The sequence below is a fragment of the Acomys russatus genome, chromosome 17 (assembly GCF_903995435.1).
Source record: "Acomys russatus chromosome 17, mAcoRus1.1, whole genome shotgun sequence".
Taxonomy (NCBI): Eukaryota; Metazoa; Chordata; class Mammalia; order Rodentia; family Muridae; genus Acomys; species Acomys russatus.
In genome coordinates this window covers 39,236,286-39,304,546 of record NC_067153.1, presented here as the reverse complement: position 1 = coordinate 39,304,546, position 68,261 = coordinate 39,236,286, and the positions used below count along the sequence as shown (strand labels likewise).

Genomic DNA, 68,261 nt, shown 5'->3' with positions numbered 1-68,261 from the left:
TGGCAGAATAATGCTGGCCTTCAGCCTGAGGAGTCCAGAGGAGGTCGGTGGCCACCGCTTCTTCCAGTCCCATAGAGTCCTCACCCTGTCTCCTAGTAAGTGTCTTTCCAACCCTTAAGAACAAGGACCTCAACCCTCACACTCTGGCTGTAGAACAGGGACCTTATCACTTTGTTTGTTTGTTTTTGCTATAATCAATTGCCTGGCAAAAACAGATGTGGGAGGAAGGCTTTCCTTTGACTCGGGGTTTGAGAGGACAGCATCCACCATGACCGGAAGGCATAGTGGAGCTCACAGTGGCCGGAGCATGTGGCTGGAGTGTCTTAGGTTTTGGTGGTCGAAAAGCAGAGAAGCAAAACTGCCTCTACTCACCTGGCTTCCTCCTTCTCCCCTTCCAGTGTGTGGCCCCAGCCTGTGGGAAGGAGCACCCATTGCAGCCGACCCTTCCCTCTTCAGGAACCCTTCCCGGGAAATACTCATCAGAAACACTCCTGAAAGTGCCGCACTTGATGGCTTAGACTTTTCAAAGTTTGGTTGTTGAGTTTTGTTTGCTTAGGGGTTTCAAGACAGGGGTTTCTCTGTGTAGCCTTGGCTGTCCTAGACTTTGTAGACCAGGCTGGCCTTTAACTCACAGAGAACCACCGAGTGCTGGGATTAAAGGTGTGTGCCACCATGCTGGGAATTTTTTTTAAAAGTTTTAAAAATTCATATTCTCTGTCTCTTTCTTCCCACCACCGTGTATCTATGTCTGTGTGTGTGTGTGTGTGTGTGTGTATCTGTGTGCACACACACGCGTTCATGCACACATGTGTGCCCTGGTGTTTGAGAGTGCCCCAAAAGCCCAGAAGAGGGTATTGGATCCCTTGGAGCTGGAGCTATAGGCAGGTGTGGCCACCAAACATGGGTGCTGGGATCTGAACTCTGGTCCTTTGCAAGAGCAGCAAGTACTTTTTCTTTTCTTTTTTCTTTTTTTTTTTTTTTTTTTTTTTGAGACAGGGTATATCTGTGTTAGCCTTGGTTGTCCTAGACTGACTTTGTAAACCAGGCTGGCCTTGAACTCACAGCAATCCCCCTGCCTCTACCTCCTGAGTGCAGGAAAGCAGCAAGTACTTTTAACTGTCATCTCCCAGCCCCCAATTTAGGTTTTTCTTAATCCAACCAAATTAACAATCAAAATTAACTATCATGGGGCCTACTACACAAATTTGAGGGCTGTGTTAGGGATGCAATTTGCTAGGAGGTCTCAGAACTCAGGACTCATGCGTGAGAGGACTTAACACGAAGGAGAAATTGAAATCAAAGTCAGCCAAGGGAAAGTTCATGAGGTGAAGTCTAGAAGTAGCCAGGGGCTAGCTTTCAGAGTCCTCTTGGATGCAGACGCGAACGTCATTCCCCCTACAAGTTGGGACAGTGTGTGTTGAGATGCGTTCTGCCCGGGAGGCTCGCGGAAACTCAGGGCTGGGGTTGAGTGTAGCGCTGCATAGACATGCTCTGCTGGGCAGGCACTCAAATTCCTGACTCCCAGAAGAAAGCTCCTGTTCAGCATGAGCTGTATTTGTTTGTACAAACAGTTGAGTCACAGCAAACTACTCTTATCAGGGAATGGCGGGCATCTTCCCAAAACTGCATGCCCAGACACCAGCAGCCTTGCGTTCTGAAGCGTGATCTCAGGCCTGCTGTGTTGACTCCCTTTTTTCACCAGACTCTGTAAAAGTAGGAATACAAAGTTGCAAATTTGGAAGTAAGCAAATAAAATGAGAAAATAGTCCAACATGCAGTAAAAAATTTCAAGTGGAAAAAGTTTATATTGTAAAAGAAAATAAAAGCAATATAATGTTATCTAATGGCCTGATGTAATTAACTGCACCACCTTCCCCTCCCCTTCTTAGATGTATTCACTGACAACCTCTGAAGATAATAATAATTTCTTTAAAAAATGATTTGGAGAATTCTGTGTGTGTGTGTGTGTGTGTGTGTGTACACACATGTACATGCTTCAAAGCTTTCTTTTTAAATATTTATTTTTTTAATGTATATCTGATGTCTGGCCTACATGAATGTCTGAGTGAGCCGGATCCACAGGAACTGGAACTACAGACAGTTGTGAGCTGCCATGTGGGTGCTGGGAATTGAACCTGGGTCCTCTGGAAGAGGAGCCAATGCTCTTAACCACTGAGCCATCTCTCCAGCCGCAATAATAATACTTTTATGATATCACCTTCTTTTTTTTTAAAAGACTTATTTATTTATTATTTTATGCGCATCAGAGTTTTGCTTGTATGTATGGCTACCTAAGTATTCCAGCTCCTCTGGAACTGAAGTTACAGACAGGTGTGAGCTGCTATGTGGGTGCTGGGAACTGGACCCTGGTCCTCTGGAAGAACAGCCAGTGCTCCTAACTGCTGAGCCATCTTTCCAGCCTGATACCACCCTCTACATAGAGAAAGTAACTTAATTTAACTTGATTTTTTTCTTCTCCTTTTTAGACAGAGTCTCATGTAGCCCATGGTGGCTTTGGACTTGTTCTATGGCTGAGGTGACCTTAATATTCCTTTTTTTAATTTTAATAATTTCATACACTTATGCAATGTGTTATGATTATGCATCTGTTGTGCCCTGTCACTTCCCCCACATCTCTACTAGCGCCCTCCTTCTTCTTCCCCGCTAGCTTCCGTTTATACCCCGAGTGTGTGGTGCTTGTACCTCACCAGCTACAGGTGCTATGTGTTCTTGACTCAACGGCCATGTCACATCCAGAAAGACAGTGTTTCGTTGCACTGTCCCCAATCCTTCAGCTCTTACAGTCTTTCCAGCCCCTCTCCGCTGATTTTCCCTGGGTCTTGAAGGGGGTAATACAAATGTCCTACCTTGAAATTCTGATTGCAAGCACTGAGATTATAGGTATGTGCCACTCTACCTAGCTCCAAAATTTTTGAGATGGCCATGGTGTGGGCTTGGCTCAGGGTTAAGAGCACTTGCTGCTCTTCCAATATTAATAGATTCATAAAAGAAAATTGTGTTTCGTTTGTTTAATTTTTTTAGTTTTTTGAGACAAGGTTTCTCTGTGTAGCTTTGGCTGTTTTGGACTTGCACTGTAGACCAGGCTGGCCTTGAACTCACAGCGATCTGTCTGCCTTTGCCTCCCAAGTGCTGGGATTAAAGGCGTGCATCACCATGCCTGGCTCACACTTGCATGTTAATAAGATGGGGGTGCTTGTTTCTTTTAATAAAGAGCTACATCTTGGCTATTTGACAGTATAGTATTGTGGAGCATTTTAGTGTTCTTCGGGGTTGACATTTTGATTTTATATTGTCAATGCTGAGAGTGCCTCTTTGAATAAATATATAGTAAAAAAAATGATAGAATTATGTTGGGACCATTTCAGGAATTAGATGGAAATGTTGTCTTCATCCCAAGCCAACATTCACTTAACAAATTTGTATGAAACTGAAGGCAGCAACTCAAACTGTGTAAATTAAGCATCCTGGGCTGGTAAGCGAGATAGCTTAGCAGGTTACAGTATCTCACAGCAAGTCTGACAACACAACCCGATCCCCGGGGTCCACATAGAAGGAGAGAACTGACTCCCGTCCGTTGAACTCGATACACCCACCACATTCACACGCACAAAGTGAATGAGCATGCCCGCAGGGTGAGGCCAGCTGGAAGACTCAGGGGGTAAAGACACTTGTTGCCAAGACGGATGAACTGAGTTCAGCTCCTGGGACCTGATGGTAGAAGAAAGGAGAGAACAGACTCCTGAAAGTTGTCCTCTGACCTTCACATGCGTGCTGTGTCATGGCATGTGAGTGTACACACACACACACACACACACAAAACAACCCCAAATCAAACAGAACAAAACAAAAATCAAAAACCATCCCAAATTGAGGAGATGATGGCTCAGGTGCTAAGTACTCGTTGCAAGGTCAGATCCTAAGAAACCCATGTAAGTGCTGGGTAAGTGTGGCACTCTGCCTATAATTCTACCCAAGAGGAGGCAAGGGACTCTTGTGAGCAGGCTAGCAAGACTAGCTATATTGATGAATTCTGGGTTTGATTAAAAGACCCTGTGAGGCCCTGCCTGGATGAGCAAGGTGGAAAAGCAATCAAAGATGATGCCTGACATCAACCTATGTTCTCCACATGTATGCATAGACATGTGCACCCACGTATATACATATATACATATACAAATATATCACACATGTGAATAGTGAAATCAGTAAATAAAATTAAACATACTAACACAATACAAGCCAAAGGTAGACTATTGTGTGCTTCCACGCAAGAAGGGAAGATGATAGCAAAATACTAAAATTCATATTTTCTGTAATTAAGTATTATGTATTCCTACAACTAAAGTTACAAAAACTAAAATTTTATAGAATGTTTCCAGAAAGAATTTCAGGAAACTTTGTGTCACAGTAAAATGCTACAATTCATAATACAGTCAAATCTAAGCTGATGTATGTCAGACAGCTTTATTAACTTGGCGTGGTATGTGTGTACAAAGTGTGCATGGTGTGTGTGTGTGTGTGTGTGTGTGTGTGTGTGTGTGTGTTTAGAAATGTGACTACAGTAAAGGCAACCATGACCCACAGTTTAAAAGGCTGAGGTTTGGGGCTGGAGAGATAGCCCACTGATGTAGAGGATCTGGGTTTGGATCCCAGAACCCACATGGTGGCTCACAACCACCCTTACCTCCAGTGCTGGGGGATCCAACACTCTCTCCTGACCTCCCTTATAGTGACATGTTAAGGGAAGCCTTTGTGTCTGGCTTTGAGTGAAATGTTTCGGCGAAGACTTTGCTGTGTTTGGGTTAATCAGTAGAGGCTGAGAAGCTGTTTTGAGACTGTTTGAGCCTTGCAGTGTTGTCTCCCTGGAAAGTCTGCACTTGGTGCTATGTGAGAGCTTGTAGCTGCACAGACCTTGCTCCTAAGACACTCCTGGCAAACCTGGAGTTCTCACTTTTGATTATGGCTAGTCATGGTTGAAAGGGACTGAGATTTGTGTGGGTTGTCTGCTCTCACGGGCAGCAAGGGCAAGCTAACTTTGGTAGTTGGAACCTTTCCCAGCCCCAATTAATCTTGTGTAATGATTGAATAAAGTGACTGGAGTGAGGTAGCTGGGAGTGAGTCTTTTCCAAGGAGGCTGAAGCCCTCTCCTTCTTCGGAAAATAAAGGCTCCGCATTGTGGTGAGCTTCTCTCTCTACCTTTACTTCCTGGCCACTATGGATGCACATGGCGTCCATTCATACATTCAGGCAAAACATGCATATGTATAAAATAAATGAATCTTTAAAAACTTAAAGGTCTGGAGAGATGGCTCAGCTGTTGGGAACACTGACTGTTCTTCCAGAGGACCAGGGTTCAATTCCCAGCACCCGCATGGCAGCTCACAACTGTCTGTAACTCCCAAATCAGACACCCACAGACATACAATGTACATCAAATAAAAATAAATTATTTTTTAAAAATCTTAAAGAAAAATGTTGGGTGGGTGGTGGCACACACCTTTAATCCCTGCACTCAGGAGGCAGAGGCAGATGAATCTCTGTGAGTTCAAGGCCAGCTTGGTCTATAGAATGAGTTCCAGGACAGCCAGGGCTACACAGAGAAACCCTGTCTCAAAAAACTAAGAGGAGAGGGGCGGGGAGAGAGAGAAAGAGAAAGCTGAGTTTTAGATAAGCTGTGTTCAGGTAGCTCTTACAGCTAAAATATTCTGTAAGTTCTTAGGACTTTGTTAAGTTTGAAGAATCCTGGTAACAGATCTCTTTCACGTATTGTACAATTAAGTGACTTAAGGGCTTTCTGAGTTCCTCTTTCTTGGATTACCAATACCTATTAGCTACTTTCATCAGCACTTTGTGTTATAGAAAGCATGCGTCAGGAGGAGGCAGCTGTGTTTCTAGATGCTATTTCCACACCCGAACAACAGTTTGTCAGGAAGTGACTGGTCCCCCTGAACCCAAACTAGGTGCATCCCAATTTAACCTCGTGAGGCTGCATTGATGATCTGCAGAAGGATCAAACGTTCAAGGCCATCGTTGGCTACTTAGTGAACTCAAATTCAGCCTGGGCTGTTCAAAATCTTGTCTGAAATTTCTTTTCTCCAGACAAGATCTCATTCACTATATGGCTCTAACTGGATAGTGGACCAAGGCTGGCCTCTAATTTACAGAGAGAGTCTGCTTTCCTTCTTGCAAATGTTAGGAGTAAAGGCATGTGCCATTGTGCTCAGCTCAGAACTGTTGTTTGTTTGTTTGTTTGTTTGTTTGAGACACAGAGGGTTTCTCTGTGTAGCCTTGGCTGTCCTGGACTAACTTGTAGACCAGGCTGGCCTCGAACTCACAGAGCTCTGCCTGCCTCTGCCTCCCGAGTGCTGGGATTAAAGGTGTGTGCCACCACACCCAGCTTCAAATGCTGATTCCTGTGCCAGCAGAGAGTACAGACTGGATTTTGGTGTTGTTAAGGCTCATTTGTCCCCGGGCCACACCTTTAATCCCAGAACTCAGGAGGCAGAACCAGGTGGATCTCTGTGAGTTCGAGGCCAGCCTGGTCTACAGAGTCCAGGACAGCCAAGGCTACACAGAGAAACCCTGTCTGGGGAGGGGGGGGAAGGCTCATTTGTCTCTTCCTGGAAGAGACTGGCACCTGGCAGGCATCTTGGTATGTACCTTCAGCAGATTGTGCTCCCACTCTCTTAGGCTGCTGAGACGTTTCAGACAAACAGTCCTGAGTGATAAGCTTATTCTAGGCGACATAGGCTATGAGGCGGGCTGTTCATGTACAGCACTGTTCCGTGGCTGGTAAGGAATCTGGGGACCTGGGATGGAGATGTTAGAAAAGGGACCACAGGAGGAGGACAAAATCATGTTCAGAGCAGATGACATAGTATAAGGGCCCAAGGTCCTTGGTCTCTGCTGTACAGGCTGGCTAGTGGCGGTCACATCAGATGTTACAATTTGGAACATCCTTCAAAAGCCCATGCTGGGGGGGTGGGCTAGAGAGATGGCTCAGCGGTTAAGAGCACTGGTTTCTCTTCCAGAAGTCCTGAGTTCAATTCCCGGCACCCACATGGCAGCTCACAACTGTCTGTAACTCCAGTTCCAGGGGACCCAACACAGACATACATGTGGCCAAAACACCAATGCAAATAAAATAAATAAATTACAAAAGCCCATGCTTTGAAGGCAAGGCTTGGTCTCTAGCTTGGTGCTACTGGGAAGGGGAAGGAGGGGCTTGTGAAAGGAAGTTAGATTGTTGAGGGCAAGCCTTGAAAGGAGATAAATGGATCTTGTCTCCCCGCCCACCCCCCCCCCCTTTTTTTTGTCCTGAAGTGAGTGATTCCTTTTACAGTTGGGGGTTGGATAGCCGGGCATGGTGGTGCACAGAAAAACCCTGTTTCAAAAAACAAAAACAAAAAAAGAGACCAACTGCCCACCCCCACCGCCAGAGCACTGGGATTTAAGTAAGATGTGCACCACTCCTGGATTTAACAGATATTTCTTAAATGGTTAATGTCAGGTCCAAAGGAAACTCCATTTCTTCAAATTTTGGTGCTTAGAAAGTTCCTCAGGAACTTGTGAAGCTCTACCAGAAAAAGCCGTTTTTTTTTTCCTTATCACTGACTGGAAGGACACACAGCTGTGGTAGCTGTTACTACCAAAAAGCACACGGGCCTCTGTGGAAAGGAGTGTAAGCATTGTCCCAGGTGAAAGTGGTCTTGGTGGGCTTTGCCCTTGGACACACCACAGATACTCCCTGAGATTAACCTTGAAATAGACTGGGTAGAGCCATCCTGGGCCTGGAATTGAGGAAGCGGACTGGGGACTCCACCCGGATTATTGTGCTTCTAATCGACCCTCGATGGGAGGAGGAGACTGGCCCTTGCAATTGAGAGACAGACAGACAGAGAGGACGAGGTGGGCAGCAGGTTTGGACCAAGCTCGAGCACACGTGGATCCAGAAAAGGATCAGCTAACAGTCTGGACCAGCGCGCAGGCCAGAGACACCTAGGGACCCGTCCCCGTGGAACGGCTACCGGAAGGTTCACTCTTGTTTTCCTTTAACCCTTTTTCCCTCTTGTGTAAGATAATTGGGTTGTATAATAAAATTTAATTGTTAAAAAACAGAGCCAACAGGCCTCATTATCACAAGTGCCTGTAGCCCTTTTCAGAGTCCATGCTAACACCCCAGCTCCTCTCACCTCCTTGTCACCCCAAACTTCCCTAGCTCGAGGGCTTCTCTGCCCCCCACTACTCATTTCCCCTGCTCTTTCAGGTGTGTTCTCCCTGGCTCACGATCCTTGGTTTTCCTGACTCCCTCTTCTTCCTCTCTTTCCTTTCCTGCGCTCTCCCTGCCTCTACTTCTATTTTGCTTCTACTTCTGTCAAGGCCAGGTCCAGTCTGCTGGCCATGTGCATCGGCTTCTTCCTCCTCTCTCTGCTGTCCTCTCTCATATCTACAATAAAAACCTTCCACTTAACCATACCACAGAGGCATTGTGTCCTCAGTTTATACTTTTAATGTGTATTAAGATGCAGAAGTGAGAATGTAACCCAAAAGTATTTATTTATTTTTGGTTTTTCAAGACAGGGTTTCTCTGTGTAGCCTTGGCTGTCCTGGACTCGCTTTGTAGACCAGGCTGGCCTCGAACTCACAGCAATCTGCCTGCTTCTCCCTCCTGAGTGCTGGGATTAAAGGTGTGTGCCCCATGCCTGGCCAACGGTTTTAAAATTTTTTATTGTCGTTGTCTTTTCTAGATAGGGCTAGTACCCCAAAGTTTAAAGCAAAGGAGACAGATATAAAATGAAGGCAGAGACATTAAGCTTTCTCCTATTTTTAGTTTACTATTGATTATCTGCAGGTCTGCAGTCAGTGCTTTGGGAGGCTCTGAGTCTTTGTGACAAATTCAATATATTTAGGAGCTCACAGCCATCCCTGGTGTTCTGGCTTCTCGGGAGTAGATACAGCTTTGTGTCCTGGATGCTCAGGAACAAACCTGTCTACACAGAATGACGCTGAAATCTCTTCTATGGAAAACTTGAGATGGGTGTCCAGGTGTGGTGGTGCACGCCTTTCATCCCAGCACTTGGGGAGGCAGAGGCAGGTGGATTGCTGTGAGTTTGAGGCCAGCCTGGTCTACAAAGTGAGTTCAGGACAGGCAGGGCTACACAGAGAAACCCTGTCTTGAAAAACCAAAGAAAGAAAGAAAAAAGAAAAAGGAAAAACTTGAGATGTTTCTCAGGGCATTCTCATTTTTTGGGTGGGCAGAGAGCAGACTTAACAGTACATTCCAGGCATTTTAGCTCATCTTCATTAGGTCAGATGCGGGCTGGTACCACACCTTTATGTAAGGGTCTGAGATAGCCCAAGGTCATGTTGGCTTCTATCTGCTGCATTCCATCCCCACACACTCATGATGCTGTAATCAGTCTCTTCTCTGACTGGCTTCTACAGAGGACTTGCAGGTGTGGTTCTCAGCAGGGTCTCCCCAACCCCCATTCTCCGAACCTGACTTTGTTACCTTTCTAGCCGGCTTGCCACTTTTCTGCTGATGGCTCTTCCCTGAGGTGGCCACTGTCTTCTGTTGTCCTCCGGCTGAGTTGCTCAGCAGCTGGGAGACAGTGAACCCTTTCTCCTCCTACTTGTACCAAGAGGGTCTGTGTGCCGCTGGGAACAATGTCTCTTTTCATCAGATTGAGGCCCTGTGTTCCTGGTCCACAAGAGGAGGTTAGAAGGATGGTAGGTTTATCAATTCAGCAACTCAGTCCCGGAGCGAAACTTATTCGCCATCCATGGAAGCAAGGGGAGAGCTCCTAAAAGCATTCATGGTTCTTTTTTTTTTGGTTTTTGGAGACAGGGTTTCTCTGTGTAGCCTTGGCCATCCTGGACTCACTTTGTAGACCAGGCTGGCCTCGGACTCACAGCGATCCGCCTGCCTCTGCCTCCCGAGTGCTAGGATTAAAGGCGTGCGCCACCACGCCCGGCCCATGACTTTTTCTTTTCCCCAGAGACAGGTTCTCTGTGTAGCCTTTGATGTCCTGGAACTCTCTCTCTCTGTAGATCAGGCTAGCCTCAAACCCAGAGATGCACCTTCTTCTGCCTCCAAGTTATGGGATTAAAGGTGTATGCCACCACAGCCTGGCTTTTAGTAGATCTTAAAACACTTTTGCTTTGTCGTATGACCCTGGCCAATATCCGTTGTGAAAAGGTTACCTAACCATGTTGGGGGACCCGCCCCTGTCAGGGTTCTCAAGGTCAAGGCCAGGAGCATGCCTACCATTTTTCCCTCACATTCTCTAGTCCCAGAGCAGTTCAGAGTCCAGTAAACAAGAGTGGCTGATGCAGGGCAGGAAGCACATGAGGAGGAGGAACATTGATGCCTGATATCCACATCACAGTAGCCAAGCAGAGGCCGCCACCTGGTCTCCTCCGGCCAATTGGGAGGAGTTGGTTCTGCCAGCAGTGGGGGACCAGGGAAGTTTAGAGGTACAAAATTTGAGTGAGTCCACTCAAAGCTCCTCAACTAGTTTCTGAATGAAATAAATAAATAAAAAAGGAAAGAAACGTGACTTCTCCTAGGTATGGTGGAGGAGAGAGTTTAGATCTGTGGGAGAGCATAGCCAGAGGCAGACACATCTGGGAAGAGTCCAGAGTGGTCATGACCCTGAACCATGTGGGCAGATGGGAAGGAGAAGGGAGAGAGGGGAACCAAATACTGCAGCCAGGAGGTCAAAAGAAGTGAAAAAGAGGCACAGAGAGCAGGCAACCAAAATGTCTGGATTATAAAGGGACGAGCCTCTGTGGGAAGGGCAGCCCGGGACTGGGCTGCAGAGTTCAGGGTAGAGGGTGGAGTGTGCCAGCCGTACCCTGTAACAGCTAGGGACTGGGGTATGCTGGGAGAACCTGGAGGCCAGGTCTGCTTTGATATGTTAAAGAGACACCTCAGCCGCTTGGCCCAGGTTTGGAACTTACCAGTTTCAGTGCATGGACTCTGCCATACAAACCCTAAACATACCAGCTGGACAAGCCTGCTAATGTAGTACTGGGAGATGGAGAGAGGAAGGCCACTTGAGCCTGGCCAGTATTGTCTCAAACCCTGGGACAAATGGCTGAGGTGCCACCACCTTCACCATACCTAGGAGCAGTCCTGTCTTTCCTTTTTGTCTTTTTTTTTTTTTCAATTCACCCAGCGATTTGGGGTCAGCTTGAGCAACACAGCAAGATTCCTTTTCTTTTTAATTTTTCATTATATTTGTAGTTCCGTGTGCACATGTAGGGAGGGGCATGTGAGTGCTATGGCGGGGGTACGGGTCAGAGGACAATTTACAAGAGTAGGTTCTTGTCTTCTACCCTGTGGGCCTTGGGGAATCAAACTCTGGTTGTTGAGCCAGGCAGTGTGTCGCACACCTTTAATCCCAGCACTTGGGAGGCAGAGACAGGCGGATCTCTGTGTGAGTTCGAGGCCAGCCTGGTCTACAAATTAAGTCCAGGACAGCCAAGGCTACACAGAGAGACCCTGTCTCAAAAAACAAACAAACAGCAAACAACAAAAAAACCAAAGTTGACTGCACAGACTTATCATTTTACAAGACAAGCTGGATGGAAGAAAGTCCTGTATAAAAGCCCAGTGTAAAGCCGGCTGTGGTAGCACCTGCCTGGATCGCTGTGAGTTCAAGGCCAGCCTGGTCTACAAAGCAAATTGATGATAGTCAAGGCTACACAGAGAAACCCTGTCTCAAAAAACCAAAGAAGAGGAGGAGGACGAGGAGGGAGAAATAATCATCCAAGGACCTGTGGCAGTGTCTGGGTATCTCTGAAGAAGAAAGAGAAGAGGAGGAGGAGGAGGGGGAGGAGAAATCATCCAAGGGCCTGTGGCAGTGTCTGGGTATCTCTTGTGGTCCAAGCTTCAGAGTCAGAAATCAGATGAAACCTGCTGCGGACAGGAAGCCTGGGCCCTGGCAGTCTTGGAATGCAGAGGTGGGGTCAGATGCTTACCTCACAATGGCAGGGTCTCCTTTTTCTGGCCAGCTCCCCGACCACTGGCCTGCCCCTGGGCATGTCCCTTCTCAGCAGCTATGAGGGACTTCGGCAGGAGATCCGTCGTCTGGCACAGGAGAATGAAGAACTCCGGCAGCTGGTGCAGCTCATCCAGGAGAATCAAGAGCTAAAGCTAGTCCTTAGGAGCAGGGGCAGCCTGGGCTTCTATAGCTCCAGCTTCCTGGCAGAAGTGACAACCAATCCCAGGCTGTGCAGGCGGAAGACGATCAAATTCAAGGATGCTGAGCGAGGTGAGCTGCAGGCATCCTTCAGCGCTCTCTTATCCAATGTGCGCCCAAATGGAAAAAAGAATTCTGCAAAAAACCTGGCCTCCTGGAGCGTGACCATGTTGGGTGCTGGTGGTAGGTAGCGGGAGACGGGGCAAGCCCAGGGAAGGGGTAGGATGGCTGAACTCTTGGAAACCCGTACAGGAGAGAGGAGAGGAGTCTCAAGGCTGGGGCGGGGGAAGCTTTCCAGGCTAAGAAACACTTAGCGCACATGCCCTAGGGTTGCAGCCAATTGGCTGTGAGGTTGATGCAGAGGAAAGAGGGTACCGGAAGGTTCTTGCAAAGCAGAGGGAGGTTGAGGGAAGACTACAGGCTCTGGGTATGCGCGCTCTCTCACACACACACACACACACACACACACACACACACACACACTTTCCATACTAGGAGTAGAATGAACTCAGGGCTTCTTGTATGCTAAGGAAGTAATCTACCACTGAGCTACCATCCAGCCCTCTCTATTTTTATTTTTTGAAATAAAAATCTCACTAAGCTGTACTGGGATTACAGGCCTGCACCATAGGCCTTACTCTGGATTTATTTAGAAAGCTGAAGTGAGGCTGGGCGTGGTGGCGCACGCCTTTAATCCCAGCACTCGGGAGGCAGAGGCAGGTGGATCTCTGTGAGTTCGAGGCCAGCCTGGTCTACAAAAGCGAGTCCAGGACAGCCAAGGCTACACAGAAAAACCCTGTCTCAAAAAAAAAAAAAAAAAAAAAAAAAAAAAAAAGAAAGAAAGAAAGAAAGAAAGAAAGCTGAAGTGAAAGGACTTCTGGCAGACTGGGCATCTACCAAATGAGGAAGGGACATGAGGGCAGTTTTGAATGCCTGAGGGCACAAGGCAATGTGTGAAGGAATGCAGCCCAGAGCCTGCAATTCTAATACAAAGCCAGCTCGCCTGCAACCTGGCCTCTAGGCCCAAGTAGGCTTTGAGAGTCAGCAGGGCACTTAGTCTGGGGGTGGGAGGTTTGGGTGTGTGCCCCAAGCCTGTGTGATATCTGACCTAGCACACTGGATAAAGCCTGGGGGTTCAACTAATTTCTTTCTTTTTTTTTTTTTTTTTGGTTTTTCAAGACAGGGTTTCTCTGTCCTGGGCTCACTTTGTAGACCAGCCTGGCCTTGAACTCACAGTGATCCACCTGCCTCTGCCTCCCGAGTGCTAGGATTATAGGCGAGCTCTGCCACGCCCAGCTTAACTGATTTCCTAAGGTCCCAGAAGCTAGCTGCTCCTCAGCCCCCCCCCCCTCAAGGGTAGCATCCCCACCCACACAGCGGATAATTTTCACCTGCCTCTTCCACTCTGGATGCTAAATGGCTCAGGCCTGACCTGAGCCCCACCCTCTGCAGAGGCCCTGTCTTCTAGCCAGCACAACTGAGGCCCCCTTGACTGTCCTAGAAAGTATAGCGATGGTGGCCTAGTGTGAAGGATCTGCTTTTTTGGGACTAAAACCCCACAAAGGAACAGCAAACCCTGACCCCCTCTTTGGTCTAAGTTTTGGTTGTCTAGGGGCCTCCTTTGTCTGTGTACTTTCTCCTCCTGCAAGTCAGGCCCACTTAAGGTGGGCTAACAAATGGAAGACTAGAGGGCAGGGAGTAAGTCATCCTGCTGACCTGGGTGAGGGGGAACACCAGTTTCAGCTGCGTGTTTGTCTCCCTACAGGAGAGACATCTCGGTGTAAATGAGCCGTTGCTGCACTGTGGGGTTGACCCGGATGTGAGCAGAGGCCTTTTGCATGCTTAAATAAGAGGATTTTCCTGGAGGCAGGAGGCCCTTCCAGATCCTTCTATCTTTCATTGTTCCTTGCTGGGTCCTTTCCACCCACCCCAACTCCTGCCTCGGGTCCTCCCACACCACCGGAGAACAGCCTGAGTACATAAGAAATGTTACTTTAGGGAGCAACCAGTTACATAGACACCTGAAGGTGGGTGTCAAGGGTGCCCACGCTCGGCTACCCAGAATTCGCAGAGAGCTACGATAATTCTGAGAACCAAGGTGCCCTTGAGCCAAAAGCGCTTGGTCCGCCCCTAGCTGGCAAGGGCCACTCTGTCAATCGGGGTGGATTGCTCTGGGCAAAAGAGGAGGCAGGCGCTCAGGCTCGGCCAGCACTTACATAACCCAGAGTGCCAAGCACGCCAGGCTAGTGTGTTGGGAGGTGGTGGTAGGGAGGCTTTCTACAGGCCCCTCCCCGAGGTGGGGGCAGGGCCACCGGGAAGCTCCGCAGGAGAACTCTGATTCAGCAGGTGGGGGGGGTTCTGTGCTACTGCTTTTCCTACTTCTGTCTCAGGGCCCTGCTGTTCCCGTCTGCCGCGGTCTCCCGGCTTTAGCCTCTCCCCACCGTTGTACCGGTTCTGCCGGGTTCCAGTGGCCATAAGGCCTGGGCTGGGAGACTTGAGCAAAGCGGGAAGTGGAGCTATTCCTTACCTGCCCACCCTAACTCAGGTGCCTTTTCCTGCCGAAGGAACCCAGCCTCCCTCAGCGTGAAAGGGTTCCAGAGTCCTTTTACCTTTACTTCAGGTCCCCCCCAACCTCAGGCATAACCCCACCCCCCACTCCCCTACCCACCGGTGACAGGTTCTTCTGTCCAGGTCTTCCAGGGCTACCAGCTGAAGAGCCACTACTGGACTCCATGGGCAGCCCAGAAGGGCGCTTCCATTTTGCCATCGACCGCGGTGGCACCTTCACGGATGTCTTTGCCCAGTGCCCAGGAGGGCATGTGCGTGTCCTGAAGCTGCTCTCAGAGGACCCTGCCAACTATGCAGACGCGCCCACGGAGGGCATCCGCCGCATCCTGGAGCAGGTGGGCCAGGGCAAAGCAGGGGGGTGTGGGAGAGGGAGACCCCGGCCTGCCTGAGGTCTCACACTGACTATGTGGTCCCCAGGAGGGGGGTGTGCTGCTGCCTCGAGACCGACCGCTAGACACCAGTCGAATTGCCAGCATCCGAATGGGTACCACAGTGGCCACCAACGCGTTATTGGAACGACGCGGAGAGAGGGTGGCGCTGCTCGTGACTCGGGGTTTCCGAGACTTGCTGCATATTGGCACCCAAGCCCGCCCAGACCTCTTTGACCTGGTGAGTTCTCCCATGCCAGCTGGGTGCTAGGTGACGCTTGTGAACTCCTCCTTTCCCAGCCAAGGCCTTGTGGGGAGGTCTGTGAAGTAATGAGTCCACTAGGGTGACAGGCATGAGGAGCTAGCAGCACCTGTGCGCCCCATGCTTCCAAGCAAGCCTATGGCGCCCAGTCAGTTCAAGCCAGCACTGTGCAGGGTGACGACTTTGAGATTCCTGGAAAAAGCCGCCCCCTGCGGGTAGGGTGGTTGGTTCTACCCCCACTTAAGGGCTTGGGTGCAGAGGGAAGCCTTCTGGGTGGGCCTTGCTGGGCCGTTTTGACTGTCTCCTCACTTTTTGGGAACACATCCCCGTGCCTGCACTGCCCACCCATCCACGCAGAACCCCACAGAACCCTCGGGCCTAGGTCTCTTCTGAGTCTCTCTCCCTGTCCTCAGGCCGTTCCCATGCCAGAGGTACTGTATGAGGAGGTGCTGGAGGTGGAAGAGCGAGTGGTGCTGTACCGCGGAGAGCCAGGCGCGGGGTCTCCTGTCAAAGGTGCGCATGGTGTTGACAGCTCCGGGGTGAGATGCTTGGGGTAGGCAGACCCTGGCAACTTTTGAGTCGGGGGGGGCTATGGGCTCTTTCAGGCCGTACCGGGGACCTGCTGGAGATACAGCAGCCCGTGGATCTGGGAGCCCTGCGTGGGAAGCTGGAGGCGCTCTTGTCTCGGGGCATCCGCAGCCTGGCAGTGGTGCTCATGCACTCATACACGTACGTCCGTGAGTGAGGGCTGCTTACCGCGGGTGGCGGCCAGATCCAGAGGAAATCTGGAAAGGTGTTGGGTGGGAGGCACAGACACCCCCTGGGTTCTCGTTGTAGGTGGGCCCAGCACGAGCAGCAGGTGGGCGCGCTGGCCTGGGAGCTGGGCTTCACACATGTGTCCTTGTCCTCGGAAGCCATGCCTATGGTACGCATCGTTCCTCGGGGGCACACGGCCTGCGCGGATGCTTACCTTACTCCCACCATCCAGCGCTACGTGCAGGGCTTCAGCCGAGGCTTCCAGGGCCAGCTAAAGGTGAGGCCTGTTGACTACCCTGCTCGGAGCCCTAGCCTTGCACCACCCGCCCAGCACATCACTGCTCACTCTCCCTATTCACAGGATGTGCAAGTACTCTTCATGCGCTCTGATGGTGGCCTGGCACCCATGGACGCCTTCAGTGGTTCCCGGGCTGTGCTTTCTGGCCCTGCTGGCGGTGTGGTTGGCTACTCGGCTACCACCTACCAGCTGGAAGGTGGTCAGCCGGTCATTGGCTTTGACATGGGAGGTATGAAGGCTAAAGTATGTGTGTGCGAGAGGCAAGAGCCAGCTAGCTGCCTAGTTTGAGGAAGCTTAGGGTGTGGGTATTGGGGTGACCCCTAGTATCTTATCCTCCCCCCCGCCCCCCCCCGCATTAGGCACATCCACAGATGTGAGCCGTTACGCTGGAGAATTTGAGCATGTCTTTGAGGCTAGCACAGCTGGTGTCACCCTCCAGGCTCCCCAGTTGGACATCAACACAGTGGCAGCTGGTGGGGGTTCCCGCCTCTTCTTCAGGTCAGCTCTTATCTCTTCAGTTGGGACCTCTCAGTTTTTTCATCCTCCCGACTCTAATTTTACTCCTTTAATTCCCCCACTTAGGTCTGGCCTTTTTGTGGTTGGGCCAGAGTCAGCAGGTGCCCACCCAGGTCCTGCCTGCTACCGCAAAGGTAAGAGCTAGCCTCTGCCCTGCCAGGTCTCTTCTTCTTCCCATGGTGCTCTAGGCCTATCGTACTTCTTTGGCTCCGTCCCTGCTGCCCACTTCTGGTTTGCTCCTCTGGCCTCCAGCTTACGCGCTGTACCTTCTTCCCAGGGGGTCCTGTGACAGTGACAGATGCCAATCTGGTCCTTGGTCGCCTACTGCCTGCCTCCTTCCCCTGCATTTTCGGGCCAGGAGAAGACCAGCCACTGTCCCCAGAGGCTTCCCGAGAGGCACTAGAGGCTGTGGCCTCTGAGGTCAACAGCTTCTTGACCAATGGACCCTACCCAGCTTCTCCACTAAGTCTGGAGGAGGTAGCCATGGGGTTTGTGCGGGTGGCCAATGAAGCCATGTGCCGGCCTATCCGTGCGCTCACACAGGTATGCCCCCTTCGCCTACCATCACCTGCCTGTGATGGGTAGAGGGCTGTCAAGGGTAGGAAGGACTATTTATTGACCCTTCCCAAACCATCAGGCACGAGGCCATGACCCCTCAGCCCACGTACTGGCCTGCTTTGGAGGAGCTGGTGGGCAACACGCTTGCGCCATTGCCCGCGCCCTGGGCATGGACACTGTACATATTCACAGGTGGGTCTGCATATGAGCACGTACCCTTTGGCTGAGGGAGTTGGCTTTGAGGAATGTCCCCACACCACTGTGCCACTCATCTCTGCAGGCATAGTGGGCTGCTGTCAGCACTCGGACTGGCCTTGGCAGATGTGGTTCACGAAGCACAGGAGCCCTGTTCCCTGACTTACACACCTGAAAGCTTTGTGCAGCTGGACCAGAGACTGAGCAGCCTGGAGAAGCAGTGTGTGGATGCCTTGCGGGCCCAGGGCTTCCCTAGGTAGACTCATGGACCACTGAATGCAGGGCTGGCTTTATCTCTACCACCCCTTTGGTGGTATACCACTGGATGACTCCCCAGATGTTCCTGGGTCTTCGGGTCAATGGTCTGAGGGTGCCTGAGGAAGCAGGAAAGGCACCTTCAGAAGGCACTGGGTGAGTGTGCCAACCTGCTTCCTGTAGGTCTCAGATCAGCACCGAGAGCTTCCTGCACCTTCGCTACCAAGGCACTGACTGTGCTCTCATGGTGTCTGCCCATCAGCATCCAGCCACAGCCCACTCGCCTCGTGCTGGTGACTTTGGAGCAGCGTTTGTTGAGAGGTACATGCGGCCCTCCTGTGAGTCCATCACGTGGCCTGTGGGGACGGTTGCTTTGTTCTGATTGCTCCCTTGGATGGGTGGGGTGCAGGTACATGAGAGAGTTTGGCTTCATCATCCCTGAGCGGCCAGTGGTCGTTGATGACGTGAGGGTGAGGGGAACTGGCCGGAGTGGACTTCGCCTGGAGGACACCCTCAAAGGCCAGACTGGACCTCCCCGTGTGGACAAGGTTGGAAGCCTTGCTCTGCTGGTCAGCCTACGTCCTCAGGACCTGGGGACAAGAATTGATGGGGAAGAGGCTCAGCCATGTTGAGGGTACCCCCCCAAAAATGGTCTAGGAGCCCAGTTCATTCCACATCCTCTGCAGGTGACCCAGTGCTACTTTGAGGGGGGTTATCAGGAGACCCCTGTGTACCTTTTAGGAGAGCTAGGCTATGGGCACCAGCTCCAGGGGCCCTGCCTTATCATCGACAGCAACAGGTAAGCCTGGGTTGGTATAGCCTTGGAGGGGTTATTGCAGGGCCCTTTACAGCAGGCCCCCTGTCCCAGGGCTGCAGAGGTTCATTCACTGGGGTATCCCCAGACATGGAATAGTGACATTCCTGGTTGGGGAGAGGTGGTGGCCAGCCTTCTTGTAGCGCCTCTGTGTCCCCTGCCCCCCCCCCCAGCACCATCCTCGTAGAACCAGGTTGCCAAGCAGAGGTGACGGAGACAGGGGACATCCGCATTTCTGTAGGAGCTGAGGCTCCCAGCGTGGCAGGCACCAAGCTTGACCCCATCCAGCTGTCTGTTTTCTCACACCGCTTCATGAGCATTGCTGGTGAGTGGGCACTGCTGGCCTGCGTACAGGCTGGCATGTCTGATGTAGGGCACGGGCGGGGCAGGGTTACATACTAGGCAAAAGTACAGACAAATGGGGGGCAGCTAAGAGCATTGGCTCTTGTTACATGTGGTAGCCTGGCAGGTGTGTGCTATGAGGAAGGGCAGGGCCATCCCTGGTGGTGGGGTGGGCAGTGTGGCTTTGGCTCTGCAATTGTGCCCTGTGCTGCAAAAGCAGGCCTCGGACAGGGCAAGCCTGTTCCTCTTCTCGTCAAGAGCCGTCTGAGGGATAGGACACAGGCATCCACTGTGAGCTCCTCTGTTCAAGGTCGGGCCATAGGCTTTCAGGAGCCCAGGGGTGGTCTTGGGGACCAGGTTCTTGGTTCACCAGTCAGGGAGAAAAGATGATGCATGACCCCAGGCTGGCTGGAAAGGAAGAGCTCTTTTCATAAGCTACTGTATGCCTGGCTGCAGTCTTACTGTTTAAGAATCCATGCTGCCGGCCAGATTAATCCCAGCACTCAGGAGGCTGAGGCAGGCGGATCGCTGTGAGTTCAAGACCAGTCTAGTCTACAAAGTGAGCCTAAGACAGCCAAGGCTACACAGAGAAACCCTGTCTTAAAAACCATAAAAAAAAAAAGAAAAAAAAAAAAGAATCCATGTTGCCACCCTAGTCTTCCCCAGGACACAGAAAAAAAGCTGCTGGGTCTTGGACTTGGGCCCAAGAGGCCTTGACATTGTGGGTCCTGGGCCTCTTTCTTGGCATCATGCATGTGGATAATGGGGCCACCTGGCCACTCTGTGCCCCCAGAGCAGATGGGCCGCATCCTACAGCGTACAGCCATCTCCACCAACATCAAGGAACGCCTCGACTTCTCCTGTGCCCTCTTTGGGCCAGATGGGGGCCTGGTCTCCAATGCGCCCCATATTCCTGTGCACCTGGGCGCCATGCAGGAGACTGTACAGTTCCAGGTGTGGTGACAGTGACGTCCTCTGTTCTGCCCCCTCCCTTGCTCCATGACCTCCCCTTCCTTTCTCACTCTGTCCGTGCCTTCCTGGTTTCAGATTCAGCACTTAGGAGCTGATCTCCATCCTGGTGACGTGCTTCTCAGTAACCATCCCAGTGCAGGGGGCAGCCACCTTCCAGACCTGACTGTCATCACACCGGTGAGGCGGGCTGCCATGGTTACTATTAGGGGGGGACAGAGGCTTTTGGTGCCACTGACAGCTGCTGTCCACATCTTAGGTGTTTTGGCCAGGCCAGCCGCGGCCTGTGTTCTATGTGGCGAGCCGAGGACACCATGCGGACATTGGAGGCATCACACCAGGCTCTATGCCTCCTCACTCTACCACACTGCAAGAGGAAGGTGCCGTTTTCCTGTCCTTCAAACTGGTCCAAGGAGGAGTCTTCCAGGAAGAGGGTGAGCTGGTGAAGGGTCACTGTGAGGATTTGGCCGGCAGGGGGGTGTGGTCGCTACCAGGAACCAGGCTGGGTAGGATCCTGATACCCAGCTGATCTATCCTGATAGTATCCCCTCAGGCCTGCCTTGTGCCTTGGGAGAGACAAATGGTGACCTCTCAGGGCAGTTGTTAAATCTGGACCAAAGATGGTCTCCTAGAAGATGGTTTTGGGGTGGGGAGTCGGCCAAGACACCCAGGAGGGGAGAAGATAGGAGAGGTCATTTCAAGGTTGGTGATGGCTGCAGAATCCCCGGGAGCTATCTAGGTCTGAGTCTCAGTGGCTGGGCAGTGGAGCAGCTGGTCAGGGTGCACACCTTCCTACAGAGTGACCCTGAGGGTGGACAGAGTGGTCAGATGGCACAGCTGCGGTCACCCTCAAAGATAGTGGGTATCCGTGTGGTAGAGGATGGAAGGAATTGTTTGGGAACTAAAGTTTGTGCAATCCAGAGATTGTGGAGTCAGGCTGGGTAAGGACAGGATAGAGGTTTTACATCGAGCAGCATAGAGCAGCTGCAGGCAAGATGAAGGTACTGGAAAAGACAACCTTGCTCTGCTCTGCAGTCACAGGGTCTGAGAACTCAAAACAAAACAAAACAAAACAAAAAACAAAACGAAACAAAAAACAACCACATCCTGCCGTCAAGGTGATGAGGGCAGGGAAGAGGGTGGGGGTAACCCACTGGCCACTCTGGGTGTCACAGATACATAGGATAACCTTGATAATTGGGAACTGAGGTGGATCATGGGGACACAAGTATAAACATACGGCTGAGGGTACAAGTGGCTAGTAGACCTCAGAGAAGACCGGGACAGAGACTGGAATATGAGGGGATTTCTCTCCAGGTATCGTATAGTCTCTGGCTAGGCACTTCTTATAGGCGTGAGAGAACCTTGTGTAGATGTAGCAGGACTGAGGCAGGACGGACAGATGCTTGATAGTCTTTATGCGTGCTTGCCTGAGTGCGTGTTTCTGTATGTGCACCACATGCATTCAGGCGACCCTCAGGGACTGGAGTTCTAGACAGTTCCGAGCCCCTTCATGTGGAGGCTGGGAGGCCGGTGCTGGCTCCTCTCGAAAGCATCAAATCTTCTTTAACTGCTAGGCCATGCATATCTCAACCCTGAAGTACCTTGTATTCTTGAAGTACTGGGGGGCTAGTGGGAGTGGTCAGGACATCGAGGGGCCAGGGCAGGGTGCATGTGGGGCCTGTGTCGGGGATATAGAGGGGAGCCTGGAGAAGGCAGGTGGATGAGCTTCCTAAGAGTTGAGCCCTGCCCTCTCCCAAGCCACCTCCAGCTCCAGTGAAGTCTTTGGCACAGCTGCTTGCCAAGGGTGCCCCAGAAGCTGGCCAACAGAAAAGGGCTTAGCAGGATGTAGCTTGCAGTCTTCAGAGTTCAGGAGTTTGCAACGGGGGGGGGGGGGGGGGGTGGGGGGGGGGGAGGTGAGATGTCAATGAAAGATCAATAGGGAACTCTCGGTGCCCGGTGTTCCTGGTGTGGGTGTGGAACAGGCAAGCACAGGGAGGGAGCTGTGCCTGAGGGCATAGAAGGTGGCTCAGTTGTAACCCTGTCCATCCAGCTGTGACAGAGGCCCTCCGGGCACCAGGCAAGATCTCTGGCTGTAGTGGAACCAGGAACCTGCATGACAACCTGTCGGATCTTCGTGCCCAGGTGGCAGCCAACCAGAAGGGCATCCAGCTGGTGGGAGAGCTGATCGGGCAGTATGGCTTGGATGTGGTACAAGCTTACATGGGCCATATTCAGGTGGGCCTGGGAACAGGGGCATACATACATGGGGGCAGTGTTGTGCTCCAAGGTAGCTGGGCCACCCTGCAGGTGGCATGGCCGGGCTGAACCTTATTTTTGCTAGGCAAACGCTGAGCTAGCAGTTCGAGATATGCTTCGGGCTTTCGGAGCCTCGAGGCGGGCCCAAGGCCTGCCCCTGGAGGTGTCTGCCGAGGATCACATGGACGATGGCTCTCCCATCCGCCTACATGTTCAGATCGACCTAAGTCAGGTCAGCATGTGAGGGAAGTGGGGAGGGCACTGGGATGTGGCCTGGTGCTGATAGCCATACCTTCCCCCCTCCCCTGTGGGCAGGGCAGCGCTGTATTTGACTTCAGTGGTTCCGGGTCGGAGGTGTTTGGTAATCTCAACGCCCCGAGAGCCATCACACTGTCCGCTCTCATCTATTGCTTGCGCTGTCTGGTGGGCCGTGACATCCCACTTAACCAGGTTCGTAGAGGCGTGCTGTGAGGTACGCGAGTAGCCCCCAAATCTGAGGTCACCCCTGAGGTTTGCCTCAATACGAAGCAGCCCAATAGGAACAAAGCCTAGGGTAGTGGAATTTTTTATCTCAACCCTGGGTGGTACCCAGCCCTAATTAAATCACCTTGTTCATTCACTAGGGTTGCCTGGCTCCTGTGCGTGTAATAATTCCTAAAGGCTCCATATTAGACCCTTCCCCAGAGGCAGCAGTGGTCGGCGGCAACGTGCTCACATCTCAGCGAGTAGTAGACGTCATTCTGGGGGCTTTTGGGGCCTGTTCAGCCTCCCAGGTGTGGTGGGGCAAAGTGGACACAGGTCTGGAGACTGAGGGAAAACAGGCTGGTAGGGACGGATGCCCACACTAACCAAATGCTCTTATCTGCTTCTGTCAGGGCTGCATGAACAACGTGACCCTGGGCAATGCTCGCATGGGCTACTATGAGACAGTGGCTGGTGGTGCGGGCGCGGGACCTGGCTGGCACGGGCGCAGTGGTGTACACAGTCACATGACCAACACGCGCATCACGGACCCAGAGATTCTGGAGAGCCGGTGAGCTGAGCACTCCCTGGGCTAGGCAGTTGAGCTGGGAGACGAACCTGTACTCATCTGCGTTGCTTTCACCTGCGCAGGTATCCAGTTATCCTCCGCCGTTTTGAGCTGAGGCCAGGATCTGGGGGACGAGGCCGCTTCCGGGGAGGTGATGGCGTGGTCCGAGAGCTGGTCTTTCGCGAAGAGGCGCTGCTGTCGGTGCTCACAGAGCGCCGCGCCTTCCAGCCTTACGGCCTCCACGGTGGGTGACTCCCCAGCCCTTCCCAGCCTCTCTCAGAACCCCATCTCCCTGCCCCTACCTCCCTTGACCCGACCCCCTCTAGCTCCTTGCTTTCTCCTCCTACAGGGGGAGAGCCTGGTGCCCGTGGCTTAAACCTCTTAATCAGAAAGCATGGTCGCACGGTGAATCTGGGCGGGAAGACATCTGTGACTGTGTACCCCGGGGTAAGAGACACAGCCTTTGTAGTAAACAGAGATACAAATTTTTTTATTTGGCTCCCTAACGGAAATGGAAATAGGATGGCAGCCTAGTGGCCTCTGTGATCCCGAGTGATTATGCCTTACTGGGACAAGGCCATACCTGTGTTGGACCTGCTTCTTCTTCACAGGACACGTTCTGCCTTCACACGCCCGGCGGTGGCGGCTACGGAGACCCCGAGGATCCAGCGCCACCACCGGGCTCGCCCCCGCTATTTCCGGCTTTCCCAGAGCGCGGCAGTGTATATGAGTACCGCCGCGCCCAGGAAGCTGTGTGAGTGCCCCACAATAAAAATCCCTTGAGTCGCACGGTTATATCGGTCTCAGCTCCTCCTAGTGGTCTGGTCTTTCTCCCTGCTAGTCATCCCCTGTCTGTGCGCCGGCGTCAGGAGCATACAACTTGAAGCTTCAGGCCCACAGCTAAGTGGTCAGTGAGCCCCGCCAGAGCCGTACTGAACGTCACCTGCTCCACCTCCTGCGGGCCAGGGGTCAAGTCGTGTTGCAGGCTGTTTTCAGCACGAGCAAACCCAGTTACCCCCGAGTTCAGGCACTTACTGGACTCAAGCCACTCCCAGGTATTCCGCGGTAGGTGATATAATCTAGTCGCCGGCCCTTCCAGGATTTATCTGGGTGACTTCCGCTGAGGGGTCCTGCCAGGTAGATGCAGCGCCCTTCTTCCTGCTCCAGGGCCCTAGAAGAGGGACAGCATCACTGAGGGTAGGGCACTTCCTCCCAGACTGCTCAGGAGTGCCTGAACTCAAAGGATTCCACTTACTCCCGAAGCATCTCTGGGGAGCTGCCAACGGAGTTGTGTAACTTGGAACTGTTCAAGATCGTTCCTGTGGAGCCCGGGGAGAGCGGGAATCGGTGTCAGGCAGCCTTGCTGAGGGGCATCCCACAGACCAGCTCCTCTCCCAGCCTCCACAGAAGCTGTACCCAAGGCCCAGGGTTGCTCCTGGCGGGTGCCTAGCCGGCAGGGGTCCTGAAAACTTCTGAAGAGTTTATGGCCCTGCTCCTTTCTGTGATCTGTGGAGGAAAACCGTGTCTTAGCGGGCAGAGCTGGGTCTCACAGCTGAACCCGCCCCAGCTTCTCTCACCTTGTGAGCAGTTGTCAAAGTTTAGATCTCCCAGGAGGACACTGAATGCTACAGCCTCACCGCTCTGTCTGCTCTCAGCCTCAAACTCCTCCACCCAGTCCAGCAGCAGCGTAAGCTGTTTGCATCGAACATGCCCGTCCTCTAAGAAGGGAGTTGGGGTTAGCTTAGCCCACAGTGGGGATCCATGACTGTATCCAAGTTCTGGTCTGTAAACCCACCCAGGCATTTCTTGGGACATCTGGGAACAAAGAGCAAACCCTGGGACATAGGCGACGAAGGTGTTGGTGAGGCTAGGGACCTATTGGCCTCAAAAGGAGAGAAGAGGGGCTGCCCACATCCCAACAACCCCTCCTGTAGGGCTCACCAACGGGTGCCTGCAAATGTGTGCAATGAACATATCCCACGATGCGGTGCCCATCCAGGATGCCTAGCTGCGCCTGCAACATCACCCACAGTTCCACTTCTCTGTAACTGGTTAAACCCACTGCTTACCCTCTCTCTGGTAGGACACATTGCAGCCGGGGTTAGTACCTGGGCGGATAATAGACCTTTGGAGGCCATGGCGTCCTCTTGACGAGCGTTCGGAAAGCAACGGAAGGTAGCGCGCAGCAGCGGGTAGCGCGAGGCCAGAAGCAGCCCACTGCCCAGTAGCTTGATGTACGGCCCAGACACCAAGCCAAATGTGCCCACATCGTATAGCACCGGGCCCAGATTTGGCACCAGGGTGTGCACGAGACGACGCGCTGCGCGGAGGTCAAACACTTCCTGAAGGCATACGAAGTCCAAATCCATAGGTATCGTGGCCTTCAGCACACCGCCAGGCACCCCAAGCTGCGTCTGGCTGCACCCCGTAGCCCCATACTGTGACTTTCGAAGGCTGCCCAGCAGTGCGGCGCCAACGGCCTCTGCGCGCTGCTGGCTGTGAGACAGGTTGCTGAAGCGTGCTAGCCCATCAGGAAGCAGGCACAGATTAGCAGTGAGAAAGACAAAGCCGCGGACGCGCTCAGCAGGGGGTTGCCAGGGCTGTGGCCACACCCAACACGCCGAAGCCGGCTGATAGCAGAAGGGGCGTCGCCAGACCTGTAGAGGCAACCACAGCACAAGGCCGAACAGCGACACGGGTAGGCCAACTACCAGCAGGAACAGCAACGCCGCCCCGCATCCTGCTAGGATTTTGAGCCGGCCCAAGGGGCTAGGCTGCGTAGTTGGTGCCCAGCAGCCCAGCAACTGGTCCAGAGACCAGTACGCCGGGAAGAGCAGCATAAGGGATAAGCTGTAGAGGGCTTGTAGCACAGGGTGCGGGAAGGGCGAAGGCCTCAGGGTGTCAGGTGTCGGGGGCCAGTCGAGTGAAGGTTCCTGGCACACGGGGCTCCTTCGCCGCGAATCGTCAGGGAGACTCATTGGTTTCCAGGGTGAGAGTTGAATCCGTAGAGTTCGCACGAGCTGCAGGAGGTTAAGACCAGGTGGCACAACCTGTGCTTATAGCTAGTGCCCAGCGCCCTGCGAGCCGAGCCGGAGTGCTGGACACAGGCCCCACCCATTCAGAACTTCTGTGGCGGTTGAAGGAAAAAACCGGCCTCACAGTCCCGCCCCAACTCCTCCTTAAACCTGCTGGGTCCACTTAGGACCCAGAAACTTTAGGACTCTGCCTTACGCCTAACCTTCCCCACTCCTCCAGCAAATTTTTATAGTCTGTCTACGCGGGGGACAGGTACACAGCAGCCTTTCAGTCCAGGACTCCTGAGTGTAAAGACAACACCAATGACTTGCAAAGGCTATGACTGAGGGGCTTCAAGTCGGGGGAGAGACCGTTAGTTCTACCCTTTGAGGCAGCTTGCTCAGACAACTTTAGGGTTTCTGTTTGTTTTGTTTTGGATTTTTGTTTTTGTTTTTGAGACATGGGGGTTTCTCTGTGTAGCCCTGGCTGCCCGGGAACTAGCTTTGTAGACAAGGCTGGCCCTCAAAGTCCCAGAGATCCACATGCCTTTGCCTCTGGAGTGCTGGGATTAAAGGCGTGTGCCACCACTGCTCAGCTCGAACTTAAATACCCCACACCTCTTTCTCTTCCTGGACCTTTGTATTGGTCATGACAGATTCTTGTTTGAACTCAGGCACCAAGGCTCTTTCTTCTGTCCCTTGACTGTCAGGCACTAGTTTTCTAAGTCGGTGGTTCTTTTATTCTTTTCCTTCTGGTCACTGCCCTGAAGGTAGCCTTTTCCACACTGCCTTTGTTATGAACCAACCACATTTGGGTCTACCCTCTCAAATCACCCCACCACTCTTCCACTATGAGTCAACACATTGATTCCAACACTCCCTGGGAGCCCTAATTCCTCCTTCCTCCACCCAGTCCTCCTTTCTCCAACCCATGGTCTTCATTGCCTGGCTAACTCTGAACTTAGGCAGGACTCACCATGTTCCCTGACCCTAGACGTCTTTGCAAGGGGCCGCCGTCTCCCTGCCTCCCTCACCCAGGTTTGGATGAGGTGGCACCTGCTGACTCTCTCTTCTTCCCTGTACCTTCCCAAGGCGCCGAAGCTCCCCACCTCCTGGTCTCTGGTTTGGGTTCCCCCCCCCCCCAACTTCCAGAACTTCTGCTTTCATTATCAGGTGAGGGGGAACTTGGGGACTTCCATTCCATCCTTTCAGAAAGAAAGCATCTGAACCTTGATCTAAGAGGAAATCTGTCTCTCCAAGGGGGCTGTAATGTGAATGTGGCCCCTTCAGGGCTGGCAAGGCTGAAGGGTAACTGGGGAGGCTCTCTTCCCCCCCCCCTCCCCCCCGCCACAGGAACAGGAAGGTGTGGCATAGGCCCAGTGACTAGTGTCTTTGAGAAACTTTAATGGCCACGCATAATGGCCTGCGTGAGCCTGGGCCTGCTGGGCATTGGGGTTACCAGATGAACATAGGCTTGCCGTCATCGTGGGCCAGCTGGTTGAGGCAGGAGAGCAACAGGAGGGCATCAGTGAGCATGCTGGGGTGCACGGTTTCCACCAGCACCCGCTGCAAGAAGTCCACAGTGTAGGTGCCGCCTTCAGACGCCGCCAGCTCGGGCCGCTCACGCAAGATGCCATAGGCATTTACCAGCTGCTCTGTGAGGGCTGGATGCACGCGTCCGTTGTAGCCCAGACTCTGCAGCCTGTTCATGATGCTCACGTAGCGCTGGGTGAGTGTCTGACAGAGGTCCTCATCCAGCTTGTGGTTACTGGGGTTTAGGGAGGCCTGTTGGGAGAGTGGCCATCAGGGGACCTCCCATACCACTCTGGCTCACAGGCAGGCCGGAAGTACCAGCGCAAGAGAGGCTGAGGAAAGGAGATTGTTAAGCATTGCTAAGAAGATGTCAAGGGAGGAGAATGGCGGGGGCGGGGTGGGGTGTGTGTGTGTGTGTGTGTGTGTGTGTGAGATGCCCAAAAGGTCCAGAGGGCTGAGCCTGAGGTTGAGGCACCCTGAAACTCAACTCAGGCAGGCCCAGAGGCTTCCCAAGGCTTCTAGAGGCATCTATGCCATTGTCTGTTCCATCCACTAGATGTATGGGATTAGCATCAACCCGCCAGGGGGTGGAGGACAGGGAGTGTGGCTTCCAGGATGGAGGCATAGGGAGCTCCTCATACATCCAGCTTGCCTGGTCTCAGCGTTCGCATGCGTTCCCAAGAGCTAGTGGAAATCTCTGTTTTTGTTTTTGTTTGTTTGGTTTTTCGAGACAGGGTTTCTCTGTATTAGTCTTGGCTGTCCTAGAACTCTCTTTGTAGACCAGGCTGGCCTTGAACTCACAGAGATCTGCCTGCCTCTGCCTCTGCCTCTGCCTCCCATAAGGCCTTGGGTTTGACACTAAGCTCAGAAGAAAGAAGAGGAGGAGGAGAAAGAGGAAGAGGAGTAGATCTGAGTTTGGTTCCCAGCACCCATGTTAGAGTGACTCACAATTCCAGCTGAAGCTCCCGGTGACCTTAAGGGTGCCTGCGTGCACGCGCGCACACATACACACGCTATACATAGTTTTAAAAAATTTTTTAAAAAGAGAAGTGAAAGGCTTTAATCTCACCACTTGGGAGGCAGAAACAGGTGGATCTCTGAGACTAGCCTGGTCTAGAAAGAGAGTTCCAGGCCAGCCAGGGCTACATATAGAGAAACCCTGTCTCAAAAAAAGTGAAAAGACCTAAGTAGAAAGATAAGTGTAACCTGGTATGTCTATGTGTCATCATATCATATGGCACTCCAGTAAGGGTTTGATTTCATGTTTTGTTTTGTTCTTGCTTAGTTTTTCTCTCCCTTTTCTTTCTTTCTTTTTTTTTTTTTTTTTTTTTTTTTTTTTTTTTAAGATTTATTTATTTATTATGTACACAATGTTCTGTCTGCCAGAAGAGGGCACCAAATCTCATTACAGATGGTTGTGAGCTACCATGTGGTTGCTGGGAATTGAACTCAGGACCTTTGGAAGAACAACCAGTGCTCTTAACCTCTGAGGCATCTCTCCAGCCCCTTCTTTCTTTCTTTCGAGATAGACTCTTGTGTGACCTAGGCTGGCCTTAAACTTGTTATGTAGCTAAGTATGACCTTGAGCTCCTGGTCCTCCAGTTCCTGCATCCTATGTTGTGGGATGGAAGGCATGTAGTGCCACATCTGCTTTATGTAGTACTGCCAGGCAAGCACTCTACCAGCTGAGTTACATGCAAGTCCTGATTTTTGTGTTCTTACGTATAGGTTTTATATATCAACATTTATGAAATGTGTTTAATCTTAATTTAAAAGTTAATAGCACATTTTTATTATTTTTAATTATATATATGTGTCTGTGCACAAGAATGCAGGGGCCCACACAGGCCAGGGGTCTTGGAAGCCCTTGGAGTTGGAGTTACAGGTGGTTGTAAGTCACCATATATGGATTCTGGGAATTGAACTTGAGTCCTCTGGAAAAGCAATATATGTGCTTAACCATGGAGCGTTCTCTCCAGCCCAGTATCTTAAAAATTAGGAGACCAGGTGGGCATGGTGCCTCATGGCTGTGACTATAGCACTGAGACTGAGACAGGACCACTGACTCAGGTTCAAGGCTAATCTGGGCTACATAGCATGAGTTCAGCTAGGGCCACATACACATCAAGGCCTTGCCTCAAGTAAGTAAGTAAATTATTCATTCACTGGTTCTCTGGACACAATGGTGCATCCTTGTCATTCCACCTCTTAGAAGGAGGAAGGAAGAGGACCACAGCAAGTTTCGGGAATAGTCTGAGTTCCAGCCAGCTGGGCTGCTTAACCAGCCCTTGTCTCAACAACCAAAATATACAAGAAATAAAAGGATATAGAAGCTGGCGTCCTCAGGAGGTTGAGGTAGGAGTATTGTAGGTTTGGATGGATAGATAAATAAATAAATATAAATATAAATAAATGCCAGGTGGCATACACCTTTAATCCCAGCACTTGGGAGGCAGAGGCAGGCAGAGTTCTGTGAACTCAAGGCCAGCCTTGCCTACAAATAGAATCCAAGACATCCAGGGCTATTACACAGAGAAACTCTGTCTCAAAAAACCAAATAAATAAAAGTTAAATAAATAAATAAATAAATAAATAAAAGAGGGCTTGGATATTTAAGGCAGTTTGGTTACCAAATCAGTATGTAAAAATGACATCATTCTCAGGAGACAGTCAAGTGGTAGTCAGGGCACCATTTGCCACACTTACGTGACCCTAGTCACTCTCACACGGACACAGTTGGACTCAAGGCCCCCAGGATTAGGCTGCTAAGAGTAAAGACCCCTTAAACATCTTCCATGAAGTTCTTCACAACTGGGTAGGAAGAACAAGATCCAGGTGGGCCCTGAGCACTTTCAGTTGGGTTTAAAAGACAGTGTAACTGGCCTGGAGAGATGGCTCAGCCATAAGAGCACTGTTTTGGCTAGGACCAAAGTTCAACTCCTGTGTTATTCTGTGATTCACAACCACCGGCAACTCCAGCTTGAGGAGATCAAATACCTCTGGCCTCTTCAGGCACTTAAATTTATATATATATATATATATATATATATATATATATATATATATATATATATATATATTCACCACCCCATACATAAAAGTACAGATGAAACTTAGAAAAAAAAGACACAGTGGTACTGGCCATAGTGACATATGCCTATAATCTATGTCATCAGGAGGCAGAGGCAGAAGGACTACTGTAAGTGTAGGGCCAACCTGGGCTATATAGTTCTAGGCTAGCCAGGGGTACACAGAAAAACAAAACAAAAACAACCCCCAAAACCTCCTAACAACAAAAACCAACCAAAATCAAGAAATAGTGTAACTGCACTATCTAACAAAAAAATAAGCCAGCCAGGTTCAGTGGAAAGTCAGGGTCCTTGTCAATCAGAAATCTCCAGCCCTGTGTGGTGGCACACGCCTCTAATCCCAGCACTCGAGAGGCAGAGGCAGGTGGATCTCTGTGAGTTCGAGGTCAGCCTGGTCTACAAAGCAAGTCCAGGACAGCCAAGGCTACATAGAGAAACCCTGTCTTGAAAAACAAGCAGGGCCTGGAGAGATGGCTCAACAGTTAAGAGCACTGTCTGCTCTTCCAGAGGTCCTGAGTTCAATTCCCAGCAACCACATGGGACCATCTATAATGTGATCTGATGTCCTCCTCTGCCTATAGATGTACATGCAGGCAGAGCACTGTATATATAATAATAAATAAATCTTTTTAAAAAAGAAAAACAAACACAAATCTCCATTAAAGTTTCAACCCACTAAACCTGTACTACCTTGGAAAGCAATTGGCTTGTAGAAACAATAGAAGGTTTGACTAGTTTTAACAGGTCTGGGTAGAATTTAGGGAATCTAGCCACTGACCCTGGGGTACAGAAAAACATACATTGAAAAGGGGAAAGTTGGGGGCTGGAGAGATGGCTGAGAGCACTGTATGCTCTTCCACAGGTCCCAGGGTTAATCCCCAGCACCCACATGACAGGGACTCTGATACCTTCATACCAATGCACATAGAATAATTTTGTTTTCTTTTTTCCCCCAAGATAGGGTCTCTCTGTGTAGCCTTGGCTATCCTGGACTTGCTTTGTAGACCAGGCTGGCCTTGAACTCACAGAGATCTGCCTGCCTCTGCCTCCCCATTATTGGGATTAAAGGTGTGCGCCACCATGCCTGGATATTTGTTTGTTTCTTGTTTTTATGAGACAGGGTTTCTCTGTGTAGCCCTGGATGTCCTGGGATTTACTCTTTAGATCAGGCTGGCCTCAAACTCACAGCAATCCGCCTTCCCCTTTGCCTCCCGAGTGCTGGGATTAAAGGGGTGCGCCACCATGCTTGGCTGAAAAGGGGGAAATAAAAGTTGGACAAAGTAAAATCAGATGCAGGTGCAACTCAGCCATAGGCCCAGCCAGGAGGTGAATGTATGATTTCCAAATGTGGTCACACTAGCTGGCCTGGAAGGCTCCACAGAGGGATGCGGCTGGGTGTCATCCTAGTTCCAGGAGGCCACTTTGTCTGCATGTGAGTTTCAGTGGCCCTGACCCCAAGAGAAAAGAGAGTCTCTGGGTCAGCTCAGATAGAAGTAAAGTGAGCTGCTGAGTCCAAGAGAGATGCTGGAGGCTCCTGGGCGTGCCGCGATAAGAGGTCCAGCATCTCATAAAGCCGGGCACGGTGGACCACACCTCTAATTCCAGTATTTGGAGGGAGGGGTAGGAAGGAGTATCAGAAGTTTAAGTCATCCTTGGCTACAAAGTGAATTCAAGGCCAGTCTGGGCTCTATTGGACCCTGTTTCAAACAAACAAACAAATGTATAATCTAGAAATTATCTATTTAATCCATGCATAAAATTGAAGATTTGGGCAGGGTTTTTGTTTTGTTTTGTTTTTTATTTTTCCTGGAACTTGATAGATTGTAAAACAAGCAGAAAAAGGAAGAGCTGAGACAATATAAGACCACGAGGAGGAACCTGGCTCAGGTGCTGGCATACAACCCAGGGCTTCCTGCGTGCCAGACAAGCACTGCGCCACCCGAGTCATGTGCCAAGCCCCTCTTTATAATGCCAGCCACCCCTTGGCCTCTGTGGCCTCGGTTACTATGTCATTGGGCCCTCTTTGGTTGACTTTCTGGCTGATGACTCTCCACTGACATCCTGTCAGGACACTATTGTCCTGTCATAGATGTGAAGGGACTCTGGCCCGCTCGAGCGTGGCAAGCATGGCACGGGCAGGCCTTGTCCTTCTCCCCGATTCCCTCTGCCTTGCTACAGACCCTTAGATTACATTCCTCAAGCTAGCCACCAAGGTCTAGTTCCTTATGTGGCCAATTCCTCCTCCTGAGGCTGGCTACCAAGGTCCAGCTACCAAAGTACTGAAGTCTAGCCATCAGAAGCCCCATTGGCTCACCTAACTCATATGCATGGTTAAAATATACCACTGAGTGCCGGCCCTGGTGGCACACGCCTTTAATCCCAGTGCTTGGGAAGCAGAGACAGGTGGGTCTCTGTGAGTTCGAGGCCAGGCTAGTCTACAAAGCAAGTACATAACAGCCAGGACAACAAAATAAACAAACAAACAAAACCAAAATCACCACCTTGTCCTAGCCCATTGTAACACAGCCCCTCCCTTTTCTCTCTTCTTAAAAGTTTACACCTGCAAGGTCATTTGCTGTTGTTTTTCTGCCTGACTCAGAAGGCAGCCACTTTAAAGTGTCTTCTCTGCTTAATAAAGAATCTTTCACTGGGTACAATGGCCCAAGCTTGTAATTCCAGCAGAGGTAGGAAGAGCTCTGTGAGTTCGAGGCCAACCTGGTGTACACAGAGAGTCCAGGATAGCCAAGGCTACACAAAGAAACCCTGTCTTGAAAAACAACAAACCCAAATAAAATAAAATAAAATAAAATAAAGGATCTCTGTGAAAACAGGTGTTTGGGTGTGGTTTTTGCCTAATCTGGGGTCTGAAAGGGAACTGTGCCTGTGGTGTGTGTGTGTGTGTGTGTGTGTGTGTGTGTGTGTGTGTGTGTCTCCGTTAAGAAAGACAAGGAGGGTGGGCCAGACAGACCAGAGAATCCTCATAGCCCAAGTCTGAGAGGGATACTGGTGGGCACTGGGCAGCTGTCTTGCCATGGCAGCTCTGAGCTCTGAGAGGCTGTCCCAACTGAGGACTGCCCCAGTGGCGGACTCCGCTGAGATCGTCATAGATAGGCTGTGCACCTCAAATTTTAAAAAAGTGCTCATTTTCTGCTGCCAACATGTCCACACAGCCCTCTGTTTCCTTGTCATCTTTCTCTTGTCCCTCTGGCCCCAGAGTCATACTCCCACCGTGTGGGCACCAGGAACTGAACTCAGATCATAATGCTTAGCTGCAAGCTATCTTGTTAGCCCTAAAAACAGATTTCTCTAGTTGGCATTTGAAATAGTATCTCCAAGCTCTTTTTTTTTTTTTTTTTTTTTTAAGATTTATGTATTTATTATGTGTACAGTTTTCTGCTTACATGTACATCTGCAGGCCAGAAGAGGGCACCAGATCACATTATAGATGGTTGTGAGCCACCATGTGGTTGCTGGGAATTGAACTCAGGACCTCTGGAAGAGCAGGCAGTGCCCTTAACCTCTGAGCCATCTCTCCAGTCCTTTTTGTTTGTTTGTTTTGTTTTTTTGAGACAGGGTTTCTCTGTGTAGTCTTGACTGTCCTGGACTCACTTCTCCAAGCTCTTTATGTAGTTGCTTTGACTCTGGAGTCCTCTTGAGACTTTTTTAAAGTGCTATTTACTTATTTATGTGTATGAATGTTTTGCCCGAATGTATGTATGTGTACCACAAAGATGCCTGGTGCCCTTGGAAGTCAGATGAGGGCTTAGGATCCCCTGGGTTGCCTGAGCCACCATGTGTGTGCTTGTAGTTGGCAAGAGTGGCAAATGCTCTTAACTGCTGAGCCATCTCTCCTACCCTGAGACTTTGTTTCTTGAGTTTAGTGGTCTCTGGAGGTAGTCAGGTGTTCCCATGCTTGTAATGTCTACCATGATCACTTATCGAAGAGTCAAAGAGTCAAAGCAAAGACAAAACCCAAAACGTTAGGGGACGGAGAGATGGCTTCAGCAGTTAAGAGCACTTGCTGCTCTTGCAGAGGACCAGATGGGTTCTTAGCACCCCAGGTAGCTCATAGCTGAGGAGATCAGGCCTCCATGACAACCCCTAGCACATGGATACACATAAAAGAAAAATAAATCTTTAAGAAGATTTTTAAGCCGGGCGTGGTGGTGCATGCCTTTAATCCCAGTACTCAGGAGGCAGAGGCAGGCTGATCGATGTGAGTTCGAGGCTAGCCTGGTCTACAAAGCGAGGCCAGGACAGCCAAGGCTACATAGAGAAATCCTGTCTCAAAAAAACAAAAACAAACAAACAAAAAACAAAATTTTTTTTAAAAAACTCAAACTTTAAACCCTTAGGATAAAATGTGTACTACAGAATACAAAATATGTTTGGGAATTTCTCCAAGGGAGGGATTTCTTCTTTTTTTTTTTTCCTGAGATGAGGTTTTTTTGTTTGTTTGTTTGTTTTAATGTGTACAGTGATCTGCCTGCACACACACCTACAGGCCAGAAGAGGGCATCAGATCACATTAGAGATGGTTGTGAGCCACCATGTAGTAACTGGAAATTGAACTCAGGACCTCTGGAAGAGCAGGCAGTGCCCTTAACCTCTGAGCCATCTCTCAAGCCCCTGAGATGAGATTTCTTTGTGTAGCCCTCACTGTCCTGAAACTCATTCTGTAGACCAGGCTGGCCTTGAACTCGAGGAGATCTGCCCGCCTCTGCTGGGATTAAAGGAGCCATCACCATCAGCTAGGGAAAGATTTCTTTTTCTTTTTTTTTTTAATATTATTAAATTCTTATTTATTTATATGAGGTTCTATCTCCATGTACACTTGCATGCCAGAGGAGGGTATAGATGGTTGTGAGCCACCATGTGGTTGCTGGGAATTGAACTCAGGATCTATGGAAGAGCAGACAGTGCTCTTAACCTCTGAGCCACCTCTCCAGCTCCGGGAAAGATTTCTTAATTGAGACAGTACAAACACCATGAACAAAGACTGACAGTTTTGAACGTTAAAATTAATCATCTAGCCAGGTGGTGGTGGCACACACCTTTAATCCCAGCACTTGGGAGGCAGAGGCAGGCTGTGAGTTCAAGGCCAGCCTGATCTATAAAAGTGAGTCCAGGACAGTCAAGGCTACACAGAGAAGCCCTGTCTTGCAAAACAAAACAAAACCACAACAACAAAAATCTAAATCAGGCATAATGGCACACGCCTTTAATCCCAGCACTTGGGAGGCAGAGACAGGTAGAGTTTCATGAGTTCAAGGCCAGCCTGGTCTACAAAGTCACAAAGTGAGTTCCAGGCCATCAGGCATTACACAGTGAGACTCTACTTTAAAAAGAAGCAGAAAGGCGTTCTAATAAAAGGACACTTTAGCCAATGAAAAGGCGAACTCCTACCCAGATGGCAAGTGTGTACAATTTATACACAAAGATGGCTGGCTTAAGAGAAGAAGCAGCTGGCAACACAGGGAAGCCATTTCCCCCAAAGAAAAGCCCAAATTGCCTAAACACAGGGATAGCCTCCAGAAACCCCACCACTGTCTCCCATGGCACAATTCTGAACAAACTTCTCCTGGGTATTCAGCTAAGTGCAGACTGTATCCTCAGCCCTCACTCTCTTGTCAGTGCTGTCTACATAGGTAACACACAGGGATACAGCAACATACTCCAGTTTTTTGTTTGTTTTTGTTCTTAACATGGAGCTCCCTTTTTTCCATTGGGGATGGTTTTGTGGCATATCTGAGAACACATTAGAGTGAGCATCAGGCCTTCTGGCAACAATGCTTGCCACCTACTCCATGGGCTCTAGGATTTGCGTCCCCTGTGATCCCCAGCGAGCATCGGGGATGCTGGAGCCAAAGGGCCCTAGAATTCTTTAGGTTTCCTGCCTCAGCCCCTGGGGTTAGTGCTGCCCGCCCAAAGGCCACCTAGGAGGTAGAAGAGGAATGTCACCCGCCCACTCAAGGAGACCTCCCTCATCCTCTTCTAAATCTTTTAGAGTCTGTAGAGCTTGGGTCCTGGGTGCCCTGGACACCTGCCAGCTGCCTGCACTGAGCTGGGGCTCCCTCCATCTCAGGTTCCCCTTGAATGCCGGGTCCTTGAACACTGAGCCCTCTGGCCCAGCTCTGAAGGCTACTCTGGCAATGTGTAGGAGATGGATAGCCACACACCTGGATGATCTTCTCTGGAATGTTGGAAACAGTAAAGCCATAGAGTCGAACACGCTCTGGGAAGATGCTGGACAGGATCCTTCGGTCCAGCTGGAAGGCGATCTCCCCCACTAGCCTCTCCCAGGCTAGATGCTTTGAGTCTGGGGATGACAGAGGGTCTCAGCTGAGCAACACGTGGAGGTGCGGGGGTGGGGGAGGGGTGGGGGGTAGGGCTATAGTTATCAATCCAGGTCTGTGATAGGGGAGATGGCGCCAGACTCACGCTGAGTCCTCCCCTCCTCCCGTGGTGTTACTGACCTCGGGGACTGTCAGAGAGCTTGCTAGACTTTCGGTGGGACATCTTCCGCTCCATCTCTAGGATACTCTTCCGGGACTGTTCCAAGGTGCGTGAACCCCGAGTTTCATTGATTGAAGCCGGAGAGGATGAGGTGCGGGGCGGGGAGTGGGGGTTGCGTGGAGGGGAATTGGAGTTGGGCACAGGGCGGGTAGGGGATTGGTGCACCTTGGTTGGGGAGTTGCACTGGGCGCTTCTTGAAGTGGAATAGTTGCCAGCAGCTTGGGGGGTAGGTGTTGCAGCAGAGTTGGAGGCTGTGCAAGCAGGGGAAACTGTCGGGGAGCTTGGGACAGAAGTGAGGGTCATTTGTCCCTGAGAAACACCAGTCTGGGTCCGAAGATCCGAGGTGACATAAAAATTTGCTGTGGGATTGGGTGTAGCCATGGTGCTCATAGGGGTGGTGGTCTGGAGGGGTGCACACACAAACATCATGTTGAGGGGCTCTGAATCCTGGGTTGGCTGGGGGTGCTCACCGGTGACTGGTGATGTGGAGGAAATGAGAGGAGGGGTTAGAGAGAAGCAGGGTAGGAGCAGGAATCGGCCTACCCAAAATGCCCTGTTGCCCAACCCTCCACCAATTTACCTTTGGAGGAGGCAGCTGTCCCTACACAGGCTGAGGCTCCAGAGAGGTTTCCTCGGGGTGGCTCTGCCAGCCTCACCCTTGGGACCTCTGTCAGCCCTAGGTTGTTTAAGGGGTTGGGCAGTATGTTCTGAGAAACACCTAGAGGGGCAGCTGCTGAGGAGAGCAGGGGGCTGCTCAGAGACACTGCCACTGTGCCCGCCAGGGGAGCCATGAGAGGGCTGCTCTGAGATACAGCCAGGGGGCCTGCCAGCCGGCTGCTTGTGGTCAGGGAGCCAGTTGAGGTCAGGCCCAGTGAGGTGGCCAGAGTGGTCCCAGGAGGTACAGCCATGGGACTGGTCAAGTGACTATTCAGGGGCCCAGTTGAGGGTAAGCCCAGAGAGCTGGCCAAGTTGGTCCCTGGGGACACTGCAATGGGACTGGTCAGGTGGCTGCTTAGGGGGCATGGGACAAGACCGGTAAACTGGCTGTTCTGCGGCATGGGGATTTGGGCAGACAAGGGCATTTGGCCTGATAACAGTGGGTTGAGAGGAGCAGCCAGGGAGTTCACAAGGGGGCCTGCTGTGGGACTGAGCTGTGGGTTGTTCAGCATGTCAACCAGAGGGGCCAGAGCCATCATTCCTATATCTTCTACGCCTGGCTCCTTTGTTGCTCCTGGGGATGGGGCCAGGAATACACCTGTGGATACAGAAAGAGCACTAAGACCCCAGGTTAGCCCCTTTGGAAGCAAGTGGGAAGTGCTCAGGGGCATGCCTAGCCAAGAGATCTCTCTGCCGATCTGGCTGCTTTGACCTGCCTTCTTGGAGCATCATTCCTTAGGTGGGCTGGATGATGACGCCCTTGCCGTGAAGGCATTTGTGGGGCAACCAGAGGGCATTCTGTGCCATTTTGGAGTCCTGAATGTGGGTTTGCTATTTTGTTTTTTCTTCTCAGTCCCCGAGCCAGGCTCCCTGTTCAGCCTCAACTCTCTAGTCCGAACTCCCAGACTCTTATCTGACCACTTGCCCTTCAAGCTTCCTGGTTCTCCTTCACCTCCGGCTAGCGCACTGCGGTGTCAACCCCACACCCGGGAGAAGAGCGGCCCCTAGTGGTTGGACTCCCAGACAGCTAACTTGGCTCTCTGCTTTTGGCTGAAAAGAGAGCCTGCTGGCTTCAACCTTCTAGAGGGATATGTACCCACCGGGTAGGACCTCCAAGGGTCAAAGTGTCACTAATCAGAGCCTCGTGTGGCTCAGGGCCGCACATAGTCTACCTCAGTAGGGATGCAGGTTGTTGAAGGCTACTTGGACACAGCCATGACGCACAGAGTCTCAGAATCCTTTCTGGCTATTGTTAGACTCCTGTATGGGGGTGTGGGGCTGAAGGAAAACCTGGAACGCGATGGCTTGAAGAGAAGTGGGCAGATAAGAGTGGTCAGTCTGGGAGCTCTTGGCTACCGGAGGGGACTTCCCTTAATGACTTTTGGGAGAGAAATCCCTTGAAGACACAGTTGCCACAAGGGGCAGAGTGCAGGAGAGGTTTTTTTGGTTTTTAAAAAAAAAATTTTTTTGTTGTTGTTGTTTTGTTTTTTGTTAACTGCAATGAAAAAAAAAATGATCTTGCTGGGATGGGGAAATGGCTCAGTGGTTAAAAGCACTGGCTGCTCTTCCAGAGGACCTGGGTACTGCTCCCAGTATTCACATAGTGGCTCACCACTGTCTATAACTCCAGTTCCAGAGGATGCAATGTCCCTTTCCGGATTCTGTGGGCACTGCATGTATGTGGTGCACAGACATATATGAAGGCAAAATACTCATACACAAAGTAAAATGAATCTTTAAAACAACTCATTAAAAAAAAAAATATTTTGGGCCAGGCTGTGGTGGCACACACCTTTAATCTCAGCACTCTGGAGGCAGAGGCAGGTGGATCTCTGTGAGTTCAAGGCCAGCCTGGTCTACAAAGTGAGTCCAGGACAGCTAAGGCTACACAGAGAAACCGTATCTTGAAAAATAATTTTGTGTGTGTGTGTGTGTGCACGCACGTGCGTCAGAGGCTTCAAATGTCCTAGAGCTGAAGTCACAAGTGGCTGTGAGCTGCATGGTGTGGCTAAGGAACCAAATTTAGGTTCTATGCCACAGCAGTCTGTGATCTGAACCTGAGCCACCTCTCTAGCCCTAAATATGCCCTTAGGCTTTTTTGTTTGTTTTTTTGTTTTGTCTTTGGTGCTGGTAATGGATCCAGCACCAAAGCTCTGTTACATAGAGAAACCCTGTCTCGAAAAACACAACAAAATAAAAAACAAAGCAAGCAAACAAAAAAAGCTCCCTGCTACCTGCTCTGCTGTACCACATCAGGCCTACGAGGGCCTTGTGAGATTTCTACAAGGTCTTGGTGTCTCCATAGACGGTATGTAGAAGGTCATGTGGTGTTCTGGTGAGACCAGGCTCCACAGGCGCATATGTCTGAACATTCAGTTCCCAGTTGGTGGGAGTTCCGGGAGGGGTCAGGTGTGGCGGTGTGGGAGGAGGAGGTGTGTTACTGGACACAGGCCTTCAGGCTTCAAGAGATCCACACCATTCCCAGTGTGCTCTCTGCCTCCTGCTCGCTGTTTGAGCTATGAGCTCTCAGCTGCTCCTGCCTCTGCCTTGGCTCCACCATCATGGACTCTGACCCTCGGGAGCTGTAAGCCCAATTAAACAATTTTCTATTCTTCCTATCTGTCTGTCTTTCTTTTTCTTTTCTCCTCCTCCTCTTCTTTCTTTTTTCTCTCCCTCCTCCTTCTTCATCTTCTTCTTTGTTGTTACTTTTGGGGACAGTTTCTCTGTGTAGCCCTTGGCTGTCCTGAAACTCACTCTGTAGACCAAGATGGCTTCAAACTCACTGAGATCCTCCTGCCTCTGCTTCCTGAGTGCTGGGATTAAAGGCGTAGGCCACCCCCCACCCAGGCTAAAATCCAGGGTTGTTTGATAGTCACTTTCTATGTAGACTTTCTTTCTTTTTCTTTTTCTTTTTTTTTTCTTTTTTTCAAGAAAGAGTTTCTCTGTGTAGCCTTGGCTGTCCTGGACTCGCTTTGTAGACCAGGCTGGCCTCGAACTCACAGCGATTCGCCTGCCTCTGCCTCCCAAGTGCTGGGACTAAAAGCATGCACCACCACGCCCAGCTAGACTTCCTAAAGGAAGCTCTTCCTAAAGGAAGAGCTGACAAAGGTTGCAAAAGGAATCAGATATCTATGCGAACAAGAACCCGTACTGATGGATTCAAGGACTGCAAAAATAAAATAAAATAAGTGACTAAAACTGGACTTTGATGAAATAAGTGAATTAACAGTATTTATCAGCTAGGTGGTGATGATACACAACTTTAGTCCCAGCACTCTGGAGGCAGAAGCAGGCAAATCCTTGTGAGTTTGAGGACAACCTGGTCTACAGAGCAAGTTCCAGGACATCTAGGGCGACAGAGGGAAACCTTGTCTCAAAATAAAAACACAACAAAGCAAAAAATTAAAAACAAAAATCCAATACTTATTACTTGTGGGTTGCTCCTGGACTCACTTTGTAGACCAGGCTGGCCCCAAACTCAGAGATCCACCTGCCTCTGCCTCCCAGAGTGCTAGGATTACAGGTGTGCACCACTGCACCTGACTAGTTATTTTCTTTTTTGGCTCGTTATTTTCAATATGAATTTGGTATCTCTCTCCTTGCCCCCATGACTATTGCAGACCGCCCAGGAAAGGCACTTTCTGCCAAGCCAGATAACCTGAGTTCAATCCCTGGGGCCCATGTGGTAGGAGAGGGCCAAATCCTGCAAGCTGTCTTTGACTTCCCCATGCACGCTATGACATGGATGCTCTCCCCTAAACAAGCACAGATAATTACATATGTAGTGATATATTACACATATAATATAAAAATGTGTATATGTAACTAAATACTTGTAAAAAAAAGAAAAAGGAATATAACAAACAGTAATGGGGTTAAAATTAGGTTTAAAAATAATTAGACTTTTTGCCGTTACACCAGAATGGCCAGAAAAAGTTATTTAATACTTCTGCTTTTGGGAATATAATGCCTGGTGCTCCCACCTGAGTCCCAAGAAACAAAGTCTCAGGGCAGGAGAGATGGCTCAGCGGCTAAGAGCATTTGCCACTCTTGCCGACTGCAAGGATGCACATGGTGGCTCAGGCAACCCAAGGGATCCTAAGCCCTCATCTGGTTCCCAAAGGCACCAGGCATGCTTGTGGTACACACACATACATTCGGGCAAAACATTCATACACATAATTAATTAATTAATACTTAAAAAATAGTCTCAAGAGAACTCCAGAGCCAAAGGAACTACACAAAGAGCTTGGAGATACTTGTTAGCTATTTATTTCAAAATGGCAACGAGGGGCTGGAGAGATGGCTCAGGGGTTAAGAGTTCAGTTCCCAGCACACCTACATGGTGGCTCATAACCATCTATAATATGATCTGGTGGTGCGCTCTTCTGGCCTGTAGGTGTACATGCAGGCAGAGCACAGTATACATAATAAATAAATCTAAAACAAACCACAAAAAACCAAAGTGCCAACTAGAGAAATCTATTTGTAGGGCTAACAAGATAGCTCAAAAGTGCTTGCAGTCAAGCATTATGATCTGAATTCAGTCCCTGGTGCCCACAGGTGGGAGGATAGAACTGACTGTCACAGAAAGACACTCACGGTATATACTCACTCATAAGCGGGTATTAGCCACACCACACAGGATAACTGCACTACAATGCAGAGACCGATGCGCCAACCAAGGACTTTGTATGATGTGAACCTAGGCCCTCTGCTCAGATGTAGTAGATAGACAGCACAGTCTCCTTGTGGGACCCAAAATATGGGGAGTAGGGACTACTTCTGACATGGACTCTGCTTGCTCCCCCCCCCCCCATGTTGATCACTTCCCCTTGGCAGGGCGACCGTGTCAGGCCACAGAGGAAGAGGATACAGGTGGTACAGATGAGCCTTGATGGGCTGTGGTCAGATGTTAAAGAAGGGCTCCCCCTTTCTGAGGACTAGGGGAGGGAAGGAGGGAGCGTGGGATCGGGAGGCGACGAGGGAGTGGGCTACAATCGGGATGTAAAGTGAACAAGTTAAAAATGAAAAAATTAAACAAAAACCTGACTCACAATATTTCTTTGACTTCCGCATGTATAGCCCTCCAAATAAATAAGTGTAATTAAAAAAAAAATAAAGATAGAGAGGAGTCTGTTTTTAAATGCATCTTGTTATTTTGGTTTTGGTTTCTATTTCTTCTGTCTTGTGAGCAGATGAGCGGACAGGAGAACAAAACAAAGAAAGAAGCACACGCCTACACAAAACTGTCTGTACATAGGGCCAGGAGCATAGCTTGCCTATTACACTTGAGACCCTGGATTCAATTTCCAGTACTCCCCTCCGCCACCAAAGCCCTCCGACACAAATGTTTGCAGCAGCATTATCTATAAAAGCTTAAAAAAGGACATGGCTCAAACCTAAAGGTCTGAAAACTGATGAATAAACAAAATGTTATTCAACATAAACCCCAAATCATAAACCTTGAAAACATTGCTGAGCGAAAGGCGCAGTTACCACAGATGCATGCACAATCCCATTTATACGGAATGTCTGGAGTAGGGGAACTCATCAGACAGACAGTAAACCTGTGAGCACCCAGGAAGGTCATGGAAGGTGTTGGGCCCTCGCTAAAGGACTGAAGTTACTTTTTAAGAGATGAGAGCGCATGCTAAAGTTTGTGCTAATGTTTGTACACATTAAAGTTATTAAATTGTATTCTTTAAAAGTGTGAGCAGGGTGGTAAGTGAATTCTATCTTTATAAATTTATTATAGAAAAGGATGCATGGGGGAGGGTCACAGGCATTTAGGGTAACATTTATGGTGCAGACAATTAAGTGCCCCTTGGGGAGCACTACAGGCTCTGCAGGCACAGATCCTGCTCCCACTGGAAGGCCTCGCACAGACATAGGGTTTGACATTAATTACGGTTGGTGAGGTCAGCCAGCAGCCTTGGGCTGGAGATGCTTGAGTTTGGGGAACTCCCAGCAAAAGGGCAGGACATTATTTGTGGAAGGAGCTCTCCCACCTAATAGAAGGGTACTGCCTAACCCACCTTTAAGATATTTCAGCTCAAGCCAGGTGTGGTGACACACCCCTTTAATCCCAGCACTCAGGAGGCAGAGGCAGGCGGATTTCTGTGAGTTGGAGATCTGAGGCCAGCCTGGTTCTACAAAGCTAGTCCAGGATACCCAGGACTACAAGAGAAACCCTGTCTCAAAAACAAAACAAAACAAAACAAAAAGACATTTCAGCCTTACACTCTTGATTCTAATGGAAAATGTACAAGTCATTGATCCTTCAACCGTTTGTTAGAGTTTGTTTAGTTGACTAAGAGTTTGAGAGTTCAAAAGCTTGCTAGGTTTTGGTACCATACTGGAACCTTGTAGAAATTAGAAATTTCAGATTTGGGGGCTGGAGTGATGGCTCAGTGGTTAAGAGCACTGCTTGCTCTTCCAAAGGACCCGGGTTCAATTCCCAGCACCCACATGGCAGCTTACAACTGTCTGTAATTCCAAGACCTGACACCCCTACACTAACAAATGCACATAAATTTAAAAATTAAATAAAAAATATTTTAAAAAAAGAAAGAAATTTCAGATTTGGGGCTGGAGAGATGGCTCAGAAGTTGAGTTCACTGACTGCTCTTCCAGAGGTCCTGAGTTCAATTCCCAGCAACCACATGGTGGCTCACAACCATCTATAATGTAATCTGATGCTGTCTTCTGGTGCTCAGGTGTACATGTAGGCAGAGCATTGTATACATAATAAATACATCTTTAAATTTTAAAAAATTGGATTCTCTAGGTCCATGTTTATCTTCTTTAAAAAATATCTATTTATGTATATGAGTGCTCTATTTGCATGTATGCCTGCAAGACAGAAGAGGGCATCGGATCCCATTATAGATGGTTGTGAGCCACCATGTGACTGCTGGGAATTGAACTGGAAGAGCAGTCAGTGCTCTGAACCACTGAGCCATCTCTTCAGCCCTGGGTGTATGTTTATCTTAATCATCCAGAATTAGAAAAGGTAAGTTTATTACATCAGACAATGAGATTAAAAAGAAAAGCAAACATTTTAGGATTTATGACGGCAGCCTGCCATGTGTAACTCTTTGAACTGATGATCGCCTCTCCAAACCTCATGCCCCAGATCTCCCACTCTACTTTGGTCCCCTCCTAGACTCTCCATCTCTGGGCCCACAGACCACCACCCCTCTATCTTTTGGTGGCTCTCTCCAGCCCACACCAGCCAGGCTGCAGCAGTGCTTAGGGCTCAGAGGGCACCTGCCATGTCCCAGAAGGACACCCAGGGGTCACAGTGCTGGGGGAAGGTCCTGACAGGGTGGGGCCAGCGCCAGAGTCCCAGGGGTCACAGTGCTGGGGGAAGGTCCTGACATGGTGGGGCTAGCGGCAGAGTCTGAGAGGAGGGAGGAGAGGCAGGACCTAGCTGAGACTTCCAAATAGGGTTTCCTAGAGAGGAGGAGGGTTGTGGAGAGGGCAGGGAAAGAGCAAGGAGAGTGGCCTTGAGGAAGGCCCTCAGGGGAGAGAGACCTGAGGGAGGGGGCATCCTAAGGGAAGGAGTCCAAAAGACAGGAGGTTGGTTCCTGAGGGGAGGAGAGCCTAGTAAGGAGGGAAATTTTTTAAATGGTAGAGTCTCCTTGGGGAGAGTCTTGAAGGGTAAAAGTCCTGAAGGAGACCCTAAGTGTCTCTGGAGTAGCCTCCTGTGCTGGGGAGATGCCGACGTGGGACAGTGTTTTGTGGGAAGTCTGAGTACTAAGAGAGCAGAGCTAGGAGGGACTGGTTTGTGATCCAAAAACAGCCTCATAAAGCCCTGAGTCTCAGCTAGAGATGAGTCTCTGAAGAGGCTGAAGTTCTGCGATGGTAAAGGAAGCGGGTGGGAGGTGGTAGCAAGTGAGCTTTAAGGTTCTTTTCCGAGAGAATTAAAAAAAAAAAAAAAAAGGCGGGGTGGGGGTGGGGCGTGAGGTGAAAGGCTGCCCCCTACTGGAGGAAACACCCACCAGAGCAGGCAGTTGCCACAGAGGTTTAGATTAGAAAGCAAACCCAGGAGGAGGAAGAAGTATCAGGGAGCAGAGTTAGGTGACAGAAGTGGCACAGGCCTCTTAGCCGTTTTATTCCTAATGTCCCATGCAGGCTGTTGCTCATCCTTGTAAGCCCAGAACTGGAGTTATAGACAGTTGTGAGGTGCCATGTGGGTGCTGGGAATTGAACCAGGATGCTGTGGAAGAGGAGCTAGCGCTCTCAACCTCTGAGCCATCTTTCCAGCCCAACAGAAACATTGGTTTCTTTTTTATTTCTTTCTCTCTCTCTGTCTCTCTGCCTTTCTCTTTTTTTGGGGGGGGTTGTTTTTTTTTTGTTGTTGTTGTTTTTTGTTTTTTGTTTTTGTTTTTCAACACAGGTTTCTCTATGTAGCCCTGGCTGTCTTGGAACTCACTCTGTAGACCAGGCTGGCCTCACACTCAGAGATCTGCCTGCCTCTGCCTTCTGAGTGCCGAGATTAAAGGCACAAGACAGGATGCTCCCGTGGTGTCTAGTTATATGTGATATGTCCTGTAGATCAGGCTGACTCCACACTCAGAGATTGACCTACCTCTACCTCCCAAGTGCTGGGATTAATGGTGTGTGCCATCATCACATGGGTATTTATCACCTCTTACATGCAACAGTTAGGCTTTGTTTCCTCACTAAGCTTGTTTTTGTTTTTGTTTTTTTCAAGGCAGGGTTTCTCTGTGTAGCCTTGGCTGTCCTAGACTTGCTTTGTAGACAAAGTTGGCCTGGAACTCACAGTGATCCACCTGCCTCTGCCTCCCGAGTACTGGGATTAAAGGCCTGCACCACCACCACGCCCAGCTCACCTCACTGAGCTTGAGTGGATTTCTGTCCACTTGCAGTTCATGCTGTGGTTTCCCACCTGAATGCAGAAAGCTTCTTTGTAACTTATCTCCCAGCCTAAGTTGTGCTTCCCTCTCTCCCCCCAGCAGCTGAAATGATCTTTATGAGCACAAACATAGCTATTTCTTGTTAGAAATCATGTCTCTTCCTCATTGTTTTTAGGATCAAGTCCTTAGCGTGTCACTTAATGTTCACCTTCGGTGGTGACCTGACTGACCCCTTGACTGACCTCTCTAGCTGACTGTTCACTTCTCACTGACCCCTAACACAAACCTTCACAAATAGTAGTATATACACAGATGAACAACATACACTGTCAGATCTGTAGCATAAACACAAACTCCCACACCATATACATTCATAACACAGCAACTCACTTTTTTTTTCTGAGACAGGGTTTCTTTTTTTTTTTTTTTTAATTATTTATTTATTGTATATGAGTACTTTATCTGCAGAAGAGGGCACCAGATCACATTATAGATGGCTGTGAGCCACCATGTGGTTGCTGGGAATTGAACTCAGGACCCCTGGAAGAGCAGACAGCACTCTTAACCTCTGAGCCATCTCTCCAGCTCTGAGACAGGGTTTCTCTGTGTAGCCTTTGGCTGTCCTGTACTCACTTTATAGACCAGGCTGGCCTCGAACTCACAGTGATCCACCTGCCTCTGCCTCCCGAGTACTGGGATTAAAGGCGTGTGCCACCTCACCCAGCTGTGTATGGTTGTCTTGCCTGCATGTATGTCTGTGCATTACGTGTGAGTGTGGTGGGCAGGAATGCCAGAAGAGTGTGAGGGGCCAGAGCGACAGATGGTTGTAAGCTGCCATGTGGGTGCTAGGAATCAAACCTAGGTCCTCTGCAAGAGCACAGGCTCTTAACTACTGAACCATTTCTCCAGCCCCAAGGACTTAACCCTGAAAGCCAGATATGGTTGTATGCACCTGTAATATCCGCACTGTGGAGGCTGAAGTAGAGAGATAACCACTTTGAGGTTAACCTGGGCTACATATTGAGTTCAAGATCAGCCTAGGCTATATAGTGAAATTCTGTCTCAAAATTACACGGACCAGGAAAATGGCTCAATGGGTATTAGAACTCAATACAGAGTGTGAAGACCTCGTTGGGTCACCTGTGTGAAAGCTGCACACAGTGGCATGTGTCCATAAAAAGCAGATCCCTCAGGGGGCTGGAGAGACACCTCAGCGGTTAAGAGCACTGGCTGCTCCTCCAGAGGTCATGAGTTCAATTCCCAGCAACCACATGGTGGCTCCCAACCATCTATAATTGGATCTGATGCCCTTCTCTGGCCTGCAGATGTACAAGTAGGCAGAGCACTGCATACATAATAAATAAATGAAGAAATAAATCTTTTTTTTTTTTTTTTTTTTTTTTTTTAAAGCAGATTCCTCATGAGATGAGAGGCAGAGCCTGGAGAATCCCCATTAAGTCATGGGCTGGGTGGCTTAGAGTATACAGTGCGGTGGCAGACATGAGAGGAACCCTGACTCAAACAAGATGAAAGATGAGACACCCGACACCTGAGGTTGTGTCTCTGACCGCCACACATGTGTCATGGCATGTGCATGCCCTCACATACAAACCCATACACACATATGTATTTAAAAGATGAATTTAGAAAGGAATAAAATCTAAAGCTTGAAGTAGGAAGCCAGAAGGTAACTTCTTCCTTCTCCTCCTCCTCCTCCTCCAAGACAGAGTTTCCTGTTTTAGTCCTGGCTCTCCTGGATTCAGTAGACCAGGCTGGCCTTGAACTCAAAGCGATCCATCTGCTTCTGCCTCCCGAGCACTAGGATTAAAGGTGTGCACCACCACCACCCGGCATAGAATGTAACTTCTTAGACTGTGGACCTTCTTAAATGTTGTACCTCCTCCATGCATATTATTTTTTGTCATTCTGTTATCTCAGTCATTAATGCTATAACATTTAAGACTGGAGGTGCACATGTGCTTATGACCACTACTAGGAGTGTGAAGTGTGCCCACTACAGCCAGGCTTAGTAAGGAGAAATCCAGTGGGTAAGGAACAGGGAAGGAAGGGTTAGGGAACAAACACTGCCCAGAAGGACTTCAGCCTCTTGGTACAAGGGTCAGAGCTCTTAACCGGAAATAATGAGTCTAGTTAGTTTGGAATGAACAACTTTTTTTTTTCTTTTTTCATTTTCATTTTCATTTTCTTTCTCCTCTCTCTCTCTCTCTCTCTCTCTCTCTCTCTCTCTCTCTGAGACATGGTTTCTCTGTGTACCCTTGGCTGGCCTGGACTCCCTTTGTAGACCAGGCTGGCTTCGAACTCACAGAGATCCACCTGCCTCTGCCTCCCACATGCTTGGATTACATACAGGTGTGCGCCACCGCACCCCGCATCCTTTCTTTTCTTTTTTGAGACAGTGTCTTGTGTAACCCAGGCTGGTCTTGACATCACTACATAGCTGAGAATGACTTTCAACTTCGGATCTTCCTGCCACTGGCTTGTGTAAGCATACCCAGTTCTATGGGTAGGGATCAAACTCAGGGTTCCCTGCATGCTAAGCAAGCTCTCTTCCAACTGTGCTACACCCACGATCCCTGGTGAGGCTATTTCCGGGGATTAATTAGGCCTTCGGGATCCTCCGAAGAAGCTATCTTCACTTTTAGTTGGGTGTTGGAGTAGAGCAGTAGGTGGAATGCTGGAGGGTGGAGGGGCAGGGCCTGAAGCCAGGAGGTGGAGCCTAGGACAGGCAGTGATTCACGTAGATACCCAACTTGGCTTGGGAACTCAGGGAGAGAGACTCAGCAAAGGGTTATTATTCCCAAATGCCACGCAGAGGTGGAGAAGGCACTTAGGATATTACTCATAACCTTTGCAGAACAGCATTGTTGGGGTCCATTGCCAAGCGGTAGAGGTTTAAACAGGCAGAAGAAAGCCGTCCTCTCGGGGAAGAGAGATTTTGTGTGGGAATGGCGTACAGAAGAGGGGAACCAGCAAGGGGGGTGAGATGAAGATCTGTGGCAGAGGGCAGGCCACTGTAGCGGTGGATAGGCTATGGCTACACACACGGAAAATCATGGACAGGAAGGAACACACCCTCTAGGACAGGAAGGCCTGTGTCAGGAGGGAGGTGGATAAAATAACTACGAGTGTTTCCTCACTGGAGTACACCTTGGCAATCTGTATCAGCCATGGTGTCTCCAAGCCATCCTCTGGGAGTCTGCTACCCTTGTAAGTTCTCCCCCTGGTATCTTCAATGCTGACGCTCTTTGTTCACAGTTTTCCATATTTCCAGCACTCCCTTCCTGCTAGTACCCGCCCCCCCAGCTTTGCAGCCTCTGTCATCTCTTGGTGTCTGAATGCCACCTCCCTCCAACCCCATCCCTATCACCTTCGCTTAGCGTGAGGTCATCAGTTCAACTGCACTTCTGTGAATGCTTGCAACTTCCTTCTTCTCTTCTCTTACCCTGCTCAGGAGAGCTCCAGCCCCAGGGCTTCTAGCACATGCTAACAAATCCTACATCTGAGCTTTTAGGTCCTGGTTTCTCTCCTCAGCTTCTGGGTATGAGCCTCCTTCTGGCTGTCTCTAACTGGTAAGACATGGGGAGAGAAAGATTACGTGCTAATGGTGAGAACTGGGAAAGGCTGAAGGCAAGAGAGGACAGACATGAGGCTGGGTAGCACATTGGACTCGGGAGGGAAGAGCATTTGGGTTCCAGAGCTGGGCAGTCTATGAAGCTGCTCGGAAATTAGTTTGAGGGGACTATGGTGAGGAAGTCCCTGTTGGGTGAGTAGGAAGGGGGCCTTGTTTTGCCTTAAAAAAAATATTTACTTATTTACCATTATATATAAACAATGTTCTGCCTGCAATGTACGCCTGAAGTCCAGAAGAGAGCATCAGATCACATTACAGATGGTTGTGAACCATGGTGTGGTTTCTGGGAATTGAACTCAGGACCTTTGGAAGAGCAGGCAGCACTCTTAACCACTGAGCCACCTCCCCAGCCCTCATTTTGCCCTTTCATCCAGTGGCTCTATGGCCTCATCCTGCCTCCATCCATTGAGGCCGGTGTCCTCTATGCTTGTTACTATCTAAGCCTTTCCTCCACAATCTCCTCATATCCCAGCACACTGGCTCTTCCTCCCTTGGCCCCGTCCTTCCCTCCCCACTGTCCTTATACCCAGGCCTCTTATAGTTACCCTGGTGTTGGGAAAGGCCTGCTGCTGCCTCACCAAGCCCGCTGGTGACCCCGTTGATGCTGAGGCCACCTGCCTGAGTCTTGATCGCAGACTTGAGCTCGTGATTCTCCCGAATGAGCCGTACCAGCTTCTTCAGTTCCTCATTTTCCCGCACGAGCTTCTCTATCTGATGCCGGAGCCCCTCATAATTTGTGAGTAGAGACATGCCCCAGGGCAGTAGAGAGGGTGCGGCCCAAGGGAGGGCACTGCACCTGGAGGCTGCCCAGGGCCCCGGGCCTTGCCCGGGCTGGAAAAGGGCACCAGAGTCTGCAAGGCTTGTCCAGTGGGCCCTGGGTATTGTGAGGTCAGAGACTGTACCCTCCTCCTTGCCCTCTGCTCTAACAGGCTCATCTCTCTCTACCTCCAGGGCCTGAGCTTTGCCTCACCTCAGCCCGAAGTGTCCTGACAGGAGCTGGCCAATTTTGACTTCAAGGCTGCCTCTTCTGCAAGTCTCTACCTTACTTCAAGTTAGTTGCTGCACCTGGACTTTCCCTGCAGAGGAGTCCTCTGTCACATCACTTACCTTGTGTCTGTGCAATTAGTCCCTCCGTGCACTCCACTGGATGCACAGTGAGAGTGGATGTCGCACCTTCCTAGAGTCCTCAGACTACAGCAAGGGGTGCAAGTTGGTCCAGACATTTGTTGACTGGATGGTTGTTGATGAATATCCATTATTCAGCCTTCCTGGGCAGGGTGCCCTTTCCTTTGGCCATTGGCATACCTGGATTTCATCTGTCAGGTTAGCTATCTCCCAAGGAAGCTTTGTCTTCTATGCCAGGAAATTGGCCCATAATTTTTTTTCTGGCCACAAGTGTTCCATTCCTTCCCTGGCTATTGGCCCAGGGTCTCTTTTATCTGAGCGCCAGGCTCCCCACAGCTCAGGACTTTCCATTTCTGACAAGGGTTCTCTCACCCGCATCTGTAGTGCGCTTTCTTTCCACCCGATTTCTGTTCCCCGAGGTCCTTGAATTTCCCTCCCAGTTTCATCTTTTCAAAGAATCTAAAATAAGGCGTGATGGGGATCCAGCAGTACCATCTGTTACTCTGTGACTGCCAGGGTTGACGTGGCTGATTGGCTGGCGAGGTGAATCTCTTGTTCCTTCCTCGCTGCTCCATGTGAGTCGTCTCTGAAGCTGTCCACTTGCTAGGAGACAACCTTCTCCCAGAGGAGGACCGGTTATCTGACAGAGACAGGCAAGCGGCTGCGTTCCTCTGCTGCCAGTCTTCCTTGACTGGTGTCAAGAAGTGAGGACTGAGTCTTCCCGGCACTCCCCTGTCTTAGAGCTAGAGAGAGCTCCATGGCCTGATCTTGGGGGTCAATGGAGGCTGGTCCTCAGGACCTCCACCTGCTCCGTGCTCATCTTCTCTCAAACCTCTCCCATGGGTCAGGGAGAGGAGAGGCCGAGGTCAGTTCCAGACCAGATTCCAGTGGGCAGACTCTGACAGAGGGTGGAGCTGAGGAAGAGGAGATCAGCCAAGGCTGCGGTCAGTGTCAGTTAAGTATTCCATCTGGACCTCACAATGGGGGGGCCTCCCCCCCAGCCTCTGACACTCCATGCTGTAATCCTAAGTCACCTGGCCTCAAGGACAAGAGTAGCTAAGGACCAAGGACAAGGTCTCCTGCTTGTTCTTTCTGACTTTATGGACTATGTCTGCTGGGCTGCCTGCTGGTGCGAGGCAATAAGCTTACTGTGGGTCTTGGCTTTAAGTTGATGTCATCTGTGATGGCTCCATTTGATGGGTCAGTTTGGATAGTCTAGGGTGTAGCGCTCATGTCTTTGGTCAGCAGCCTGGCATAGACGTGGCTGTGAAGGTATTTTGTAGTTGTGGTTAACATGATGGACTTTAAGTAAAGGAGATTTCATCTAATCTTATAGGTGGGCATCATCTAGCCAGTTGACGGACTTTCTAGCAAAAAAAAAAAAAAAACCCCAAAAAACAAAACACAAAACTGCATAATTAAACAAACAAACAAAAGGGCTGGAGAGGTGGCTCAGAAGTTAAGAGCACTGTCTATTCTTCCAGAGGTCCTGAGTTCAATTCCCAGCAACCACATGGTGGCTCACAACCATCTATAATGTAATCTGTTGCCCTCTTCTGGCCTGCAGGGGTACAAGCAGGCAGAGCACTGTATCTTTAAAACAAAACAAAACAAAAACAACAAAAAAAAACAAAAGCCAGGCGTGGTGGTGCATGCCTTTAAGCCCAGCACTCAGGGGCAGAGGCAGGAGGATCTCTGTGAGTTTGAAGCCAGCCTGGTCTACAAAGGAGTAGAGGACAGCCAAGGCTACACAGAGAGACCCTGTCTCGAAAAACAAACAAACAAACAAAAAAACTGGAATGCAAAGACCATTGCGTGCCTGCGCATGTGTGTGTGTCCCAGTGGCTCTTTCTTCTATCTGTGCAGATACTGTGTTAGGAACTGGAGATACAGTGCCAGTCATAAGTAACCACTATGAACTGAATAACCATAACGAACACATGAGAATGTTGAGTCACCCCCCCCCCCCGTGATAAAGGCTAAGAAATGGGGTTGTGGGTGAGTTAGATGCAACTGGATCCTAGCAGCCTTACTTGAGCAAGTGACAGTTGAAATAATAAATATCAGGTGTGGGAAGAGTTTTCCAGTAGAAGGAACAACTTATGCAGAGGCCATGGGGGAGGAGGCTGGACCCATGGACGAGAAGAGCAAAGCTGCGTGTGCTAGGGAAGGGCAGAGGGCCCAGGTCAATAAAGTGATGTGGAGCCGGGCGTGGTGGCGCACGCCTTTAATCACAGCACTCAGGAGGCAGAGGCAGGTGGATCTCTGTGAGTTCGAGGCCAGCCTGGTCTACAAAGCGAGTCCAGAACAGCTAAGGCTACACAGAGAAACCCTGTCTCAAAAACCAAAAACAACAACAAAAAAATAAAGTGATGTGGGCTTAGAGGGTCTTTGAAAGGGAGAGTGTGGAGCATGCTGCAGGGGGAAGGCTGCTGGATGGTGTGCAGGAAGGAGGCCATGGCAGCCATTCAAATGAGCAACGAGGTAGCTTGGAGGTGGATGGTGAAGAAAGTGGCCAGGGCTGAGAGATTGGGAGCGGGTAGCGGGGTATTGAATGGAGTGGTCTTAGGGGTGATGGCAAGGGCAGGGGCAGGGATGGCCTTGGAGTGCCCTGGCATGGGTGGTGGAGTAGTCACCGGTGGTACCGAACCAACAAGAGAGGAAGGTCAAGTTTTGGGAGCAAATTCCAGGTTGGGTTTAGGTGTGCTACAAGATCCTGGAGATGTTAAGTGAGGTGGTGGTTTCTGCCATGAAGCTCAGAGCGGAACATGCTGCATGGGCTGGAGAGATAGGTTGTGACAGCCATCGGCTTCCAAAGTGGCAAGTGAAGGCGTATGAATGGATGAGATCAGCCAGGGATTGGTAGTGAATGGGAGGCCCATTCTGCCTCCAAGAACTAGGGCAAGTCTGCAAAAAGCCACAGGGGATGGATGGGTGGGGATATTCAAGGAGGCCAAGTTCGATAAGCTGCGTACAAGGGAACATTTCAAGGCTCTGAGGCACCAATGTTATCTAATGCTTCTAGGAAATTGGACGAGACAAAGTGTATCCATTCTGATGTGGAAATCACTAGTGACTTGTGGAAGGCTGCTTGGGTGGAGCAACTGGGCCAACTCCGGATTCACAAGCCTGGCGAGTGAGTGGGAAGGTAAGACAGGGACGGCAGCACACGTAGCTTTCTTTTCTCAGGTTTCGGCTGTGTGAAGCTGTGGGTAGAACTGACTTCCTTCACTAGTGCCTTCCCGTTGTGCAGTTGGGTGCCGGGGTAGACCTTGGTCCCTGTTTCGCGGCATCCAGCCTCTACAAGGAGCTGCAGTGTAGAGAGAGGATGTCCTTGAAGGGCACCCAGACTGTCCCAGGGCACCAGGCCACGCCCTCCTTCATTTTCTACTGATGACCATATGCTCTTTCTACCTTTTTTTTTTTTTTTTTTTTGAGACAGGGTTTCTCTGTGTAGCCTTGGCTGACCTGGATTTGTTTTGTAGACCAGGCTGGCCTCGAACTCACAGAGATCCACCTGCCTCTGACTCCTGAGTGCTGGGATTAAAGGCTCTTTCTACTATTTTTATAGGATGTGTGTGTGTGTGTGTGTGTGTGTATGTGTGTGTGTGTGTGTGTGTGTGTGTGAGAGTGCAGGTAGAATTGGTGTCCACAGAAGTTAGAGGAAGATCCCCTTGTAGGATCAATTTTCTTAACCAATATATTTTATTACAACTTATTAACCGAGCGTACTTCACTTATAACCCAACTAGCCAAAACAATAGTAAAAGAGGATTAAGGAACACAATAACAAAACTGTAAGGATATCAGTTCCAAGGAACGATTCTCCTGGCGTAATCAGCAGGATTTCTTCTGCTGGAACCTGGAGTAACCAGAACCCAGAACCTCAGCAGGAGCCGGAGCCCTGAAGCCTTCCCTCGAGCGCGTCTCGAAGTAAAGCAACAAACAGCCAAAACTATCCCAAGTCTCCAAAAAGCCCCACCTCCAGTTCTGGGTTCATTTATATATCTCCTCCCAGAGTCTGTTCACGGGATCTTTTCAGCTGGCAACAATCAAGCTCCCGCACAAGGTGGTTGGTCTTCAAGTGGATTAACCTCATCTGTTCTCTCACAAGACCCTCCCAATCCTGCACTTGGGATCCTGAAAAACAGGTTAATCGAACTGGAGTTATAGACAGCTGTGCTGGGGATTCGAACTCAGGTCCTCTGCGAGAGCGGAACTGTCTCTCCAGCACTACTCTTTCTGTTCTTGTTTCCTGTCCATTGCCTTTTCCTTATTGTTAGCTTTATTATGTTGTGTTTACAAAGTGTGTCTTGGAGCAGGGCGGGCGTGGTGGCGCACGCCTTTAATCCCAGCACTCGGGAGGCAGAGGCAGGCGGATCACTGTGAGTTTGAGGCCAGCCTGGTCTACAAAGCGAGTCCAGGACAGCCAAGCCAATACAGAGAAAGCCTGTCTCAAAAACAAACAACAAACAAACAAACAAACAAAACCCCAAAACCAACCAACCAAACAAACAAACAGGCAAACAAACAAAAAAACAAAGTGTCTCTTGGTACCCAAATTAGTGAGGTTTGATTTGGGGGCAGAAAGTATTGGAAGGTTGGAATGGGATTTATCTAAAATTTACCCCCGTCCATCCAGATCTTGCATTCAGGAAGTGAGGTCTGGGGAATAGAAGCTGTCGTCCTTGTGTTGTCTTCACTCTAGCTTGCTTGGGCTCCTGGTTAAAGCTGTTTGACTGCAGACAGCTGGAGGTTCAGCCAGTCAGATAGTAACCTCCCAGCACTCACTCAGGGTTTTCCGTTTCTCACAGGCTTTTTATAAGTCCCTGGGAACAAATCTCAGTGCTGTCCCTTCTTGCATGCTGAGTCAGATCTACTTCCTCTGGTTTCCGGTCACTGAGTTTGCACAGTTTGTCCCCGTTCAAATTTGCCTTATTAGATTCAGCTCAGCATTCCAGCTTGGCAATCCCTCAGGGATCTCTGCTCCCGCCTTGGCTTGGAATGTTTGTGGCTTCAGAAAACTTGTTAAACTTTTATTATTTTTCCTTTCAAAATTTAAAGTTGCTAAGGAACTGGGGTCTGTCTTGGAGCCTGTCCATAGCCCCTCTCTCACCTAGGACTCTCCTTCCTTCCCCATGGATGGGCTATGGTATGCTGAGAGGCATCCTGTGAGGAGCTGCCTTATACTATCCATGACCAACTTAGCAATGCTGGTGACGTAACCTCTTTGATCCTGCCTGAAATAGCTGCTTGTAACTCTGTGGGCGATGACAGGGGCTTCTGGGAAGAATTTGTCCATACTTCTGTTCTACTCAGCTACCCTCTCTCCCATTTTTTTGTTTTGTTTTTGTTGGTGGTGCTTTGTTTTGGTTTGTTTGTTTTTTAAAGATTTATTACCTGTATATATAGCGTTTTGCCTGTACACCAGAAAAGGGCACCAGATGATTGTGAGCCACCCTGTGGTTGCTGGGAATTGAACTCAGGGCCTTTAGAAGAGCAGACAGTGCTTTTTTTCTTCTTTTTTCTCGAGACAGGGTTTCTCTGTGTAGCCTTGGCTGTCCTTGACTCACTTTGTAGCCCAGGCGATGCGCCTGCCTCTGCCTCCCAGGTGCTGGGATTAAAGGCATGTGCCACCATGCCCGGCTCAGACAGTGCTCTTAACCTCTGAGCCATCTCGCCAGCCCCCAGTCCCCTCTTTCACTGCAGCTTTTCTGCACAGCTGACAGTAGGGAGTACCCTGATACCTGCATCAGAAAGAAGGAGGCTCTACTCAGAAGATAGATTCAGAAAGACATCCCAGAAGAGTCATATGATCCTCTGCTTTGTGCTCCAGAGGCCACAAAGGCCCTGCTGGTGCATAGAAGGGGCTCAAAAATGTATGAATAACTTGTTATTCTTTTTTTTTTCCTAAGAGAACACTATCATAAATTGAAATTCTCTCTCTCTCTCTCTCTCTCTCTCTCTCTCTCTCTCTCTCTCTCAGCAGTCAACAAGCACTTTATTTATTTTGGTTTTTCAAGACGGGGTTTCTCTGTGTAGTCTTAACTGTCCTGGACTCACTTTGTAGACCAGGCTGGCCTTGAACTCACAGAGATAAGTACTTTATTTTTTAAAGCCCCAAATGTTAGTTGGGTACAGTGGTACATGCTTTTAATCCCAGCAGTTGGGAGGAAGAGATAATACATGGATCTCTGGGAGTTTAGGATTTGCCTGATCTACAAATTGAGCTCTAGGATAGCTAGGAGTACTACATTAAAAAAATCTATGTCAGGTGTGGTGGCATATGCCTTTAATTTCAGCACTCGGGGGGCAGAGGCAGGTGGATCTCTTAGTTTGATGCCAGCCTGGTCTACAGAGTGAGCTCTAGGATAGCCAAGGCTACACAGAGAAACCCTGTCTCAAAAAAACAAAAAAATCTAACAGGCACGATGGCAACATGTCTTTAATCCCAACACTTGGGAGACAAAAGCAGGCAGATCTCTGAGTTCAAGATGAACCTACTGTACATACAGAGGTCCAGGTCAGCCATGGCTACATAGTTAGACTCTGTCTCCAAAATAAATAAATAATAAAAAATCAAAATGCTGGCATTGCCTAGAAAAAAACTTGTGTGTGCATGTTTATATATATGTGAGGCCATATACACAAATGTGTATAATGTACATGCATATGTATGTGTGTGAATGTTTGTATGGTGTGTGTGTGTGTGTGTGTGTGTGTGTGTGTGTGTGTGTGTGTGTGTAGACCAGAGGGCATCTTTAGCTATGGGTAGCCAGGGAAGACTTAAGTGAATGTGTAAAGATCGGATCAAGTCCTGGGCGAATATGTACTATTGACAGGGACAGGGCCTCATGACTTGTGCTCAGTGCCTCAGACCCACAGAAAATTGACAAAGCAACCCTGTGTAGGTGGAAGGCTCAGAATAGACAAAGCCTTCCTCTGATCAGAGTGTGAATGAGTGCGAATGTCCAAAGTGTGCAAAACCTAGCAGCAACTAGCAACTTACTTGTTTGAGACGGTAAGGACCAGACAAACTCCATCTTGAAAAAGAAACTCCATTTTGTGTTAAACCTAGCCAAGGGCTGAACCCAGATTCCAGGAAAACCACAAACTAATCTAAACAGAAAAATACTCCCTAACAACACAATCAGCTCACCTTGGGAAAAGCCAAATATACTCTCTGCTGGTCAAGCTAACCAGCAAGATGGTTTGGCATATAGCAACAACCATTTAGGAGAAGCCAGGCCAAAGTTCCTAATGCCCCATGATTGCTTCAACCAATTTTTTCTATAGGCCAACTTGCCCCTACACCTATTACCCAACCACAAAGTGCCAAGGCTTGTAATTTCCTGATTGCAGCCTTTCTGCCCAAATGCCATCCAATCATATACTGTAAAAACCCATTCCTTTGTTTAAAACCTATAAACCAGGAGTGGTGGCACACACCTTTAATCCCAGCACTCAGGAGGCAGAGGCAGGTGAATTGCTATGAGTTCGAGGCCAGCTTGGTCTACAAAGCAAGTCCAAGACAGCCAAGCAAGGCTAACACAGAGAGACTCTGCCTCGAAAAAAACCAAAACCAAAACCAAACAAAACAACCCCTCAAAAATAAATAAATAAATAAATAAATAAATAAATAAATAAATAAATAAAACAAAACCAAAAAACCTATAAAAACTCCTTTCAATTGAGACTCGAGCCCACTTCCCTGCATCTGCTGTGTCAGTGCATGGGAGGTGTAGCCCAAATTCAAACCTGCAATAAATACTTCCTTTCCATTGCATTTGGACTTGGTTCATGGGTGATCTGTTTGGAGAGTCTCCCAAAATTTGGGCATAACAAGACGAAGTCTCATGTAGCCCCAGACTAGGCTCAAGTTTGCTTTTGACCCCTGATCTTCCTCTTCTACCCCACAAACTCTGGGATTACAGGCATGTGCCACCATGCCCTGCCTTTACTGGATTCTACCCCACATTCCCCACGTATGTGGTGTGCTGCCTGGGTGGAGATCTTATGGCATAATTGCTTTATATTTGGCATGGGTAGCATCCAGGTTGGTTATCTTCAAAAAAGCCAATCAGAGAAGCCTCATTTGCCTCCTGCAAAACTATGCTCTGGAAGCACAGATCTGGTCTGGACTAGTTGCTTACACCAGCTGCAGACAAGGGGGATTTACAATTCAGATGCTCAGTAGACTTCTGACAGTGTGTCTGCAGGGAGTGCCACAGTACTAGGTCTGTAAGGAAGTGGTTTCGGCACCTCTCTAGTGCACATTCTTGCCAGGGGTTTTATTTTTATTTATTTATTTCCAAGACAGGGCTCCTGTATGTAGTCCTGGCTGTCCTGGCTGGACTTGAACTCACAGAGGCCCTCCTGCCTCTGCCTCCTGGGTGCTAGGATTAAAGGCGTGCTCTATCACTACCCATCTGGTGACAGTGGCTTTGCAGCCAGTTGTTTCCTAAGTGCTTTGCCACAGGTGACATGCAGACAGTCTGTTCCATATAAGCCATGTTCTAGAGACTTCCTTCCTTACCCCTCTTTGGCTGAAGGTTGGCAAGCTAAAAGTGGGACTGGCATGACAGAATGGCAACAGCTGCTAGGGAGGATCTTGTGTTGACTGGCAGACTAGAGGAGGCAGTCACTAGTGCTCTTTTTTCCCCCTTAGAGTTTCTCTATGTAACCTTGGCTCTCCTGGAACTCACAGAGATCTGCTTGCCTGCTGCCTCCCTGATTGCTAGGATTACAGGTGTGCACCACCTGGCTCACTAGGTCCTCTTTTAAAAAAAAAAATGTATTTTGTTTGTTGACAGCAGTGTCTTCTCCTGTAGCCCTGGCTGGCTTGGAACTTACTATACAGTCCAGAATGGTAGCAAATTCAAAGCAATCCTCCTGCCTCCTGAATCCCGGGATCATACTTGTGAGCTTACTATACTATCTTGGAAAGGCATATTGTGTTCAGGAGAGTCAGGGCATCTGTGTATCTGTGCAAGGCCCTGTTGCTAGGGAGAAAATCTGCAGCCAGACTGCAGTGGCACAAACCCCTTAATCCCAGTAGCCTGGAGGCAGAGGCACTTTCATCTCTGAGAGTTCGAGGCCAGTTTGGTCTACAGAGCTAGTTTTATGAAAACCAAGGGTACATAAAAATAAAAAATCCTGCTGGGTATGGGTGGTACACACCACGCCTTTAATCCCAGCACTCGGGAGGCAGAGGCAGGCAGATTGCTGAGAGTTCCAGGCCAGCCTGGTCTGCAAAGCAAGTCCAGGACAGGACAGCCAAGGCTACACAGAGAAAACCTTGTCTCAAAAAAAAAAAAAAAAATCTGTCTAAAAAAAAAACCCAAAAAACAAAAAACAAACAAAGGGCAGGTGGGGGGGTGGAGGAAGAAAAAGTAAAAAAAAAAAAGTCTCCAGAGATCTTGGCTAGAAGCAGAGATTTTGGGGTATTTGACCTGGATCACATCCCCGTGATTATCCCTCCTAGAAGGGATGGGGCCGAATGCTAAGACAGAGACCAGGACGTTCTGTGAGGCCTTGGGGCCTTGGAAATGTTCCTGTGTTGTTGCTGATTCAATAACTGCTTTTAAAAAACATAAACTGTCAGTCCATAGCAAACTCCAGGTCTCCAGCCTCAGACCCATGGCGCCCATCTCCATCTTCCTGTAGTGATGCCATCAGAACTCACACCATGTGATGCCTCTCAGATTCTCTAAGTTGGTCAGTTCCCATCAGACACGTTATTCTCCCGTCAGCAGCCGTGCTCAGGGCTACGCGCCCGATTCCTGACTTTATGTGCTCTGGGTCTGTGCTAGTTCTGCACCTTCTCCAGGCTTCCATCTCTTCATATTGGTGAAGGGATGACAGTGTTCCTTCCTCTTGCTGTCCCTGGGAGCAGAAGATAAGGCAATGAGAGTAAAACAGCAGGCACTCTCTGCCCTAAACGCATCTTTCTCATTAAACTGTGGACCTGGAGCCAGGCTGGAGCCAGGCAGGCCCCAGGCTCGTGATGTGTTCTGGAGGATACACCTGTGAGCAGTCGGACGCCTCACCCTCCCTCTGACTCGGTTTATATTGCAAGAACTCCTTCGGTAGCCACAATGCAAGTTAAGGGGGACACTTGAGCCCCACCCCCACCCCCAGCCTGATTTCTGCCTCTCATACTCACCCAGCCTGGCTGGGGGAAGACAGAAGAGCACAGATGTTAGCCATGCCTGGCACGCGCATGCTCACGGAGAGACAAGAGAAAGCTGAAGAACCCTGGGTGTCCTCTATCGCTCTCCACCTTAGTCACTTGAGACAGGGTGTCTCACTGTGTCAGCTGGTTTTTATGTCAACTTAACACAAGCTAGGGTTACTTGAGAAAAGAGTGCATCAATTGAAGAAATACTCCCACCAGGTTTGGCCATGGGCAAGTCTGAGGTATATTTTATTGATTAGTGACTGATACGGGAGGTACCACGCCAGGGTAGGTGGTCCTAGGGGTGTATAAGAAAGCAGGCTGAGCAAGTCATAAAGAGCAAACCAGTAAGCAGCTCCTGCCTCCAGGTTCCTGCCTGGACTTCTCTGGATGATGGACTACAAGGCATAGGCCAAGATAAATCCTTCCCCTCCCGCCCTGCAAGTTTTTTTGTTCATAAATGTGTGTGTGTGTGTGTGTGTGTGTGTGTGTGTGTGTGCTCACGCGCTCTCTGTCTTTATGCACACCAGAAGAGAGAATCAGACCCCATTACAGACAGTTGTGAGCCACCATGAGGTTGCTGGGAATTGAATTCAGGACCTCTGGAAAAGGCAGCCAGTGCCCTTAATCTCTGCGCCATCTCTTCAACCTGTTCATAGTGTTTTGTCACAGCAATAGAAGCCTGAACAAGATACTAACTGAACTTGAGCTCCAGTGATCCTCTTGGCCCTACCCCAAACAGTGCTGGGGTTACAGGGCTGTGTGTAACCATGTCCTGCGTTCTATGTGGACTCTTAGGATTTGAACTCAGGTCCTCATGCTTGCACAGCAAGCATCTTACCCATTGAGCCATCTCCCTGGTCCAAGGCCTGAGAGCTAAAACCTAGTTATGGCTGGGTAACAGTAGTGAACTAAGTGACCATTTCCATGCTACAGTTTATTCCTCTGCAGCAGGCTTGTTCTGTGGCGACAGAGAACGCTGTGCTTAAGTCATTGTCCACAGCAGGCACCAAGAGCCATCTCCTACCCCACAGGGAGTTCCTGCTGCCCTAGGACCCACCTTTTAGCAGAAGGACAATAGTCAGATAAAAGGATAACTATAGAGCCATGTGTGGTGGCACGCGTCTTTAATCCTAGCACCCAGGAGGCTGGCAGATCTCTGTGAGTCTGAGGCAAGTGTGGTCTACAGAGTGAGTCCAGGACAGCCAAGGCTACTCAGAGAAACCCTGTCTCAAAACAAAAAACAAAAAACAAAAAACAAACAAACAAACAAAAAAACCAAAAAAACAAAAAACCAAAGCCAGGTGTAGTGGCACACACGCCTTTAATCTCAGCACTCGGAGGCAGAGGCAGGCGGGTCGCTGTGAGTTCGAGGCCAGCCTGGTCTACAAAGCGAGTCCAGGACAGCCAAGGCTACACAGAGAAACCCTGTCTCAAAAGACAAAAACAAAACAACAACAACAACAAAAAAACCAAACAGACAAAAGATAACTGTGTCTATGTGGCAAGTGGATGACGCATCATGAAAGGCATGAAAGCAGAAAAGGGGGAGCAGAGGAGATTGCTGTTGGGACAGAGTACTTGGGAAGACATCTCCCACAAGGTAGTGCTTGGCAGGACTCCTGGAGGCAGGCAATTGAGAAAAGGCAAAGCCTGGTTGTGAGGCACTTTCCACCAAACCCGTCAGAGTTAGATGCCCAAGACTCACGTGGCGAAGGGAGAGAACCAACGCCTGCAGATGTCCTCTGACATCCACTTGTCTGCAGTAGCCCCATGCAATACCCCAAAACACAAAAATAAAGTGATTTTAAATTTCTTTTTTAAAGCCAGGTGGTGGTGGTGCACACCTTTAATCCCAGCACTTGGGAGACAGAGGCAGGAGGATCACTGTGAATTCAAGGCCAGCCTGGTCAGAGGCCAGAGTGAGTCCCAGGACTGCCAAGGATACACAGAGAAACTCTGTCTTGAAGAACCAAACAACAAAGACAGAGGCTGGGTGTGGGGTGCATACCTTTAATTCTAATCCCAGCAGAAGGGAGGCAGAAGCAGATTCTGTGAGTTTGAGGCCAGCCTGGTCCAGGTTAGCCAGGTTAGCCAGGACTACACAGTGAGAGCCAGTCCACGTAAGTAATATATTTTTAAAAAGACAAAACTTTTCAAACTAAGGGAATAACAGTATAAACTAAGAGAATGAAAGTGCAAAGACCCAGGCTTGGTATTTTTTTGAAGATCTTCAAGGAGACCCACGAGATGAAGCGGGAATAGCCACAGGAAGATGGAATGCAAGTCGGGGAAGCTGAAAGCCATGCTATAGGCCGATCTAAGCACTGTGTATTGTATACACAGGTGAAAGGGCCAAAGGATTTGTAGTGAAGGAAGCCACTGCTTTTATTCTATGACTGGAGGCACGGGGTGCAGGACAGTTGGTTGGTTAGGTCCCTTGAACTCATTACTGGCCCTTCTGAAGGTTCTTGATGCAAATGAACACTGCCTGCTGCCAGGCACTGTCTCTGCTCCTGATTCTAGAGTAAAGTCAAGACCTCTTGAACTTTCACATCTTTGGGTACCGGTCCTTTTCCTTAATGCTCTCACTGTTCCTCAGGCCATTTCTTTGACCTGGGTGATGTGCCCTCCCCAAGCCACACCTGTCTCCCCTGAACTTAATTCCTCTCCCACTCTAGGACAGTAGGCCAGGCCTGTCACGTCAGACACAGACGTCTGAATCCATGAAGCCTGGACAGGCATGGAGGGTGCTGTCAGGCGAGCCTGCTGCTGAGTAACCCTCTTCTCCAAGTCTCAGCTCAGCCCAGTTGTAACGAGACCTTCAAAAGCAGTTTTCATCAGGAATCTCTGTGAACACAGAGGGATCTGGCAGCTGGCTGTGGTGGTTGGATGAGAATGGTCCACACAGGCTCTTATATTTGACTACTTAGTCATCAGGAAGTGGCATTATTTGAAAAGGATTAGGTGTGGCCTTGTTGGAGTACTGGTCACTGGGGTGGGCTTCTGAGGTTTTCAAAAGCTAAAGCCAGGCCCGATGGTGGTGTCTTCCTGCTGCCCAGGGATTTGAAAGCAGAAATCTGACTTCCTCTTCCAGCACCATGTCTGCCTGAGTGCCGCCATTTTAAACCCAATGAAACTGTAAGCCAGTCCCAATGAAGTGTTTTCTTTTATAAGAGTTAGCATGGTCATGGTGCCTCTTCGCAGGGATAGAATGCTGACTAAGATGGTGACAGTCTGAGGAGTGGTGCTTCAACGCAGCCGCAGCCCAGCACTTCACTGGCTGCGTAGGCCCGGAAGTGTGAGGTCACTTCCCTCTCTGTGAGTGGGGTTCACAGCATCTACACTTGGCTACCGAAAGGAAGTATAGGTGAGTATAAATGAACCCCAATAATGAATATGGACTTCTAAGACTCAGTTTCTCTATCGGCCTCCCTGGGGGTGGGGGATGGACTCCTGAAATGCTCTGAGGGTGCACTGTCTACACTAGCTTATTCCGATCCAGGCCAGTGAGCTCCGTCTCACAGGAGGGTAGGCACGGGAACCAAGTCCGCCCTGTAGGCCTGCCTGTGCGTGACCTTAGGCTGGAGGCAGCCTTTCCAGGTCATGTGTCCCTAGCTGGGCTGCAGCCAGGTCCCAGGGGCAGACGTTGGTCTGAGGAAGCCTGGCTTCTTCATGGACTCTTAGGCCAGCCCTTCCTGCAGCCTGGGAATTAATCTAGGATAGGTTTGAACAAAGTAAAAAAAAAAAAAAAAAAAAAAAAGACCTTTCCAAAACCACTTCCTAGAACTTTGGGAAGCGCTTGGATCTCTGAGAAACACTGTTAAGGCTCTTTGGGAGGTAATGATGGATACTTGCTTTACCCAATCAACTCCCAAACTCTGTCCTGGTCAATTCTTGGCCCCACCCCCTAAGGGTAGTCCTCATCCTCACCACTGTAGATCAAATAGAAGTCTGGTTTTTTTTTTGTCTGCTTGGGTCCTTGGAACAAAAGCTACCCTTTTTTTGTTGTTGTTTTTTGTTTTTTTTTGTTTTTTGAGACAGGGTTTCTCTGTGTAGCCTTGGCTATCCTGGACTTGCTTAGTAGACCAGGCTGGCCTCGAATTCACAGCAATCCTCCTGCCTCTGTCTCCCAAGTGCTGGGATTAAAGGCATGAACCACCACTGCCCAGCAACACTTTTTTCCACAGGGATGACATGTATCTTTCGTCCGGTACACTTGGGACTGTTGTGCTTTTGGAGAAGCTGGTTAAAAGAGTAACTGACTAAATAATTTTTGCTGTTATGTTTTGGGATACAAACTGGTTCCAGCACTATCGATGTATTTGGGAACAACTGGCCTATTTTGTATTTATGTGTTTAACTTTGTCCACCGAAACCATGTGAAGGGCCATAGAGATGGCTCAGCAGCTAAGAGCCCTTTATGTGTTTGCAGAGGACCCCAGGTCAGTTTGAGCACCCACGTGTTGGCTTATAAGTTTATAACTTCAGTTCTAAAGGATCTGACATCCTCTTCTGGCCTCCATGGGCACTGCCCACGTGTGGTATACACACATACATGCAGGCAAAACACTCAGATACATAAAATAAAAATAAAAATTGTGTGAAAACAAAAACCCTAGCCCCAGAAGGACATACCAAGCACACTCACCTTGGGTGTCCAGAGGGTGCCCCATCAGCTGAGCAGCCCACACTTAGCGCTACATCTTTCCACCTGAGTTCAGATAACTCACTTTGCAAAAAACAAACAAACAAACAAACAAAAAAGAGCAACAAATGCTCTTAATCTCTGAGTCATCACTCCAGCCCCCTGAGCATTAACCTTAAAAGGAAACATTTTAATGTTCAGTTTGATTCTTGTTTTTTTGTTTGCTTGCTTTTTCCTTCCTCTTTCTTTTTTCTTTTTTTTTGTTTTTTGAGACAGGGGTTCTCTGTGTAGCTTTGGCTGTCCTGGATTCACTTTGTAGACCAGGCTGGCCTCGAACTCACAGGGATCCACCAGCTGCTTGTTTTATTTTTCTCTTCAAGACAGGGTTTCTGTGTGAAGCCTTGGCTGTCTTGGAACTCACTCTGTAGACCAGGCTGGCCTGGAACTCAGAGATCTGCCTGCCTTTGCCTTCTGAGTGCTGGGATTAATGGCATGCGCCACCATGCCTGGAGGACTCTTGTTATTGTTATGGAATCTAATACTAGGTGGAATTTTCCATATTCTACTTTCCCCTGTTTCCACGTGTATCTTTCCTTAGTAATCATGTTTGTACTGAAGAACTTCTCTCTCCGTTTTAGAATCACTTTAGGTCTGTTCCTGTCATTTGACTCTTGGTTGTTAGCCAGACCATCCTATATTTTGAAATCCCTAGTAACTAATGAAATGACAGATAGTATCTTTTTGCTGTTGTTGTTGTTGAAAGAATTCACTTCATCCACTGCCAGGCACAGGGAGTGGACTAATTTCCCATCACTGTTTGGGCAGAGATGGGTGGAGCCTGGGTTGTGGTTTTGGCTGCTTTACCCCTGCCTCCAGTTGGAGCTTTTCAGATTTCTAGACAAGAGCCCAAGATCTTACAAGGACTTTCTCCCTGAGGATCCCAAATGTGAATTCTAGTCTCCTCGGGGCAACTTCTGTCAACTACTACACAGCTGCAACTATTCTCTCACAGTTGGGGGGCGGGGTCTCCTTTTATATGTATTTTATGCATTCTTGCTTCATTATGTATGTTTAAATGGTTTACAGCATTTTACATAGTGATTTTACAGTGTCCAGGTTGGGAGCTGGGCTCAGGTCAGCTCCCTTCTTCCTCTTGGTGAAGGCACCGAAGGGGTAAAGCGGGTAATGACTATCGTTGGCTGTGTTAAGGATAGGCCGGAGGCTGCATGACACGAGAGAAAAGCTAGCTCAGAGACGTTCAAAAGATGGAACTTAACTGCTCAGAAGTTATGATGACAGTTGGGATCAAGAAGGGTTTGCAACCACTGCTAGAATTATCCTCGGACCAGGGAGCTGCTGGGTGGCAGTGCAACCGTAGCCAGAGCAGGGTCAAAGAGGATAGACGCACAAGAACCTTCCAGCTAGAAGTGGCAGTGACTAGAGAGATACGGCTGAATCACATCCAGAGAGTAGGGTGCTTTACAAGGAGAAGCAGTCTGTTATTGAAGAGATGGGAGTTGAGAGGTTGGAGTAAGGAGGAAGGGATCT

At 49.5% G+C, this 68,261-nt stretch overlaps 3 protein-coding genes across 3 annotated transcripts; 1 reads left to right on the top strand and 2 right to left on the bottom strand.

Moving 5' to 3' along the window:
* The first annotated feature begins 11,989 nt into the window (after window positions 1–11,989).
* On the top strand, window positions 11,990–24,233 carry Oplah (5-oxoprolinase, ATP-hydrolysing). The gene is made up of 27 exons (XM_051159793.1): window positions 11,990–12,299; window positions 14,919–15,130; window positions 15,213–15,404; window positions 15,839–15,938; window positions 16,031–16,154; window positions 16,263–16,458; window positions 16,543–16,708; window positions 16,839–16,977; window positions 17,062–17,129; window positions 17,273–17,538; window positions 17,633–17,745; window positions 17,834–18,004; window positions 18,187–18,324; window positions 18,413–18,551; window positions 18,690–18,802; window positions 18,991–19,142; window positions 19,953–20,113; window positions 20,207–20,308; window positions 20,388–20,562; window positions 22,182–22,366; window positions 22,473–22,619; window positions 22,703–22,837; window positions 23,011–23,160; window positions 23,263–23,420; window positions 23,501–23,661; window positions 23,767–23,864; window positions 24,029–24,233. The coding sequence occupies exons 1-27, from the start codon at window positions 11,999–12,001 to the stop codon at window positions 24,173–24,175; spliced, it is 4,209 nt and encodes a 1,402-aa protein (XP_051015750.1). The 5' UTR covers window positions 11,990–11,998; the 3' UTR covers window positions 24,176–24,233.
* A 17-nt stretch (window positions 24,234–24,250) lies between these two features.
* On the bottom strand, window positions 24,251–26,513 carry LOC127201313 (sphingomyelin phosphodiesterase 5-like). Its single transcript, XM_051159791.1, has 7 exons — window positions 25,526–26,513; window positions 25,359–25,431; window positions 24,995–25,135; window positions 24,834–24,923; window positions 24,673–24,736; window positions 24,453–24,588; window positions 24,251–24,372 (listed from the first exon to the last, which is right to left on the bottom strand). The coding sequence occupies exons 1-7, from the start codon at window positions 26,393–26,395 to the stop codon at window positions 24,283–24,285; spliced, it is 1,464 nt and encodes a 487-aa protein (XP_051015748.1). The 5' UTR covers window positions 26,396–26,513; the 3' UTR covers window positions 24,251–24,282.
* A 1,373-nt stretch (window positions 26,514–27,886) lies between these two features.
* Spatc1 (spermatogenesis and centriole associated 1) lies at window positions 27,887–51,688 on the bottom strand. Its single transcript, XM_051159329.1, has 6 exons — window positions 51,309–51,688; window positions 38,644–38,824; window positions 38,150–38,529; window positions 37,530–38,045; window positions 37,233–37,372; window positions 27,887–28,216 (listed from the first exon to the last, which is right to left on the bottom strand). Exons 1-6 carry the CDS (start codon window positions 51,511–51,513, stop codon window positions 27,887–27,889), a joined length of 1,752 nt encoding a protein of 583 aa, XP_051015286.1. The 5' UTR covers window positions 51,514–51,688.
* Window positions 51,689–68,261: the final 16,573 nt, after the last annotated feature.

Excerpts from the sequence above, each read along its gene's own strand:
- Oplah (XM_051159793.1), top strand. The coding sequence starts at position 11,999 with ATGCTTACCTCACAATGGCAGGGTCTCCTTTTTCTGGCCAGCTCCCCG. Across the intron at positions 15,939-16,030 it reads CGCGGGGTCTCCTGTCAAAG|GCCGTACCGGGGACCTGCTG; the intron begins GTGCGCATGGTG and ends GGGCTCTTTCAG. Across the intron at positions 20,563-22,181 it reads AGGAGTCTTCCAGGAAGAGG|CTGTGACAGAGGCCCTCCGG; the intron begins GTGAGCTGGTGA and ends CTGTCCATCCAG.
- LOC127201313 (XM_051159791.1), bottom strand. The coding sequence starts at position 26,395 with ATGAGTCTCCCTGACGATTCGCGGCGAAGGAGCCCCGTGTGCCAGGAA. Across the intron at positions 24,924-24,994 it reads CTTTGACAACTGCTCACAAG|ATCACAGAAAGGAGCAGGGC; the intron begins GTGAGAGAAGCT and ends TTTCCTCCACAG. Across the intron at positions 24,589-24,672 it reads TCCCCAGAGATGCTTCGGGA|GGCCCTGGAGCAGGAAGAAG; the intron begins GTAAGTGGAATC and ends TCCCTCTTCTAG.
- Spatc1 (XM_051159329.1), bottom strand. The coding sequence starts at position 51,513 with ATGTCTCTACTCACAAATTATGAGGGGCTCCGGCATCAGATAGAGAAG. Across the intron at positions 38,825-51,308 it reads AGGCCTTTCCCAACACCAGG|GTGTATTCCTGGCCCCATCC; the intron begins GTAACTATAAGA and ends CTGTATCCACAG. Across the intron at positions 38,530-38,643 it reads TTATCAGGCCAAATGCCCTT|CTCTCTGGGCTTACCCTCAA; the intron begins GTCTGCCCAAAT and ends CAACTTGGCCAG.